Source organism: Bufo gargarizans, unplaced genomic scaffold (genome assembly GCF_014858855.1).
Source record: "Bufo gargarizans isolate SCDJY-AF-19 unplaced genomic scaffold, ASM1485885v1 fragScaff_scaffold_697_pilon:::fragment_2:::debris, whole genome shotgun sequence".
NCBI lineage: Eukaryota > Metazoa > Chordata > Amphibia > Anura > Bufonidae > Bufo > Bufo gargarizans.
The window spans coordinates 54,247-126,335 of NW_025334169.1; the positions used below are offsets into that span (position 1 = coordinate 54,247).

General features: G+C 43.8%; 2 pseudogenes; one reads left to right on the forward strand and one right to left on the reverse strand.

The window, feature by feature from the left end:
• Positions 1-18,217: 18,217 nt before the first annotated feature.
• On the reverse strand, positions 18,218-18,336 carry LOC122922774 (annotated as a pseudogene).
• Positions 18,337-27,733: 9,397 nt separating this feature from the next.
• Positions 27,734-27,852, forward strand: LOC122922775 (annotated as a pseudogene).
• Positions 27,853-72,089: the final 44,237 nt, after the last annotated feature.

Consider the following 72,089-nt stretch of genomic DNA (forward strand, 5'->3'; position numbering starts at 1 on the left):
GGACCAGCAGAGGAGCAGAGAAGCCATTTAACACCTTATATTTATAAATATAAGGTGTTATATGGCTTGTGAGTCGTTTTTTTGAAAATCATCAGCCTGCCAGCCACGATCATTGGCTGGCAGGCTGATGATGTAATACCCCTCTAACTTTTGCCGGCCCGTGATGCGTCATCTCCCGTCTCGCGAGATGACGCGCCAATGCGTGACTCTGCCTGAGACAGCCGCCTCTGGACCGCGTTCCTGCGTTAGCCGGTCCGGAGGTGGTTAAACCCCCACTGATGCACCCGCTGGGCCCGGACCAACACATTCACCCCCAGTCTTGCCAGAATCTCACCCTTGACTTTCTGGTAGTCGGTCGCTTGATCGTCTGGCAAGTCAAAATACACCCGCTGGAAATCAGATGTCAGAAATGGAGCAACGACCTCAGCCCACTGATCTCGGGGTAGATTCTCTCTTGTAGCCACCTTCTCGTACATCGGCAGGAAGGTTTCAATGTCATCTGATGGTGTCATCTTGGGGATTGCCACACGGACCGCTTTCCGGACATCATGGACACTCTGGGACACTCCTGCCATCTGTAAAGCCATCACGTGTTGTAACAGCAGCTGGTTTGTTTCTTGCTGGTGTTGGTTAGCCTCCACGAGAGCTTTCATTACAGCCTCCATTTTGTCACGTTACACAGGTTTGAATTTAGCTGGTTTAATCCAGGACATCCAGCCATACACGAAGGCAAAAATATGTCAGCATTTATGCCAGCCTCACTGCGTGTGCACGCATCCTCCACTAATTGTGAGGATTTGCTCTGGTAAGCAAGGTAAATGGACCCAGTACAGAGGCAAAACAGTTTGTAAATCAAAATGTCAGTGCTTATTCACACAAAAGGCAAAAGAAAAACGACTCATTACAGTCTGGGTGTTAATTCACACAATAAAAAAGTCCATAGACAGACACGTCACCTTGCTAGCTGTTTTATCCCCGGCAGTCCACAGCAGGCTATAGGGGGCCTGTTTCCCAGCGTGCAGCCCTCATGCAGCTCGCAACCTTCCAGCACAGCACCATGCTTCAGATCCCTAAACCAAGACTCAGCTGCTGAGCCCAGCTGCCTATTTAAAGGACAGCCAGGTGCTGCCAAAACCCAGACCGGCACTTAAACTTTGGTCCGGTATTTGATATCACCTGGCTGGAAATCAGCCCAGCTGCCCATGTTGGGAGGAAAATACCTGCCTTCTTAAACAAAACCCCTTTTTATTTGTCTGTGATCTAATCAAATTTGCAAGCCCGTGTGCGTCAGGCCCACACATTCTGTATTGTGCCCACTGGCTAGTGTCTAGGCCTGCACTCATACCGTTACAGGGTGTCATTCACCCAAATACCTTGCAGAAAAAAAGATTGTTTTGAAAATGTTCTGTTATCTAATCACATTTGCAAGCCCATGTGTGTCAGGCCCACACATACTGCATTGTGCCCACTGGCTAGTGGCTAGGCCTGCACTCATACCGTTACAGGGTGTCATTCGCTCAAATACCTTGCAGATAAAAAAATTATATTGAAAATTTTTCTGGGATCTAATCACATTTGCAAGCCCATGTGTGTCAGGCCAACATATACTGTATTGTGCCCACTGGCTAGTGGATAGGCCTCCACTCATACTGTTACAGGGTGTCATTCACCCAAATACCTTGCAGAAAAAAAAATCTATTTAAAATTTTTCTGTGATCTAATCACATTTGCAAGCCTGTGTGCGTCAGGCCCACACATTCTGTATTGTGCCCACTGGCTAGTGGCTAGGCCTGCACTCATACCGTTACAGGGTATCATTCACTCAAATACCTTGCAGATAAAAAAAAAATATTGAAAAATTTTCTGTGATCTAATCACATTTGCAAGCCCATGTGTGGCAGGCCCAAACATACTGTATTGTGCCCACTGGCTAGTGGCTAGGCCTGCACTCATACCGTTACAGGGTGTCATTCACCCAAATACCTTGCAGAAAAAAAAATTGATAGAAAATTTTTCTGTGATATAATCACATTTGCAAGCCTGTGTGTGTCAGGCCCACACAGACTGTACTGGGCCCACTGCCCACCACTTATATAGGGTGGCACAGTACCTTGCACGCATAGTAACAGTTATCTAATAAAAAATGACAGGCAGAGGCAGGCCACGCCGCAGGGGCCGCCATGTTCGTGGTGCTGTGATTTCCACTGGCCCTGGAATAATGCCCAGGGTTCAGAGGCCACATACGTTGAACCCAAAAAAATCTGAGAAAATAGTTGACTGGCTTACACAGGACACCCAATCTTCAACAGCTTCCGCTAAGAACCTTGACGCACCATCCTCCTCCAGCTCAGCTTTGGTCACCTGCTCTCAAGTTACCACTCTCCCACCCGCCGCCACCACCACCACCACTACCACCACAGCCACCACAGCCACCACAGCCGCTTCACTTGTTTCCTTTAGAGGAGTTATTTACAGTTGGATGAAATTAGTGATGCGCAACCATTAATGCCAGGGGATGTAGATAACAGGGATATGTCTCAGTCAGGCAGCATTGCACACATGGACGTACAGTTTTGATGATGATGATGATGTTGTACCTGCTGCTGCTTCCTTTGCTGAGGTGTCAGATACAAGTGAAGTGGTTGATGATGACGATGTGTCCGTGGATGCCACGTGGGTGCCTGCTCGAAGAGAAGAAGAAGAGGGGGAAAGTTCAGAAGGGGAGACAGAGAGAAGGAGGAGATGAGTTGGAAGCAGTGGGAGGTCATCGCAAGGAGCTAGTCAGACAGCATGTATCGGCACCCGGGGTCAGCCAGACAGCACGCCAATCAACGCATGCTGTTGCCACCACCAGAATGCCGTCATTGCAAAGCTCAGCAGTGTGGCATTTTTTTTGTGTGTCTGCCTCTGACAACAGCGATGCCATTTGCAACCTGTGCCAAAAGAAACAGAGTTGTGGGAAATCCAACACCCACCTAGGTACAACTGCTTTGCGAAGGCACATGATCGCACATCACAAACGCCTATGGGATCAACACATGATGACGAGTAGAAGCAGCACACAAGCTCAAAGCCACATCCTCCTCCTGGTCCAGCATCTTCAGCCACGTCAACCACTGCTGTCCTCCTTGCCCCCTCTCAACCACCCGCCACTCCTCCTCTCACCTTGAGCAGTTCCATCTCATCTGCCCACAGTCAGGTGTCTGTTAAGGAAATGTTTCAGCGTAAGAAGCCAATGTCACAGAGTCACCCCCTTGCCTGGCGTCTGACAGCTGGCTTGACGGAACCCTTAGCCCGCCAGCTTTTACCATACCAGCTGGTGGAGTCTGAGGCCTTCAAAAAATTTGTCGCCATTGGGACACCACAGTGGACGGTACCAGGACATTTTTTTTTTTCTAATAAGGCAATCCCAAACCTCTACTCATTGATTGAAAAGGAAGTCATGGCATCTCTGGCATACAGTGTTGGGGCAAGGGTCCATCTGACCCCTGATACCTGGTCTGCAAAGCACGGTCAGGGCAGGTATATCACCTACACTGCGCATTGGGTCAACCTGCTGACGGCTGCCAAGCATGGAATGCGTGGCTCTGCAGCGGAGTTGGTGACACCGCCACGACTTGCAGGCAGGCATACTACTACCTCCTCTACTCCTCCTACTCCATCCTCTTCCATAACCTCCTCGACTGAGTCCTCTTCTGCTGCGGCGTCTGGCTGCACATCAACTGAATCCTCCCAGCTCCCCAGGGGCTATTCCACATCCCGGATACGACAGTGTCACACTGTCTTGGGGTTGACTTGCCTGAAAGCAGAGAGCCACACCGGACCAGCACTCCTGTCCGCTCTAAACGCACAGGTGGATCAGTGGCTGACCCCGCACCAACTGGAGATCGTCAAAGTGGTGTTTGACAATGGAAGTAATTTGTTGGCGGCATTGAATTTGGGCAAGTTGTCACATGTGCCGTACATGGCACATGTGTTGAATCTCATCGTACAACGCTTTGTGTCTAAGTACCCAGGCTTACAGGACGTCCTCAAGCAGGCCAGGAAGGTGTGTGGCCATTTCAGGCGTTCCTACACGGCCATAGCGCACTTTTCAGACATTCAGCGCCGAAACAACATGCCAGTGAGGCGCTTGATTTGCGACAGCCCGACACGTTGGAATTCAATACTCCTAATGTTCGACCGCCTGCTCCAACAAGAAAAGCCGTCAACGAGTATTTGTATGACCGGGGTGCTAGGACAGCCTCTGCGGAGCTGGGAATTTTTTTGCCACGTTACTGGACGCTCATGCGCAATGCCTGTAGGCTCATGCGTCCTTTTGAGGAGGTGACAAACCTAGTTAGTCGCACAGAAGGCACCATCAGCGACATCATCCCATTTGTTTTCTTCCTGGAATGTGCCGTGCAAGTGCTGGATCAGGCTGTAGATGAGCGTGAAGAGGAACAGTTGTGGTCACCATCACCACCAGAAACAGCCTTGTCATCATCGCTTGGCGGACCTGCGGCAACGCTGCAAGAGGAGTATGAGGAAGAGGAGTCAGAGGAGGAATGTGGCTTTGAGGAGGAGGAAGACCAACCACAGCAGGCATCCCAGGGTGTTCGTTGTTGTCACCTATCTGGGACCCGTGGTCTTGTACGTGGCTGGGGGGAAGAACAGACTGTCAATGCCATCAGTGAGGAGGAGGAACGGGAAATGAGTAGCTCGGCATCCAACCTTGTGCAAATGGGGTCTTTCATGCTGTCATGTCTGTTGAGGGACCCTCGTATAAAAAGGATGAAGGAGAACGACCTGTACTGGGTGGCCACGCTACTAGACCCCCGGTATAAGCAGAAAGTGGCGGAAATGTTACCAAATTACCGGAAGTCAGAAAGGATGCAGCAGTTCAAAACCAAACTAAAAAATATGCTTTACACAGCTTATAAGGGGGATGTCACAGCACAACGGGAATCTAACTGGGGAAGAGGTGAAAGTAATCCTCCTCCTACCACGACCACGGCTGCAAGGACAGGACTTTTTGCAGATGTGTTGTTGATGGAGGACATGCAGAGCTTTTTCAGTCCTACACATCACCACAGACCTTCGGGATCCAGCCTTAGAGAACGACTCGACCGACAGGTGGCAGACTACCTCGCCTTAACTGCAGATATCGACACTCTGAGGAGCGATGAACCCCTTGACTACTGGGTGTGCAGGCTTGACCTGTGGCCTGAGCTATCCCAGTTTGTGATAGACCTTCTGGCCTGCCCCGCTTCAAGTGTCCTGTCAGAAAGGACCTTCAGTGCAGCAGGAGGCATTGTCACTGACAAAAGAAGTCACCTCGGTCAAAAAAGTATTGATTACCTCACCTTCATTAAGATGAATGAGGCATGGATTCTGAAGGGACTGACAGTAGGGGATACATTTAACTAACAAAAGGCCTGACATGCCTTGGCCTCAAAATGGTCGCCACGCTGCTGTATTTAATGTCTGCATTCCGGATGACTTTCGTGAATTCTCCGCCACCAACTAGGGTTCAAGCCGCAATGTTTTAGTCACCTTTCTGCCTTGAAAACATAAATTTTTCGGGCCGCTGCTACAACAGCGCCTGCAACAATAACATGTTTTTTCAGGCATGTGTACATGCCTAATTTTTCTGGCCTCTGGTGCTGCACTGTGGCTGCAAAAACAAAAGAAAACAAAAAAAGGCACATACAAGTGTCAATTCCCCTTTCGTGATCGTTACCTTGTTGTGGTGAAGGGGCTTGCGTATCACAATGAAGCGATCATCACCTCTATGAGTGTGTTGGCAATGTTGCCACACCCCAGATGATAAGGCCGTTGCTTCATTATGATCAGACCAAAAGTGATCGGGACGGCTGGATGTTTTTTCATAGAAAAAAAAAAAAAAAAAAATTATTTTTTTAAGTTGTATGGGTGGGTTTTTAATACATAAAATAAAAAAAAATCATGATAAAGTCTCTTAATAGTTTATTAGAAATAATGCAGACAATTCCCCCACAATTCCAATACAAATCAAGTACAAAGCTCAGAACTAAATTATTCCAGGATGTCGTAATGGTTCGTTAATTCGACAATGGTTAATCAATTCCACACACGTCCCCGGATATAAGACGTAACAGGGATTAAACTGATAGGAATAGTACTAGTTAAGACACCACTCATATAGGGTGTCACAGCACATTGCTCCGTGCACGCGCAGTGCCCCAACTTGGGAGTAAAAGGACCGACCAAGCTGCTTTTTCCATCTCCCGGTTCCTAAAATCAATTTAGTTTGGTGTATTAGAGTTTTGTCTGTCACTGTGAAGGCAGTCGAAGGTACCCGGCCTAAATTTTTTTTCACAAAAGGCAATCCCACCCTGATATGCGACGTAACAGGGAATAAACTGATGAGAATAGTACTACAGAAAATAGCACTCATATCGGGTGTGAGTAAATTGCACGGCGCAGACGCAGTGACCGTGGCGTGGATTCAAACAAAGGGGAGGGAGCCAGCGTTTTTTTAACCATCTCCCCGTTCGAAAAATCAATTTAATAAATGGACCCCAGATTGGGGATGTCACGTAACAGGGATTAAACTGATGAGAATAGTACTACAGAAAATAGCACTCATATCGGGTGTGACAGTAAATTGCACGGCACAGACGCAGTGACCATGGCGTGGATTCAAACAAAGGGGAGGGAGCCAGCAATTTTTTAACCATCTCCCCGTTCGAAAAATCAATTCAATAAATGGACCTCAGATTGGGGACGTAACAGGGATTAAACTGATGAGAAGAGAGAACTATAGGAAATACCACTCATATCGGGTGGGACAGTAAATTGCACGGCGCAGACGCAGTGACCGTGGCGTGGATTAAAACAAAGGGGAGGGAGCCAGCGTTTTTTTTAACCATCTCCCTGTTTGAAAAATCCATTTAATAAATGGACCCCAGATTGGGGACGTAACAGGGATTAAACTGATGAGAAGAGAGAACTATAGAAAATAGCACTCATATTGGGTGGGACAGTAAATTGCACGGCACAGACGCAGTGACCGTGGATTCAAACAAAGGGGAGGGAGCCAGTGTTTTTTTAACCATCTCCCCATTCGAAAAAATCTATTAAATTCACCTTTCCGGGACCCTTGGTGTTGTACGTGGCTGGGTGGAGGAAGAAACCTTCAATGACATCAACGGGACATGGCTAGCTTGGTATCCAACCTTGTGCAAATGGGAAGTTTGCGGTTGGGCAAATGGACTGTTTGCGGTGCATTAAAAGGGGAGTTTGGTCTGTCAATATCTGTGAAGCGGGCGTAACCCTTACACTACCTGATCGATACAACATCATACCTGATCGTATACACATACTAGATGTTTTAAACCACGTTGTTAAAAAAATAATTGGATTGTTAGGTGATTTATGCCCTTTATGGATTAAAATCCAACTCTGCGTCAACTATGTAATTTTCCATGGGAGTTTTGCCATGGATACCCCTCCGGCATGCCACAGTCCAGGTGTTAGTCCCCTTGAAACAACTTTTCCATCACTATTGTGGCCAGAAAGAGTCCCTGTTGGTTTTAAAATTCGCCTGCCTATAGAAGTCAATGGCAGTTCGCCCGGTTTGCACGTTCGCGAACATTTGTAGAAATTTGCGTTCGCCATTCGCGAACAGAAAATTTTATGTTCGCGACATCTCTAGTTAACAACCAAAAAAAAGTTAATATTTATTACCTTGATACTGCAGTTTACAGAAATGCCAGATTTGTGGTCGTAAACTGCTGTATCAGTAACAGGGAGGCCGCAAAAGGAAAGGGCCAACATGGTTTCTGGAAGGCCGATTTTGATGGCCTTTTTTTATTGACACCTTGTCCCTTTTGAAGCCCCCCTGATGCCCCCCTAGAGTAAAAACACCATAAAAGTGACCCCATCTAAGATTCTACACCCCTCAAGGTATTCAAAACTGATTATACAAACTTTATTAACCCTTTAGGTGTTCCTCAACAGTTAATGGCAAATGGAGATGAAATTTCAGAATTTCAATTTTTGGTAACCTTGCCTCACAAAAATGTAATATAGAGCAACCAAAAATCATATGAACCCTAAAAATAGTCCCAAAAAAATGCCAACTTATTCCGCAGTTTCCAAAATGGGGTCACTTTTATGGAGTTTCTACTCCATGGGTGCATTAGGGGGGTTGAAACAGGACACGGTGTAAATAAACCGGTCCATAAAAATCAGCCCTCCAAAAACCAAATGGCGCACCTTTCCCTCTACGCCCCGCTGTGTGGCCGTACAGTAGTGTACAGCCACATATTGGGTGTTTCTGTAAATGGCAGAGTCAGGGCAATAAAGATACAGTCTTGTTTGGCTGTTAACCATTGCTTTGTTAGTGGAAAAAATTGGTTAAAATGGAAAATTAGGAAAAAAAATGAAATTCTCAAATTTCATCCCCATTTGCCAATAACTCTTGTGCAACACCTAAAGAGTTAATGACGTATGTAAAATCAGTTTTGAATACCTTGAGGGGTGTAGTTTCTTAGATGGGGTCATTTTTGGGTGGTTTCTATTATGTAAGCCTCGCAAAGTGACTTCAGACCTGTAGTGGTCCCTAAAAATTGGGTTTTTGTAAATTTCAAAAAAAAATGCAAAATTTGCTTCTAAACTTCTAAGCCTTGTAACATCCCCAAAAAATAAAATATCATTCCCAAAATAATTCAAACATGAAGTAGACATATGGGGAATGTAAAGTCATCACAATTTTTGGGGGTATTACTATGTATTACAGAAGTAGAGAAACTGAAACTTTGAAATTTGCAAATTTTTCCAAAGTTTTGGTAAATTAGGTATTTTTTTATGCAAAAAAATAATTATTTTGACTTCATTTTACCAGTGTCATGAAGTACAATATGTGACAAAAAAACAAACTCAGAATGGCCTGAGTTATCAGCACTTAAAGTGACACTGGTCAGATTTGCAAAAAACGGCCTGGTCCTTAAGGTGAAATAAGGCTATGTCCCTAAGGGGTTAAGTGGTGAAAATATTTTTTTACCTCACAGTTTTTTTTTTTGCCTTCCTCTGGATCAACTTGCAGGATAACAGGCCGGACTAGATGGACAGATGTCTATTTTCGGCCTTATAAACTATTTTACTATGTAAAGATTGCTTCCAAACCATCTGGAAGACGTTCTTCTCTACCTCTTGTATGACGTTCTTTGTTTTGGCTTCACTTTGTCATCTCCTTTCCTTCTGCCAGGTTTCACTTATTTAGACTAATTGTCTTCCTTTATATTCCCTCCCATACTGCCTCACTTTGTAGTTTATACTACTTCCTGGATGAAGTGTTCACTGCTGCTGCTGTTTGTTCAGATAAGTCTTTTCCTTTATTGTGTTTCCTTGCTGGCTTGATTCTAGGTGACCCTGACTCCATCCGTATTAAGTGCAGGGAGCCGGTGGTCATGTCCCCTCACTATTATAGGGTTTTCAGGTGTCACACAGTCTTAGGTACGTGGGCATGCAATCGTCTACCATTGAGACCCTTGCATGTGCATAGCAGTCAGGGAGAGCTCTTAGGGTTTTAAAGGGCTCGCCTATATGCTCCTTAGTTTGGGATCAAGCCAGTCGGTCATTTATTTATACGTTCCAGCTATCTGCAACTTCATCCATGACATTGGGCCTCTCGCCAAGCTCGCTTGAAGAGGGACATGAGGAGATCTTGTGCCCTGATTCCCAAACTCTTAAGCATCCAAAGTCAGAAAAATATGGCGGTGGGGAACGACAATAAGTGTTTGACGAGGTGGGTGATGATGATGAGACACAGTTGCCAATAAGTCAACCGCAAATTAGTGTCTCAAGAGGTTGATGATGAAGATGAAACACAGTTGTCAATACATAAGGCTTTTGTTATGTCAACAAGTCAGGAGGATGAGCAGAGTGAGGAAGTGAAAGAGGAGGTGGTGGACGATGAAATCACTGACCCAGCCTGGGAATGTGGCAAGCCGAGCGAGTACAGCAGTACAGAGGTGGAGGGATCGTTAGCACCGCAACAGGCTGGAAGAGGCAGTGGGGTGGCAAAATTTCGAAGGCGGGCCACACCAAACAGGCCGTCAACTGTTCCCCGGTGCACCCCCTTACGAAAATCTCCCTTGCCAAGGGGTAGGTCTTCTGCAGTCTGGCACTTTTTTGATAAAAGTGCAGACAATAAAAGAATTGTCATTTGCAACCTTTGCCGTACAAAAATGAGCAGGGGCGTGAACACTAGCAACCTCACCACCACCAGCATGATCGGCCAAATGGCATCAAAGCACCCTAATAAGTAGTCTGAATACCTGGGTCCACACTCAGTGTCTGCGAGTCACACCACTGCCTCCTCTTCCTCTGTGTTACGCTCTGGCCAATCCCCTGTCCAAGACGCAGGCCCGGATGCCTCCCACCCTGCACCCAACTGCCGCTATTTTTCCCAGTGTGCCATCCCCGCCTTACACCAGCATGTGTCCCGTAACATCACCCATGCCCTGACCAACGCAGAGTTTGAGAAGGTCCACTTAACGACTGACACATGGACAAGTGCTTGTGGCCAGGGACGCTACATTGTGAAGGCTGGGAGCGAGTCGTACCATGAAATGGCACATGTGCTACTCACGCCAAGAAATGCGGGCCCTAGTTCCATCAGAATTTCCGCCACCACCTACATTAGTGGCTGTAACCCCCCTTTCACCTTCTCCACCTTCTCCTCCACTTCCACCTCTGAATTGTAATCTTTCAGCATCAGTGAGGCATCAGTCAATAGCTGTAAGCAGTGTAGCACTCTAGTGGGGAAGTGGCAATAGGCCAAGCTAAAACTTGTTTTCTCAGGTGACAAATAGCACACCGCCGCAGAGCTGTGGCATGGTATAAGGGACCAGACTGAGCTGTGGCTCTCGCCACTCAACCTTCAACCATGCATGGCTGTGTCTGATAATAGCCATAACTTGGCGGCTTTGGAGCTCGGCAAGCTCACACACATACCATGCCTAGCCCACATGATAAACTTAGTGGTACAGCGGTTTCTCAAAACCTACCCCAATTTTCCTGAGCTACTGGTGAAGGTGCGCCGCATGTGTGCCCATTTCCGAAAGTCATCTACAGCTGCCGCAGGTCTGGCAGCGCTTCAGCAGCACTTGCAATTGCCATCTCACCGACTGTTGTGCTTCGTGAGCATGCGCTAGAACCCTACATTCCATATGTTGGCAAGGTTTGTGAGCAGCAAAGGGCAGTAGTGAAATAACAGCTGCAACATGGTCGTCACCTTTCCAGTCAGATTCTGCTCTTCACAAGCTACGAGTAGCCATGGATGTCTGACCTCTGTGAGGTTTTACGCAACTTTGAGGAATCAACACAGATGATGAGCGGTGATGCCGCAATTATCAGCATAACCATCCCACTTTTGTGTCTCCTGAAACGCTCGCTGCTCACAATGAAGGCTGACGTTTTGCATGTGGAAGATGTGGTAGTGGGGGAAGACAGTGCACAGGGTGATAGCCAGACCACCCTCATTTCGTCTTCTCAGCGCGAATTGGAGGAGGAGCAGCAGGAGATGATTGCCTCCGCTACAGAGGGTAGTACCCATAGCAGGTTTATTCCATCGGTTCAGTGTGGATGGGAAGAAGAGGAGGAAAGGGGTTGAGGAGATTTAGAGTCATCCTCCTGATGAGGACAGCAAAATCTTGTCTTTTGGGACTCTGGCACAGATGGCTGACTTTATGTTCTGCTGCCTTTTTCGTGACCCTCGAATTGTACGCATTTTGGCCAACACCGATTACTAGTTGTTCACCCTTCTGGACCCCAGCTACAAAGATAACTTCGTATCTCTTATTGCAAAATGGTGCAATACTAGAAGGTCCTTGAGGAAAATTTGCTCCAAAAATTTCCAGCTGACAATGCTGGTGGCAGAGTACATAATTCCTTGGGCAACCGAGGAGGGTAGACGTGGGGAACACACAGTAGTTTCAACAGAGGCAAGGCAACACTCTCCAAGGCCTGGGACAGTTTCATGACACCACGCCAGCACATTCACCCTGATGTGCGGCCTACTGTCACAAGGAGGGAAACATTTTGGAAGAAGGTGAAGGTGTAAGTAGCAGACCGTGTCTGTGTCCTCAATGATCCCTCTGTGCGTTACAAGTATTGGGTGTCCAAGCTGGACATGTGGCATGAACTGGCGCTCTATGCCTTGGAGGTGCTGGCCTGCCCTGCTGACAGGGTTTTGTCAGAGCGGGTATTTAGTGCTGCTGGGGGCATAATAACTGATAAACACATCTGCCTGTCAACTGAAAATGCTGACCGGTTGACTCTTATGAAAATGAACTTGGCCTGGATTGTCCCTGAATTCTCTACTCCACCAGAGGAAAGCGGGTGAACATAAAGGCACTTTAAATGTGTCTTTTATGTCGTATCGAATACACTATATTCCCATGCACCCTTCCACCACAAAAAAGAGTATATGGGTCTCCTTTTCTCGTCCTCCTCCTCCATCATATCAACATGCTTATTAGGCTGTCCTTGCTCCTAATGTTTTAGAGGTTCAGCTGAGCTGCAGGCCCTAAATAGTGTTGAGCATGAATTTTCGAATAGCGAATTTTTATTGTGAATATCGCAACTTCGAGAATTTGCAAATATTTAGAATATAGTGCTATATATTTGTTATATCGAATATTCAGCAATTTCTTTCCATCTGAACACATGATTCCTCTCTGCTTCTTACTTGTGGGCCAATGAGAAGTAAGCAATACTTAGTGCACCAATCAGTAATCTGTAGTCAGACCTGCTAAAATGTGAAGTTGCACGTTGTGCAAAAAAATATTCTAATCACTGCTGATTAGTGCAATCGCTAATATATTGGAGCACTTGACTCTATCTGCATATAAAGCTATTCTAATGTTCTGCCGTGACAAGCATTTTCTCCAGTCTCAGGAAACTTATACCAGCTTGAAAAATTTAGCCAAAATGACCCACGCCTGTATTTCGCACTACTAATTCGCATTACGCTGCCGTTTTTTTGCATTCAGTAAAATAATCTTGAATTCTCGAAATTTGTGAATATAGCACGAATATTCTGCAAAATATTCACGAAATATCGCAAAATCGAATATAGCCCCTGCAGCCCCTCATCCCTAATGTTATAGAGAGTCAGCTTAGCAGCAGACCCTTACCCCTAATGTTTTAGATGGTCAGCTCAGCAGCAGGCCCTTGCTCATAATTTTTCCCATTGTCAGATCAGCAGCAGGCACTCGCCCCTAATGTTTTAAAGAGTCAGCTCGGCAGCAGACCCTCACCCCTAATTTTTTAGATGGTCAGCTCAGCAGCAGACCCTCACCTCTAATGTTTTAGATGGTCAGCTCAGCAGCAGGCCCTTGCTCATAATTTTTTCCATTGTCAGATCAGCAGCATGCACTCGCCCCTAATGTTTTAGAGAGTCAGCTCGGCAGCAGACCCTCACCCCTAATATTTTAGAAGGTCAGATCAGCAGCAGACCCTCACCCCTAATGTTTTAGAAGGTAATTTCAGCAGCAGACCCTCACCCCTAAATTTTTTAGATGGTCAGCTCAGCAGCAGACGCTCACCCCAAATTTTTTAGATGGTCAGCTCAGCAGCAGACCCTCATCCCTAATGTTTTAGAGAGTCAGCTCAGCAGCAGACCCTCACCCCTAATGTTTTAGATGGTCAGCTTAGCAGCAGGCCCTTGCCCATAATTTTTTCCATGGTCAGATCAGCAGCATACCCTCACCCCTAATTTTTTTTATGTTTAGCTCAGCAGCAGACCCTCACCCCTAATTTTTTAGATGGTCAGCACAGCAGCAGACCCTCACCCCTAATGTTTTAGATGTCAGATCAGCAGCAGGCACTCGCCCCTGATGTTTTAGAGAGTCAGCTCGGCAGCAGACCCTCACCCCTAATATTTTAGAAGGTCAGCTCAGCAGCAGACCCTCACCCCTAATGTTTTAGAAGGTAATTTCAGCAGCAGACCCTCACCCCTAAATTTTTTAGATGGTCAGCTCAGCAGCAGACGCTCACCCCAAATTTTTTAGATGGTCAGCTCAGCAGCAGACCCTCATCCCTAATGTTTTAGAGAGTCAGCTCAGCAGCAGACCCTCACCCCTAATGTTTTAGATGGTCAGCTTAGCAGCAGGCCCTTGCCCATAATTTTTTCCATGGTCAGATCAGCAGCATACCCTCACCCCTATTTTTTTTTATGTTTAGCTCAGCAGCAGACCCTCACCCCTAATTTTTTAGATGGTCAGCACAGCAGCAGACCCTCACCCCTAATGTTTTAGATGGTCAGATCAGCCGCAGGCACTCGCCCCTGATGTTTTAGAGAGTCAGCTCGGCAGCAGACCCTCACCCCTAATATTTTAGAAGGTCAGCTCAGCAGCAGACCCTCACCCCTAATGTTTTAGAAGGTAATTTCAGCAGCAGACCCTCACCCCTAAATTTTTTAGATGGTCAGCTCAGCAGCAGACGCTCACCTCTAATTTTCTAGATGGTCAGCTCAGCAGCAGACCCTCCTCCCTAATGTTTTAGAGAGTCAACTCAGCAGCAGACCCTCACCCCTAATGTTTTAGATGGTCAGATCAGCAACAGGCCCTTGCCCATAATTTTTTCCATGGTCAGATCAGCAGCAGACCCTCACCCCAATTTTTTTTGATGTTTAGCTCAGCAGCAGACCCTCACCCCTAATTTTTTAGATGGTCAGCTCAGCAGCAGACCCTCACCCCTAATGTTTTATATGGTCAGATCAGCAGCAGGCCCTCGCCCCTAATGTTTTAGAGGGTCACCAACAGGTCCTTGCTCCTAATGTTTATGAGGGTCACTAGCAGGCCATGAATCATAATTTTTAAAGGGTGTGTATGATGTCATCCTTTATGTATTATAAAGGGTGTATTGGAGTGCCCGTTCCTTGTAATTTTTGGCAGCCCTTTCACTTAGTGCATGGGTTTTATAAGTGTAGGAGTCCCACTACCTAAAACATTGTACCACAATGTAAATGAGGCCCTCCTTTATGTGATATACAGGTTGTATCGGAGTGCCTCTTCTTTGTAATTTTTTGGCAGCACTTGCACAGTATATACATGTAAATATAAAGGAAAGAATGTTTCCTAACAATTTTTCCTCTAAAATCAATTTGAGCTACGGTTTTGTGTGTGTTATTGTAAATCTGTAAAAGTGGCGTACTACTCGGACAACATCGTTCCCAGCAGCGACCTGGGAGTCCAAGATGCATCCAGACATCCCCCCATGCTGTTTCCAAACCATTTCAGTGGTGTTTCAATCAATTCCTGACCTTTTCATGTAAACCAGACACCCTCCCCTCTTCAGAGCAGGGGTGGCCTGGTTCAATGCTCATTTTTAACCATTGACATCCATTGTGCTCGGGTGCTCGGTAGAGCACCTAAGCATCCCGAGGTGTTCTATTCGAGCGCTTGAGCACTTTGGTGCTCGATCAACACTATTAAAGACATGAGCGACAGGTGCCTGTTCACTGAAAGCTCTTGCAAGCTCTGTACACAGTGTATCCTGGTAATAAAGTAACTTGGCCTCCCTTTTAGCAACAGTTAAACATTCTTTCATTTTGTTTTGATAGTAAGGGTCTAAAAGCATGACTATCCAGTAATCATCAGATTGCTTGATGTTAAGAATATGCCTGCCATTACATAATGAGATTCTAGCCAGCATGCCCGGGGACCCAGTTTTTTCCAGCTCTGCCCCACACTAATATGATTGGTCATCATGGTCAGGGTTGTAACAGCAGCATTCTTGTCCTCCTGTACAAGCAACTCTTCCGTCTCCTCCTCCCTCTCCTTCCTCCTCCTCCAGTTGTAGCTCTTCATCCTCATCCTCCAATTACTCGTCCATGGGACATTCTCTTTGCTAGTCCCCAAAAGCCATAAGGTGGCCAGCAAGATGCATAAGCTAATCTTCTTCAGTTGGTCCTTGTTGCATGAGCGCTTGCTCTAAGATAAATATTAGGTAGATGATGCAGTTGTTCCTACTGACAAATCTTGTGGTCTCTTTGAAGGGCCTAAGTATAAGATTGTCGTCTTTGATGAGCTGCCACTACCTAACCTCGAAACAACACAGAGAGCCCTCAAACACGAGGGTGTCAAGCATTTGCTTACTGAAAGCTGCAGCAAGCTACATACATAGGGGGAGATTCAAAAAAACTGGTGAAAAGTAGAACTGGCTTAGTTGCCCATCGCAACCAATCAGATTTCTCCTTTCATTTTCCAAAGGAGCTATGAAAAATGAAAGGTGGAATCTGGTTGGTTACTATTAGTGTTGGACGAGCAAGCTCAGCCAAACATTAGCTCGGCTCAAGCATTGCAGAATTCGGCCGAACAACACGTGTGCACAAGCCAGTGTATTTAAATGTAATTTAGGATCTATTTCTGAAAAGTTCCTGCCGTGATTTGAACTTCCAACCCTGGTACATTAGAGTCAAGGACCTTATCCACTCTGCTATAAAGCTGAATGCTAAACTGTGTCATAAAAACCTCATAGTAGTTTCTGATATAGTGAGTATTCCTATTCAGCAGAGGACTTATTTTATATTTCTGTGCAGGTAAGCATGTAGTTCTATAGTGTAGTAGTTAACATCCTTGCCTCTAATGTAGAGGTTTGGGAATTTGAATCCTGGCAGAAACATTTATATATATATGTAAAATTTTTGCCATAATATATTTACATATATTATTATATATTTAAAATATATAATATATGTAAATATATGTAAATATATTATTGCTAAAAACATCAGTAGTAGTTTCCCACATATTATGCATTCATATATATCAGAAGCAAGGGGTGCCTGGGGTTCACCCATTGACTTCCATTCTGCTTGTGTGCTTAGTAGAACATCCGAGCATCATGAAGTGTTCTACTCGAGCACACAAGCACTTTGGTGCTCGCCAAACACTAGTTGCTATGGGCAACTACAGTGTGGGCCATTTATATGGATACACCTTAATAAAATGGGAATGGTTGGTGATATTAACTTCCTGTTTGTGGCACATTAGTATATGTGAGGGGGGAAACTTTTAAAGATGGTTGGTGACCATGGTGGCCATTTTGAAGTTGGCCATTTTGAATCCAACTTTTGTTTTTTCAATAGGAAGAGGGTCATGTGACACATCAAACGTATTGGGAATTAAAAAAAATAAAATGGTGTGCTTGGTTTTAAGGTAACTTTATTCTTTTGTGAGTTATTTACAAGTTTCTAAAGGAACAAAAACACGTCCCACGGCGCGAATTACCGTCAGCCAGTCACCAGGATCAAGAAGAAATCTTTTTATTGCAGCGATACAACGCGTTTCGGGGAATCACTCCCCTTCATCAGGTACACAGAGCTGCACAAAATAACAGCACAAGGCTACACATATTTATACTTACAAACATACCGCCCTTAAAGGGTCACAGGGTCAGAAGGGAGGAGATTTGGGTGTTGCCTAAATGATCAGTGGCAAATATAATGTGCATATCTGCAAGCTCTCATAATGAGCCGCCGATGTGCACATTAGAAACACATTTGTATTATATAAAGCTAGAAAAGCACACTGAAAATAGTCCGTTTTGTAAGTGACCTCAAAACAATACGCCCATATGGGGGCCGACCCTATGAGGTGTGCAATAGCAAACGCATCACAGGTTTCTAATCAAATAAGGCGATTGTAAAGTTCTATCAAGACTCTAGGACCTGTGTCACATGACCGGATCCCAGTCACGTGAGAGCCGTTGCTCGGTCACAAGGTAACAAAAGTGGTGAGGGGGCCGTCCTCTCTAAAGAAGCTAGCTCACGTCACTCAACCTGGTATCACATGGCTCACATCACGTGAGTAAGATCCGATCATGTGAGAGCCGTTACCTAGTTACAGGGACACTTGAATGGTGAGAGAGCCGTCTGACTTGCATTTCTATAACCGCACATCGCATAGTCAGATAGAAACTTATCAGAGTCGTTTTTATAAACCAGAGGGCGCTCTCACTGGAAATCTACTGTGATTCAACAGAAAAAGAACATTTAGAACATTCACAAAAATAGAGGAGGGGAGGAAAAAGAAAAGCATATATTGTGAAGATCACATACATATAATGTTGCCCTACAGATACAATAACTAGATTCCTGAAAAATAAACAATGTTATTAAACATAAATAGGAAGTGGCATGATACGACCTTAAAAAGATTTAAAAAATTGATATATATATAAAGGTCTACAGCACCCGCTCTTCCCAGGTGGTCTCCCATCCAAGTACTGGCCGAGCCCAACCCTGCTTTGCTTCTGAGATCGGACGAGATCAGGCGTACCCAGGGTGGCATGGCCAATAAATAAAGGAAGGGAAATATAAAATCTGATACTCCTTTTAAGAAAAGAATTAAATAATTTTAGCCACTTATTAGGTTTCTAATTAAGAAAGTCCTTCTACTAAAAGAATATTAATATTAAGAATTAAAAATATATAAAAAGAATTTTTATGTGATTGGGACGTCATCCAATCAAATCACATAATAAATTGACATTAGTCATGCAGGATTTGGGGGATACAGGTGGGTGCATGCGTGCAGTTGGTAAAAGTACACACGCATGCCACCACTATCCCAAAATACCTGATGATTGACAAACATCACCAATTGGTGGCGTGGTTGTCACCCTATTATTTTATCAGAAAGAAGAAGTTCAAGACAGCAGTAATGTAGTTAAGGGTCTGGATCTAATAGAGAAAAGACAAACATCTATTACTCATATTTTCCCTTTCCAATGATGACAGGGTGTATATATCATCAATTTATAGATTGATTTCAAATGCCTCATTAAGACCCTGGGGGCTCAGGCTATTAAGTTTATAGATCCAGAACATTTCACGTCTTTTGATTGTTTGTGTAATGTTCCGGATGTCAGCATGAATTTTCTCTATAGGTATTACAAAAATACTTGAAAAAAGACCCTGATGTTTATCCGCAATATGTCTTGATACACTGTGCTGCATAAATTTCTTCTTAGTGTTTGAACGGTGTTTGTTCAACCTATTCCGTAACGTCTGTGTGGTGCGACCGACGTACTGTAATCCACATTGGCATTCCAGCACGTAGATCACATTATTTGACCCACAGTCCATTGGTTGCTTAATATTAAAAATTTCCCCAGTAGTATTACTACGAAAAGAGGTAGAGTTACGTATAGAAAGGCAACATAGACATTTAGATTGTCTACATTTAGTACTGCCCACTGGTCTAGATGGTATAAATGAACTAATGTTCGACCCAGTTGCTTTTTGATGGAATTTACGTAATTTAGTAGGTGCTAACAAATTTTTTAGGGTTTTAGCTCTCCTAAAAGTTAGGGGCGGGTGGCTTGGTAGGGATTTGCCTATGTATGGGTCTTTTTTAATAATATGCCAATATTTGGAAAGGATATTTCTCACGTCCTTATGATTACCACTATAAGTAGTAATAAAGTTGGTACCCCATTTAATATTTTGCTGTTTGTCCTTTGCCTGATCTTTCTGGTTGGCTAATAGGCAATTTTCTTGTGTAAGAGCCTTGGCTCGATTAAAAGCCGCCTCAATAACCCTATGAGGATAACCTTTTTTCTGAAATCTTCTCCGAATGATTTCACTCTGTGAGATGAAATCCCTAGTTAGCGAACAGTTCCTCCTTAATCTCTTAAATTGACTAAAAGGGATATTTGTCTTCCATTTTTTAAAATGGAGACTTGAATACTCAAGATAACTATTGCAATCGACCTTTTTAAAGAACGTACGTGTTATAATTTTGTCACCAACAGCATTCATTTCTAAGTCCAAGAATTCAATTCTTGAACGGTCATGTGTCCCGGATAAAGTGATACCCCAATTAGAGGAATTCAAGTATTGAATAAAGCCCATAATGGAATCAGAATCTCCATCCCATATGAAAAACAAGTCGTCTATATAACGACGATATAATACAATATTATCCGACCACTGGGTGGACTTATAAATGTACTGATCTTCAAACACTCCCATGAAAAGGTTCGCAAAACTGGGCGCGAAACGCGTACCCATTGCAGTACCTTTGCACTGGAGGTATAGTTGTTCACCAAAAGAAAATGTATTATGTGTCAGGATAAATTGAATGGATTTCAATATAAACGACTTTTGATCAACAGGTACAGAAGAATCTTTACCAAGGAAAGAATCAACACATTTTATTCCCAATTCATGATTGATATTTGAATATAGGGCCGCAACATCAAGGGCTATCCACGAATATGTATCTTTCCATGTGATTCCTTGGAGTGTAGTTATTAAAGAAGTGGAATCTTTCAAATAGGAAGGTAACTGAATTACATATTTCTGTAGCAAGATGTCCACATAGTGGGACAAATTGCAAGTCAGAGAGGATATCCCAGATATGATGGGGCGGCCCGGAGGATTCTGGACATCCTTATGGATTTTGGGTAGATGGTAAAAAAGTGCCATTACTGAGTCTGTTTTCAAAATGTATTCTTGTTCTTTTTTACTCAGTATGTGTTTTGCAGAGTCAATCAGGGTCCTCAGTGCAATCTTATGTTCCCCAGACGGGTCTTTGTCTAGAGGAAGATAATAATCGGTATCCGACAGAATGTGGAGAGCTTCTTTAACGTAGTCATCTCTATTTTGGATGACCACGCCTCCACCCTTGTCGGCATTACGGATGACTATTGAGGTGTTTTCACATAGGCTTTTTACTGCCTTAGATTCTTTGGGACTGAGATTCTGATTCAAAATGGGCCTCTGATGGATGGATCGAAAATCATCCATCACTAGATGGTAAAAAGTATCTATGAAATTCCCCTTGTGGTGGGTCGGATAAAAGGTTGAAGGGGGTTTCAAATTTGTAGAGACATATTGTATTGCTGTTCCCGAAGTGGATGGAGTCTCATTAGTATGTTCAATACTAGGTTTATTTAGACTCTCCAGTAGACTGAAGTGTCTTTTTAATGTTAACTTTCTGACAAAATTATGTAAGTCTAAAAAGAGATCAAAGCCTTTAATGCTTGATGTTGGACAAAATGAAAGGCCTCTTGCTAGAAGTGATGTTTCCTCTTCATTTAATAAATGAGAAGACAAATTGAAGATTTTGATTTCATGATCTGATTTCTCTTTATCTATTTTTAAAATTTTCTTTTTACTTTTGCCTCCCCTACATCCTCTTCTAAGTTTTTTCTTTTTACTGATCTTTTCCCCAGGGGATGAAAAAAGTTTGTGATCGTTACCGTATTCGGGCTTTTCATTATCGGATATATTGTAGTTGGTGTAAGTGCCGTAGGAAGGGACAAAAAAGAAGAAGAAGAAGAGGCGCTCTGACCTACCTGAGGCAACAGGTCGAGCGTCTCTATGAGGTTCGGGCTAACCTCAGAACAAGAATGATTGGGGGACATGTGAATGGAAGTTTGGGTGAAGGAAAGGTCATGGAGCGTGATAATTGAATCCAACTCCAGATCCGTGACAGGAGAAGGTGAAGATGGCGGTCGGTGGGGTATGGAATGGCTGGGTCTACTATTGGGGGAAAAAGAAGTGGGGGGAAGATTAAGGGGTGCACATTTAGAAAGGGTTTCTGAATCGAAAACTTCAGCGGTAATCAGTGTGGGGGATCCCAGACCAGGAGGTCTGGACACGAGCTCCAAACTGGGATCCCCCCCAGTGTTCACCACCGAAGCCGACCCAGTAGGACAAACCAATGGTGGGGTTTGCATCCTTGGTATAAGGGTATGGTGAGCTTTGCCTGTATTGAGTAAAAGGGGCTGACCAGTGATGGGACAATTAGTATTGGTGATGTCAGTTTTGGCCGGCATGGTTGCCCGCACATTTTTGTTAATATTATTAGTGTTATCAGGTATTGACCCCTGACGTCTATTTTTACTATTGACATAAGTGACTGCCCTGTGAGATTTTGGCAGTATAGAATGTGATTTAGAGTGAGTAGGACCACGTTTGAAATAGGTGGAGCTACGTTGGGAAGGTGCAATGTTAGTGATTGGATTAATTGCTGGTTCTGAGGGTAGCTCTGAAGAGTTAGACATAGGAGGCATATGTCTATCTTTCAACCAAAACTTGATGTTATTAGTTACAAAATCTGTTCTGTCCCTATTCAATTTGCCCACTTTTTTGTGTAGAGTTTCTTTTTCGGTCTGCAAAATCTGTGTAGTGACCATCCTATCAAACCTATAGTACGATGGGTGTTCACTATAATTCAAAAGATTAGAGACACAGTTAGAAATTTTTTCACCGAGGTCCAGGGCCAGATTCTGCCGTTTGGTCAGTAGTCTGGACATGAGACCTCTGGCACAATCCAATAAGTAAGTGTCCCAATCGGCGGAAAAAACTAGATCATCTTCAAATGAATGTTTGAATCTGAGGCGTAAACCTCTAGGGACCAGATTTTCTGCCAAATAAATTTCAAGAAACTTAGCATCTAATTGGTATTGTAGTTCACTGACCATACTTTTTTCAAGATCATGAAAAAGTGAAAACAGAGTCTTTTCATCAATGTCTTCATGTTTTCTGTCCAGTTTAGGTTTATCCATAGCCTCAGGTGTGTGTTGTATCTGGACACACTGCGCAATAAGGCGTTCACGTTGTTCAAGACGGTTGATGGCGTATTCCATAGTATTCAATGATATGGACAAAATCCCCTATTTGCAGCCACAATTTCCAGATAACTGGATAATAAATGTAATATATCAGGCTGGTTTAAAATCTGTAAAAAAAACACAGATGGGCGCACCATAGGGTAATTCTGTGGGTATATATTGATATATGGAGAGAGATGGTAAGGCTCACCTTATATGGTTGTGCAAGGATAGGCACAACACTATTGTAGGTATTATCAAACAAGCCTGGATGTCTGGATAGGGCGGTCTGCAGCCACGGGATCACAGAAGATCTTCAAACGGAGAAGCCTGGAGCCCCCAAGAAGATAATAGTATAAAGGAACAAAAACACGTCCCACGGCGCGAATTACCGTCAGCCAGTCACCAGGATCAAGAAGAAATCTTTTTATTGCAGCGATACAACGCGTTTCGGGGAATCACTCCCCTTCATCAGGTACACAGAGCTGCACAAAATAACAGCACAAGGCTACACATATTTATACTTACAAACATACCGCCCTTAAAGGGTCACAGGGTCAGAAGGGAGGAGATTTGGGTGTTGCCTAAATGATCAGTGGCAAATATAATGTGCATATCTGCAAGCTCTCATAATGAGCCGCCGATGTGCACATTAGAAACACATTTGTATTATATAAAGCTAGAAAAGCACACTGAAAATAGTCCGTTTTGTAAGTGACCTCAAAACAATACGCCCATATGGGGGCCGACCCTATGAGGTGTGCAATAGCAAACGCATCACAGGTTTCTAATCAAATAAGGCGATTGTAAAGTTCTATCAAGACTCTAGGACCTGTGTCACATGACCGGATCCCAGTCACGTGAGAGCCGTTGCTCGGTCACAAGGTAACAAAAGTGGTGAGGGGGCCGTCCTCTCTAAAGAAGCTAGCTCACGTCACTCAACCTGGTATCACATGGCTCACATCACGTGAGTAAGATCCGATCATGTGAGAGCCGTTACCTAGTTACAGGGACACTTGAATGGTGAGAGAGCCGTCTGACTTGCATTTCTATAACCGCACATCGCATAGTCAGATAGAAACTTATCAGAGTCGTTTTTATAAACCAGAGGGCGCTCTCACTGGAAATCTACTGTGATTCAACAGAAAAAGAACATTTAGAACATTCACAAAAATAGAGGAGGGGAGGAAAAAGAAAAGCATATATTGTGAAGATCACATACATATAATGTTGCCCTACAGATACAATAACTAGATTCCTGAAAAATAAACAATGTTATTAAACATAAATAGGAAGTGGCATGATACGACCTTAAAAAGATTTAAAAAATTGATATATTTTGGGCAAATTGAATAGGGACAGAACAGATTTTGTAACTAATAACATCAAGTTTTGGTTGAAAGATAGACATATGCCTCCTATGTCTAACTCTTCAGAGCTACCCTCAGAACCAGCAATTAATCCAATCACTAACATTGCACCTTCCCAACGTAGCTCCACCTATTTCAAACGTGGTCCTACTCACTCTAAATCACATTCTATACTGCCAAAATCTCACAGGGCAGTCACTTATGTCAATAGTAAAAATAGACGTCAGGGGTCAATACCTGATAACACTAATAATATTAACAAAAATGTGCGGGCAACCATGCCGGCCAAAACTGACATCACCAATACTAATTGTCCCATCACTGGTCAGCCCCTTTTACTCAATACAGGCAAAGCTCACCATACCCTTATACCAAGGATGCAAACCCCACCATTGGTTTGTCCTACTGGGTCGGCTTCGGTGGTGAACACTGGGGGGGATCCCAGTTTGGAGCTCGTGTCCAGACCTCCTGGTCTGGGATCCCCCACACTGATTACCGCTGAAGTTTTCGATTCAGAAACCCTTTCTAAATGTGCACCCCTTAATCTTCCCCCCACTTCTTTTTCCCCCAATAGTAGACCCAGCCATTCCATACCCCACCGACCGCCATCTTCACCTTCTCCTGTCACGGATCTGGAGTTGGATTCAATTATCACGCTCCATGACCTTTCCTTCACCCAAACTTCCATTCACATGTCCCCCAATCATTCTTGTTCTGAGGTTAGCCCGAACCTCATAGAGACGCTCGACCTGTTGCCTCAGGTAGGTCAGAGCGCCTCTTCTTCTTCTTCTTTTTTGTCCCTTCCTACGGCACTTACACCAACTACAATATATCCGATAATGAAAAGCCCGAATACGGTAACGATCACAAACTTTTTTCATCCCCTGGGGAAAAGATCAGTAAAAAGAAAAAACTTAGAAGAGGATGTAGGGGAGGCAAAAGTAAAAAGAAAATTTTAAAAATAGATAAAGAGAAATCAGATCATGAAATCAAAATCTTCAATTTGTCTTCTCATTTATTAAATGAAGAGGAAACATCACTTCTAGCAAGAGGCCTTTCATTTTGTCCAACATCAAGCATTAAAGGCTTTGATCTCTTTTTAGACTTACATAATTTTGTCAGAAAGTTAACATTAAAAAGACACTTCAGTCTACTGGAGAGTCTAAATAAACCTAGTATTGAACATACTAATGAGACTCCATCCACTTCGGGAACAGCAATACAATATGTCTCTACAAATTTGAAACCCCCTTCAACCTTTTATCCGACCCACCACAAGGGGAATTTCATAGATACTTTTTACCATCTAGTGATGGATGATTTTCGATCCATCCATCAGAGGCCCATTTTGAATCAGAATCTCAGTCCCAAAGAATCTAAGGCAGTAAAAAGCCTATGTGAAAACACCTCAATAGTCATCCGTAATGCCGACAAGGGTGGAGGCGTGGTCATCCAAAATAGAGATGACTACGTTAAAGAAGCTCTCCACATTCTGTCGGATACCGATTATTATCTTCCTCTAGACAAAGACCCGTCTGGGGAACATAAGATTGCACTGAGGACCCTGATTGACTCTGCAAAACACATACTGAGTAAAAAAGAACAAGAATACATTTTGAAAACAGACTCAGTAATGGCACTTTTTTACCATCTACCCAAAATCCATAAGGATGTCCAGAATCCTCCGGGCCGCCCCATCATATCTGGGATATCCTCTCTGACTTGCAATTTGTCCCACTATGTGGACATCTTGCTACAGAAATATGTAATTCAGTTACCTTCCTATTTGAAAGATTCCACTTCTTTAATAACTACACTCCAAGGAATCACATGGAAAGATACATATTCGTGGATAGCCCTTGATGTTGCGGCCCTATATTCAAATATCAATCATGAATTGGGAATAAAATGTGTTGATTCTTTCCTTGGTAAAGATTCTTCTGTACCTGTTGATCAAAAGTCGTTTATATTGAAATCCATTCAATTTATCCTGACACATAATACATTTTCTTTTGGTGAACAACTATACCTCCAGTGCAAAGGTACTGCAATGGGTACGCGTTTCGCGCCCAGTTTTGCGAACCTTTTCATGGGAGTGTTTGAAGATCAGTACATTTATAAGTCCACCCAGTGGTCGGATAATATTGTATTATATCGTCGTTATATAGACGACTTGTTTTTCATATGGGATGGAGATTCTGATTCCATTATGGGCTTTATTCAATACTTGAATTCCTCTAATTGGGGTATCACTTTATCCGGGACACATGACCGTTCAAGAATTGAATTCTTGGACTTAGAAATGAATGCTGTTGGTGACAAAATTATAACACGTACGTTCTTTAAAAAGGTCGATTGCAATAGTTATCTTGAGTATTCAAGTCTCCATTTTAAAAAATGGAAGACAAATATCCCTTTTAGTCAATTTAAGAGATTAAGGAGGAACTGTTCGCTAACTAGGGATTTCATCTCACAGAGTGAAATCATTCGGAGAAGATTTCAGAAAAAAGGTTATCCTCATAGGGTTATTGAGGCGGCTTTTAATCGAGCCAAGGCTCTTACACAAGAAAATTGCCTATTAGCCAACCAGAAAGATCAGGCAAAGGACAAACAGCAAAATATTAAATGGGGTACCAACTTTATTACTACTTATAGTGGTAATCATAAGGACGTGAGAAATATCCTTTCCAAATATTGGCATATTATTAAAAAAGACCCATACATAGGCAAATCCCTACCAAGCCACCCGCCCCTAACTTTTAGGAGAGCTAAAACCCTAAAAAATTTGTTAGCACCTACTAAATTACGTAAATTCCATCAAAAAGCAACTGGGTCGAACATTAGTTCATTTATACCATCTAGACCAGTGGGCAGTACTAAATGTAGACAATCTAAATGTCTATGTTGCCTTTCTATACGTAACTCTACCTCTTTTCGTAGTAATACTACTGGGGAAATTTTTAATATTAAGCAACCAATGGACTGTGGGTCAAATAATGTGATCTACGTGCTGGAATGCCAATGTGGATTACAGTACGTCGGTCGCACCACACAGACGTTACGGAATAGGTTGAACAAACACCGTTCAAACACTAAGAAGAAATTTATGCAGCACAGTGTATCAAGACATATTGCGGATAAACATCAGGGTCTTTTTTCAAGTATTTTTGTAATACCTATAGAGAAAATTCATGCTGACATCCGGAACATTACACAAACAATCAAAAGACGTGAAATGTTCTGGATCTATAAACTTAATAGCCTGAGCCCCCAGGGTCTTAATGAGGCATTTGAAATCAATCTATAAATTGATGATATATACACCCTGTCATCATTGGAAAGGGAAAATATGAGTAATAGATGTTTGTCTTTTCTCTATTAGATCCAGACCCTTAACTACATTACTGCTGTCTTGAACTTCTTCTTTCTGATAAAATAATAGGGTGACAACCACGCCACCAATTGGTGATGTTTGTCAATCATCAGGTATTTTGGGATAGTGGTGGCATGCGTGTGTACTTTTACCAACTGCACGCATGCACCCACCTGTATCCCCCAAATCCTGCATGACTAATGTCAATTTATTATGTGATTTGATTGGATGACGTCCCAATCACATAAAAATTCTTTTTATATATTTTTAATTCTTAATATTAATATTCTTTTAGTAGAAGGACTTTCTTAATTAGAAACCTAATAAGTGGCTAAAATTATTTAATTCTTTTCTTAAAAGGAGTATCAGATTTTATATTTCCCTTCCTTTATTTATTGGCCATGCCACCCTGGGTACGCCTGATCTCGTCCGATCTCAGAAGCAAAGCAGGGTTGGGCTCGGCCAGTACTTGGATGGGAGACCACCTGGGAAGAGCGGGTGCTGTAGACCTTTATATATATATCAATTTTTTAAATCTTTTTAAGGTCGTATCATGCCACTTCCTATTTATGTTTAATAACATTGTTTATTTTTCAGGAATCTAGTTATTGTATCTGTAGGGCAACATTATATGTATGTGATCTTCACAATATATGCTTTTCTTTTTCCTCCCCTCCTCTATTTTTGTGAATGTTCTAAATGTTCTTTTTCTGTTGAATCACAGTAGATTTCCAGTGAGAGCGCCCTCTGGTTTATAAAAACGACTCTGATAAGTTTCTATCTGACTATGCGATGTGCGGTTATAGAAATGCAAGTCAGACGGCTCTCTCACCATTCAAGTGTCCCTGTAACTAGGTAACGGCTCTCACATGATCGGATCTTACTCACGTGATGTGAGCCATGTGATACCAGGTTGAGTGACGTGAGCTAGCTTCTTTAGAGAGGACGGCCCCCTGACCACTTTTGTTACCTTGTGACCGAGCAACGGCTCTCACGTGACTGGGATCCGGTCATGTGACACAGGTCCTAGAGTCTTGATAGAACTTTACAATCGCCTTATTTGATTAGAAACCTGTGATGCGTTTGCTATTGCACACCTCATAGGGTCGGCCCCCATATGGGCGTATTGTTTTGAGGTCACTTACAAAACGGACTATTTTCAGTGTGCTTTTCTAGCTTTATATAATACAAATGTGTTTCTAATGTGCACATCGGCGGCTCATTATGAGAGCTTGCAGATATGCACATTATATTTGCCACTGATCATTTAGGCAACACCCAAATCTCCTCCCTTCTGACCCTGTGACCCTTTAAGGGCGGTATGTTTGTAAGTATAAATATGTGTAGCCTTGTGCTGTTATTTTGTGCAGCTCTGTGTACCTGATGAAGGGGAGTGATTCCCCGAAACGCGTTGTATCGCTGCAATAAAAAGATTTCTTCTTGATCCTGGTGACTGGCTGACGGTAATTCGCGCCGTGGGACGTGTTTTTGTTCCTTTATACTATTATCTTCTTGGGGGCTCCAGGCTTCTCCGTTTGAAGATCTTCTGTGATCCCGTGGCTGCAGACCGCCCTATCCAGACATCCAGGCTTGTTTGATAATACCTACAATAGTGTTGTGCCTATCCTTGCACAACCATATAAGGTGAGCCTTACCATCTCTCTCCATATATCAATATATACCCACAGAATTACCCTATGGTGCGCCCATCTGTGTTTTTTTTACAGATTTTAAACCAGCCTGATATATTACATTTACAAGTTTCTGACCACTTATAAAATGTGTTCAATGTGCTGCCCATTGTGTTGGATTGTCAATGCAACCCTCTTCTCCCACTCTTCACACACTGATAGCAACACCGCAGGAGAAATGCTAGCACAGGCTTCCAGTATCCGTAGTTTCAGGTGCTGCACATCTCGTATCTTCACAGCATATTAAAAAACAAAAGTTGGATTCAAAATGGCTGATTTCAAAATGGTCGCCATGGTCACCACCCATCTTGAAAAGTTTCCCCCCTCACATATACTAATGTGTCACAAACAGGAAGTTAATATCACCAACCATTCCCATTTTATTAGGTGTATCCATATAAATGGCCCACCCTGTACTTTATACTAGTTTGTTAAATCTCCCCCATAGTGTTTCCCAGTAATAAAATAATTTTGTCTCCCTTTCAGCAGGAGGAAAATATTTCCCCATTTTGCTTTGATAGTGAGGGTCTAAAAACATGGCTATCCAGTAATAATCAGACTGATTTATGTGAATGATATGCCTGTCAGTATGTAAGAAAGCAAGCATGCAGCTTGCCATTCTGGCCAGTCTGCCCAAGGAGACAGCTCTTTCTGCCACCCCATTGAGATGATGTGGGTGTTGTGGCCAGTATCATTGTCATCCTTCTGCTCATTCACTAACTCCTCCTCCAATGGCTTATCCTCATACTCCCCCTTCTCCATAGGACTTTCTCCTTTTGGGTCCTCAATAGTTATAGGGTGGACAGAAAGATGTATAAATTGTCTTTCTTCCACTGTCATCCCTTGTTGCATCAGCATGAGAATCGTTTCCAAAATAAATATGAGGGGAATATAATTTATGCCACAGTCATCCCTTCCAATGAATTTTGTGGCCCCCTTTTTTTTGTTTTATTTTTATTGATACAATTTCAAATATATCATAAAAACAGGAAAACAACACAACAATCTACCCCTATTTTTTACCCAACCCCAAACCCATCCCCATATAGAGAGAGTAGAGACAAAAAAAAAAACTTTCAATTAATCCCATGTTTTTTTTTTCAAACATTGTTATTGACAGATTTATTCTATTCATTCATAGAAGGCTGGTCTTCTGCCGTGCATTTTCTCAAAATAAGCAATCTTGCCTGAAACAGCAGCTTGCAGAGTACTTGTTTCATAACCTTCCGCAAGCCCAAATGTATTGTACCTCCCAATATACAGTACAGGCTACAGGGTCACCGTGTATACGTTTTCCTAAAGCTTTATCAATAACAACTGCTATTTCCGATCAATATCTAAATAACTTGGGACATCTCCATATTAAATGAACCAGACCTGCCTGTTCTTCACCACATCTTGGACACTCATCTATGGCTATTAAACCCATTTTTTTAAATAGTGTAGGTGGGCAATGTAACCTGCCGTATGTATAAGAAAGAACTGAGAAACTCCGTGTGAGGCCCTTAATGACACCAAAGGCCTATTACTTAATACATCTTTCCATTTATCATGTCAGACCATCAACATCTTTTTTCCATTTTTCTTTGGCTACTATTTTTATCTTTGTTTTTAATTAGCATTTTATATCTCCTTGAAATACTACCTTTAAACTTTCTATTCCCAAGAAAGTGATTATTCTTATTCTCAGAAGAGGCTTTTTATACATCTCCAAGTCAGCTGATGAATTAATTGCATCTCTAATTTGTAAATACTTAAAAAAATATTTTTGGGGGATCCCAAACTCTTTTATTAAGGTTTCAAAATCCTTCACTATATCCCCCTGACTCAACCAACATACATACTCCTTTATTTTCCTAATTTACTGCCTAATTTTCAGAATTTCACTTAATTAATATAATTCTATATTGGTGTACAGGGAGTGCAGAATTATTAGGCAAATGAGTATTTTGACCACATCATCCTCTTTATGCATGTTGTCTTACTCCAAGCTGTATAGGCTCGAAAGCCTACTACCAATTAAGCATATTAGGTGATGTGCATCTCTGTAATGAGAAGGGGTGTGGTCTAATGACATCAACACCCTATATCAGGTGTGCATAATTATTAGGCAACTTCCTTTCCTTTGTCAAAATGGGTCAAAAGAAGGACTTGACAGGCTCAGAAAAGTCAAAAATAGTGAGATATCTTGCAGAGGGATGCAGCACTCTTAAAATTGCAAAGCTTCTGAAGCGTGATCATCGAACAATCAAGCGTTTCATTCAAAATAGTCAACAGGGTCGCAAGAAGCGTGTGGAAAAACCAAGGCGCAAAATAACTGCCCATGAACTGAGAAAAGTCAAGCATGCAGCTGCCAAGATGCCACTTGCCACCAGTTTGGCCATATTTCAGAGCTGCAACATCACTGGAGTGCCCAAAAGCACAAGGTGTGCAATACTCAGAGACATGGCCAAGGTAAGAAAGGCTGAAAGACGACCACCACTGAACAAGACACACAAGCTGAAACGTCAAGACTGGGCCAAGAAATATCTCAAGACTGATTTTTCTAAGGTTTTATGGACTGATGAAATGAGAGTGAGTCTTGATAGGCCAGATGGATGGGCCCGTGGCTGGATTGGTAAAGGGCAGAGAGCTCCAGTCCGACTCAGACGCCAGCAAGGTGGAGGTGGAGTACTGGTTTGGGCTGGTATCATCAAAGATGAGCTTGTGGGGCCTTTTCGGGTTGAGGATGGAGTCAAGCTCAACTCCCAGTCCTACTGCCAGTTTCTGGAAGACACCTTCTTCAAGCAGTGGTACAGGAAGAAGTCTGCATCCTTCAAGAAAAACATGATTTTCATGCAGGACAATGCTCCATCACACGCGTCCAAGTACTCCACAGCGTGGCTGGCAAGAAAGGGTATAAAAGAAGAAAATCTAATGACATGGCCTCCTTGTTCACCTGATCTGAACCCCATTGAGAACCTGTGGTCCATCATCAAATGTGAGATTTACAAGGAGGGAAAACAGTACACCTCTCTGAACAGTGTCTGGGAGGCTGTGGTTGCTGCTGCACGCAATGTTGATGGTGAACAGATCAAAACACTGACAGAATCCATGGATGGAAGGCTTTTGAGTGTCCTTGCAAAGAAAGGTGGCTAAATTGGTCACTGATTTGTTTTTGTTTTGTTTTTGAATGTCAGAAATGTATATTTGTGAATGTTGAGATGTTATATTGGTTTCACTGGTAAAAATAAATAATTGAAATGGGTATATATTTGTTTTTTGTTAAGTTGCCTAATAATTATGCACAGTAATAGTCACCTGCACACACAGATATCCCCCTAAAATAGCTAAAACTAAAAACAAACTAAAAACTACTTCCAAAAATATTCAGCTTTGATATTAATGAGTTTTTTGGGTTCATTGAGAACATGGTTGTTGTTCAATAATAAAATTAATCCTCAAAAATACAACTTGCCTAATAATTCTGCACTCCCTGTAAATTCTAAATAACCTTTTATACACACCACTTATTTTTTTTTCTCTCCAAGTGCAACCCATTAAATTAAATAATTGATTAACAGTGCTTGTGTTCCCCAAGATACCAGATTCTAAAACCTCCACCAATTTACCCTGTTTAGCCTTATCCCCCTATTTCATTAGATAATTGAAGTATTTCTTTTTTTTTATCCTAGGTATTCCCCCCTTCCAAATAAACTCCCTAATTTCCTTAAAATGCCCAAAATCATCCTAAAAACGTTTTTGGGCAACCAAACTGGAGCCTTCTGTAATATGAACAAAACCATGGGAAGAAATACAATTTTTACAAAATTAATTCGACCCATCATTGATAATGGTAGTATTTTCTAAATTCCCTTTAAAGTGGGGCCACATTTAATTTTATGTACCCCTCCAGATTTTGGGAAATATTTATCCCTAAATATTTAAAGCTACCACCTTTATCCACTCAATGCATGTCTGAACTTATATTCTAAACTTCCTCACATAATAACATCAAATGTGATTTTTTCCAAATTTATTTTCAATCCTTAAAAATATTCAAACATTGATTATACCCATTACTTTCCACCTCAGTGTTCCCCAAAAACAACAAAATATCATCAGCATATGTTATTTTTTTTATTAATACTTCCATATTGAAATCCCTTAATCTCAACATTTTCATAAATTATTATAGCCAACGGCTCTATTGCAATTGCAAAGAGCAACGGGGATAGAGGACAATGCTGCCTAGTGCCTTTCGACAGGGCAAAGGGCAGGGACATTGCCCTATCCACCGATATTCTAACTCTAGGATTTGAATATGTCAACTTAATCAATTTTATAAAACTATCCCCAAAACCAAAACATTTAAGAACCTCCCATAAATAATCCCATTCTATACAATCAAACGCTTTAATTGCATAACATACCTTTCTTACTATCTTTTTCTCTATTTCCCTCTATATTAATAAACACCCTCTTAATATGTGAACTTATCAATCTCCCAGGAGAAAATCCCGTTTGATCCCTCCTTTATTATTTTTTTTATTATTTTTGATAATCTATCTGCTAAAATTTTAGCTAAAAGTTTTAATATCGGTGTTCAACAGTGATAAGGTCTATACGATTCTGGTTATTATAGATCCTTTTTAGCCTTGGAAATTTGATCAATAATAGCTTCTTCCATTGAATCAGTCAACTTTCCTGTCCTCATAGCCTAACACAGGGTTTCCTTTAATTCTGGTAGGAGTATTTGACTAAAATCCTTATATATCTCAAATGGTAATGTGTCTCCCCCTGGCGCTTTCCTATCCCTGACGAATCTCAAAGCCCTTGCTAGCTCTTCCAACTGTATTTCATCTTCCAGTTGCTCTCTTTGAGTAGCGGTCAATTTCTTAAAAGACACTCCATTCCAATATTGACATAATTCCTCCTTCTCATAGAGTGTTTTTGATATTTAAGTCTTGATAGTAAGCACCAAACACCTCACTTATCTGATCCTGGGTTTTTACAATCTGGCCCTTATTATTTCTTTTTGCCCCTATCCATGATTTTTTTTTCTGTTGGTTTTTAAGTCTGTGAAGGTTCTCATTTATCGAGGTCATGGTATATCTGTAAAGAAAAAAATCAAGGCTTACTGTAGTTTTCTTGAAAATGTTTCACTCGTTCTTCCAACAAGCTTTCTCAATTCTGAGTGACTGTACAAGAATTCTCTGGGAATAAATATGTAACTGAATCAACATCTGGTAATTACATGATGTTGGTTTTTAACCATGTTAGCTAAGGCCTTACCCACTTTTTCACCCTCTGAAAAGAACTTAGTCCCCTGGAAAAACCATGTTGATTTTTACAAGTATATATCTTTAACCCTCCCTTGTTCCACCTACCAGTTTTTCAGCTTTTCTAATGAGGGATCAACTGTGCAACTCACTTTTGCTTCTTCTAACTTCTGTTCTGCTATCTTAGTTTTTTCTTTTTCTTTTTTTTTCTTCAAATAATTCCTTTTCTTGAACAAGATTCCTCTCAAAAAAGCCTTCACTGCATCCCATACCACTTGTTTATTAGTTAAATCTTTATTAGCATGGAAAAAAAAGACCTTCAATTCTTCCTTAATTTCTTCCTTTTCTTTTAACAAAGTTAACCAATGTGGGTTAAACTTAAATAATAGAGGGTCCTTCTTGACCATAAGATCAATCTCTATAACAACCAAGCAATGGCCTTATAGGGCCATAGGAACATAGGAACATATTTTAATTTTAATATATATTCTTTTCCTATTTCCCAAGATCATATCTATCCTTGACCAAGTTTAGTATGTTTTTGAGTAACAAGAGTAAACTCTCTTTTCCGGATTTAATAAACGCCAAAAGTCCACCCAATCAAACTCAGCTATTAAATGAAATTTTACTATTAGATAATCTATCTTTAATTGGTTCCATCACCGCATTATAATCTCCTACTGCAACCAATACACAATCTTGCCTATTGAGCATATATTTTTGAATATCATAGAGCACATCAGGTTTATATGGGGGCAGAATATAAATATTAGCTATCATCATGTGTACATTGTAAGAAGAGATAGCTGCTGCAGTCATCTACCTTACATGCCACAAATTCATATTTAACTGTACTATGTACTAAACAAGATACTCCTCTTGAATAACATGTACTGTATATATTGTGGGGATTCACTCTGGTAGACAGGACAAGTGGGCGCATTATAGAGGCAAAGACCAGTTTGTAGCTCATAAAAAGCTTCAGTGCTTTATTCACACTTATGGCAACAAAACAATGTGACAGTCCATTTGCAGTTTTGGTGCTCGTTCATACAGCAACGCAGTCACCTGTTATCCAAGTTTTTAGTTCACACCCAATCAGCATTGCTCAGGACAGAGTAGACCTCCCAAATTCAGGCCTCCAGCCTAGCACACGGCTCATGTCCCAATCCAGCGATTGCCAGAGCTCCTCTGTCAGAGAGAGAGAGGTAATCACACCCAGCTGACACTGCCGGCTCGCTTTTTTATATGCCAGTCAAGACCCGGTCTGAAACATGGGGAGTAGTCAACCACCCAGCACTTTGACTACTGTCAGTAAGAGCTGTCCCGGATCAGCTATGCAGGTATACTAAATAGCTATGTGTCAAACAGCAACTGCTGCTGACACACTGTCTCTTACTCCACCGAGGCTAGGAACCTCGGTGACATATACCTTCTGTCCACAACGGACCTTTGCGCCTTCCTACAATATGAAATGATAACAACACTATGCACTTTTTTTTGCAACCACCTCACAGAATGCCTATCCAACTGTGTTTCCTATAGGCAGATGACTTCTGGCAAGTATCATCTCATCCAGTCAAAGATTCCGAACCGTTTTAATCTTTCTCTTAATCCTCATACATTAAGTGAAATTATTGTCAACATTCATACAAAAAATAAAAAAAAACACTCTTTCTCCCCACCAAAACCCCATATACCTCCCCATCCCAAAGCATCTCCCATTTCAAGGGAAAAAAAAGAAAGAGAGCTCCAAAACTATGCATGTTACGCCTTATATCCCCCCCTCGCCATCCGCTGAAAGTAGAAAACCATTACCAAATCCCTGTCACTTCTCATAGGCCCTTTGACTCATAGGCCCTTTGACTCTGCCCATTCATTTGCTTCTTCAGGTGCCTTAAAAAAACACTCTATCCTAATAAACCACCCGAAGCTTAGCTGAAAATAACAGACTATACTTCAGCCTGTCTCAGTCTCTTTTTTTATATCCACATATTTTGTTCTATGTCCATTAGTGACCGTTGAATAGTCTGGAAATACACTTAAGTTTCAGATTGAAGGTAAAAAAAATATCTTATGATATAGAGTCTTGGAGAACAGCATCCAAATATTTAGAGAGTAGAAACTTTACCAAAATTTGTCTCGGATGGTCACCCGGTATTCTTTATTGACTGGGGACCCTATGGGCTCTTTCTACAGCGTAAAGATTAGAAAGTGTTCCAGGCTTACAGTTCTAAAAAAAAAAAAAAAAAAAACATTTCTCCATGAATTCCACACAATTAGATCCCTCCATCCCCTCTGGTATAGCCACACATCTCAGATTAGTTATTCTTGTCCTATCTTCTAAATCTGTTAACTTATTCTCCATCTCCACCTTTACTTGTTTTAGAATCACTACATCTTTCTCTAATTTATGTGTTACATTTTCCACTGCTACTATTCTACTCTCCATCACCAGCAAACGTTCTCTCAACTTTACTAGGTCATCTCTAATCAGACTCACATCTGTTTGTACCGTCCCGATCTGAGTTACTAAATTCCTCAGCACATTTTCAAGCCTAGTCACCGTATATAAAATCTATTTGACCATTTAGCATCAGTTTCAGGTATTATACCACTCATAGCCTTCCCCCCTGAATCAATTAGGTTAGAATTTTCTTCCATCTGGGGGTCGAAAGAGTCAGCAGACCTCAGTGGGGGAGTTGTAGGGGTCAAATACTTGCCTAAGACATTTTGTTTCTGCCTAGTTTCCAGCCCAGCTCCAGATCTTCTATTAGTGCTGAGCCCCTCTTGATTCTCACTTTTTTTTGCGGCATTTTGAAAAAACAAACAGGAACAAATATCGAGTTCATACATAGCAGTGGTGGAATATCAATAGAGATTATTTTTTTTCCTTTCCCTTTTCTTTCCTATTTTTTCCCCCTATTTTTTTTCTCTTATTTTTTTCTGACCCAATCTTTACAGGAAAAAAAATGTCCCAAATAAATAAAAAGAAAATAGGGCACAATTATCATCAGGTCCCAGAGTATGGCAGTGAATAAATGTCAAATAGCAAAAAGAGGGCAGCTCCAGACCCATGCTCTCAATTTTTACATCGCCCAATATATTAATAAATTAATCTTCCACAATCCGCTTCCAAATACACTGAGAGCTCCAAGTTAATAAGTTAGAGGTTAGGGATTCACAGGCATCAACTAAGCATTAATTAATTAGTGTTTGTTAATGTGATGTTAGCATCACTATCCATCAGCTGTTCAGCATCAGCTGTTCGGATAGACGCGAGAGCCTGGGAGGGGGAGGCCGGTGGAGGGGGAGAACGAGACGCGACGTATTCACGTCATCACGCCGTCACGATGATCCCTTGGATCTGTGCTGCGACCCGGCGCTATCTCCTCTCTCCGCTGTAGGCTTTTACCTCCTGCCCTCTGGGTCCGGCCGCCTGGTGTGTCGCGTTTCATCGCTTGTCAGCCGATGTGCGGTGGGATCCTCCGCTCCTTTCCCTGCTGCTTGCTCTGCTCTGCATTGTCATCGGCTTTCACCGTCTGGCTCTGCTCCGGAGGCGGGCTTCAGCTGGTTGATCGTCCGGATTGTGTGCTGCTGGGTCGTCTCTCCACCTGCTGCTTTGCTTGCTGCGGACTGTCTGCCACCTTGATCCCCATTTTGTTGGTGCCTTCTACTTTGAACTGTTGCCATCCCTCTCGTCTGCCCTCGATATTTGGACACAGCTGTGGAGTGCCCCACGAGTAGGACTTCCTCCTCCGGACACGTGAGAAAAAAAAAACAAATATAGCCTACTTTTGACTCTTCTAAGTTTTTCTGAGCTTTTCCATCCCTGGTGTGCAGGTTTTTTTTTTTTCCCTCAGATTGCCACACGGAGGAGATAGTCCCCTTCTCTCTGATTGGAACTGTTTTCTTTTTTTCCCCACTCTCTCCTTCCTTTTTTCGTCCCCGGTGAGGGGGGGGAGCGTAAGGGGGAGAGGAAAGGAATAAGGGAAGGAAGAGGTAGGGGTGAAAGACAAAAAGGGGGGGGGGAAATAAATAAATAAATAAATAAAAGGATAAGAAAAGAGAAAGAGAAGATAGAGAAAAGGCCGAAGAGGTTAAGAAGGCGAAAGAAAAGGGGGAGAGGCAATAAAGAAAAGGAATAAGAAAAAAAAAAAAAGAAAAAGAGGACAAGGATAAAGGGGGAAGAAAAAGAGAAAAAAAAAAAAAAAGAGAATAAATTTTTTTCTTATGAAAGAATGGCCCCAAAGCGACGTTCAGTCGATTCCTCTGTAATCAAGGTGGGGTCTAAGACTCCAGAAAACAGAATTGATAAATTTCTGAAATCACCTCTCCCATTCGAAAAGAACTCAGTAAAAACTAATCCCTCTGCTAATTTGAGAAAATTCGCTAAAATTCCCCAAAAAGTTGATCAGTCTGAGGACGGATTAGAGGACGCAGACCAGGAGACGGGGGAGGAAGGCCTCCTTGTACAAACACAAACTGAATACGATCCATCTGTCTTGGACAAAATCCTTGGCGCCGTGGAAAACAACGGCAGCTTAGTGCAAGGGATGTCCGCTCAATTGGGGTCAATGCAGATCGACATATCCTTAATAAGAGATGACCTAGCAAAGATCCATGATCGAGTTCTGCATATGGAAAAAACAGTTGCAAACTGACACGGACATGCTAAAATCTAAAACTATGCTTCTCGCCTCAGAAAATCAAGCACTTCAAAATAAGTTAGAGGACCTTGAAAATAGGTCAAGGCGAAATAATGTCCGAATAATTGGCTTCCCAGAAGGAGTGGAAGGTCGACACTTAGAGGAACAACTTAAAGACGCGGTTCTGCATAGCCTAGGTAGCGATAACTTCTCATCGGGATTTCAAATTGAAAGAGCTCATCGAATCCCAGGAGGGAAACCTATTCCAGGGAGGCCCCCGCGTGCAATTTTGATGAAATTATTATTGTCCTCTGACAGAGATATGATACTGAGAAGAGCAAGAGAATTGACACCCATTGAATATCAGGGCACTAGGCTGCTCTTCTTTCCTGATTTTGCTCGGCAAACTCAGGAAAAAAGAAGAAATTTCACAGAGATAAAGAAACGCCTGGCATCCAAGGAGATTAAATATTCTCTACAGTACCCAGCGAAACTGAGAGTGATTCACAATGGGACTCCCCTTTTCTTTGAGACACCGCAACAAGTGCTAGAGTGGATGATCAAAAGGGCATCTGACATTGTGTACTTTCATTACCGGAGGGTTGGGAGGGGGGCGGCGCTAGAATGGGGGAGAACGGCCGGAGGTTAGAGGTTCGCTGAATAGACCGGGCGAATCAACGGAGAAGGGGGGGGAGGGAAGGGGGGGGATGATTACCCACTTTGCAGGCAGGGGGTTTTCTTTTTTTTCTCTTTTTTTTTTTTTTGGTTGTAATTGATGTCTATTAGAATGGTATCCTGGAATGTCAGAGGGCTGGGGGAAAAGGTAAAAAGACAGGCTATTATGGATGCAGTAAAAAGATATCTCCCAGCAATTATCTGCATAGTAAAAACCCATCTAACTAAAGAAACCGTGTCCCGCCTGACAACGGGATGGTATTCCCAATCTTATCATTCTACTTTCAGCAGCTCTGCCAGGGGGGTTTCAGTTCTTATCCATAATTCTATAGATTTCACCCTTATAAAATCCCATATAGATGATCAGGGTAGATTCATCTTCCTTCATGGCGAGCTGTCTGGATGCAGCTATATCCTCGCTTTTTTTTATATACCCCCGCCATTTTCAATGTATCCACTGACCCAGTTGATGCTCTTTTCTGAAAGGAGACCAGAATCTCGGTTGATCTTGATGGGAGATTTTAACGCGGTCATGGACCCTAACAGAGATAGATTTTCATCAGATACAGAAAGGCGGAGGAATTCTTGTAACTCCCCGCTGTCCCAGTTTTGTTTGGAAGTAGGGCTGGTGGATATATGGGAACATCTTGGCGGAGGAAAGAGAGTGTATTGCTGTGTCAGCAGGGGCGGTAGAGCAATGTCTAGGATCGATTTAGCACTTACTAATGAGTGTAACTTGAGTAATATCCGCAAGATGCGATATGGAGTAAGAACAATTTCAGACCATTCGCCCGTTTTGATTGAGGTTTGCACTGGGGAGAACAAGGATATTCGGGGGCTGGGATTTAAGCTGAATCCATATTGGCTCACTATTATGGATAATCATCAGGTTATTAAACTGCTGATTTCTTCCTTTTGGGAGGTGAATCTACCCTCTGCAAACATCAATATGGTATGGGATGCCTTGAAAGCATACTTGAGGGGGACCTTTATAAGTGAGATTGCTGCACTAAAGAGAACATTTAAAAGGAAGGAGGAGGAATTGGCTAAGACTGCGGCATCTACAACTGAGTGATTCATCAGGCAACCCACTGAGCACAACAGGGAAGAGATGCAGAAGGCCAGCTGTCTCCTGGATAGTTGTGTAACAGAGAAGGCAAACCATAGGGTATTCTTTAAGGGGTTAAATTATTTTTCCGAGTCTGGACGACCGGGTAAGCTTCTAGCTAGAATAATCTCACAACAAGATAAGAAAAATCAATCTATTACCTTGATCCGGAATACAGAGGGGGAAATTATAATAGATTCAGAAGGAATCAGGAATACTTTTCTGTATTACTTTGCTCAGACATATAAAGCCTCCTCTGGCTTGACATCTGAACTGGCGATGCGGTTCTTGGAGAAAATTCCACTCTGCACCTTAAATGAAGCTCAAATAAAATATCTGGAAGAGGAATTGTCTCTCTCAGAGCTGCAGGAGGCCCTTGGGTCTATTTCGGGGAACTCATCGCCAGGCTTGGATGGCCTGCCATACGAGGTTTACCGTAAGTATAGTGATGTGATTCTTCCTCAGCTGCTCGAGGTTTTTTCCCAAGCAACACAGGGAGGGGGACTACCAAACTCCATGATGGAGGCTCTCATTGTTTTAATCTTAAAAAAGGATAAAGACCCGGCAGAATTGAGCTCTTATAGACCAATCTCCTTATTAAACACGGATGCTAAGATACTATCCAAAGCTCTGGCTAGAAGGCTGTCGCGGGTCATATCCACCATTATCCACCCAGATCAAAATGGCTTTATGCCAAAAAGGGGTACTCAGCACAACTTGCATAGATTATTTACGAATATTCAGTCCCCGGGAGGTGGTGCCCGCTCCATCCTGTCGTTGGACGCTGCCAAAGCCTTCGACAGGGTGGAGTGGACTTTTCTCTGGGAGGTAATGAAGAAAATGCGTTTTGGACCAAAATTTATGGCAATGATTCAGCTGTTATATAATTCCCCAGTGGCTAGGATCAGGATTAATGGGACAGTGACAGAGAGTTTCATCCTGGGAAGAGGTACCCGTCAAGGCTGTCCCCTCTCCCCCCTGCTATTCAATATTTACATCGAACCTTTAGCAACTAGTATAAGGCAGGACTCAAAGGTGGCCGGCTTCGGCATAAATGGGGAGTATGATCGTGTTTCACTCTATGCAGATGACATCCTGGTTTTTATGCATCAAACAGACACTACTCTCCCTCGTATAATGGAGCTGATTGGTCTCTTCTCTGATCCATCCGGTCTGGAGATCAACTGGGATAAGACTGTCCTCCTTCCTATAGACGAGTTGCGTGGCGAATGGGATAATCAGTTGACGATCTCTGAGTCAATAAAATACCTGGGGATAACAGTTTCTGCCAAACCGCATGAATATCTACAATTAAATCTGATTCCGCTGTTGATGAAGGTGAGGGCTAAAATTAAGGTATGGCAAAAAATCCTGCTTTCTAGAGCGGACAGAATCTCATTAATAAAAATGGTAGTACTGCCCCAGGTTCTTTATATTCTGCGCAACTCGCCTATATGGATCGCAGATAAGTACTTTAGACTGATAGACCGGATGCTCAATGATTTAATATGGGGGAGGAAGCGCGTGAGACTAAAGGCACTCTATTTTTCTATGCCCTATGAGCGGGGAGGTCTCAACCTCCCCTATTTTAGGGGTTACTTTATGGCCTCCCAATTATGTCTTTTTAATGACTGGGAAAATAGCCCTTTCTGCAGTAGAGTGGTGAAAGACTCAGGATTCTCGGATTTCTTCACTGTATTGGAGTCTGATTATCTAGTAAACACACTGAGTGGGTACACACTTTTCTGCAAAATGGCTATGAGGACTTGGTTGGCCATAAGGAGATGGTGTGGAGTTAAGGCGTCACTTATTTGTACCCCATTGTGGCACAACTCTAAGCTCCTTAATTTAAATGACTTAAACTGCTGCCAGTATTGGAGGAACAAAAATGTTCAGTATCTACACCAAGTGGTCAGTGAGGGACAAATATTGCCCCTCATGGAACTAAAGCAAAGGGTAAATTTAGGTGAGGTGGTTTGGTTTCCATATTTCCAACTGAGGTCAGCACTATCTTGCACGTCGGATAGCCAATTTTTTATTGATACCCCTTTATTTCTACACAATTTAATTTGTAAGAAAACTGTCACGAGAATTAAAATATCACATTGCTATAAGCACTTAATGAATAACTTTTTTTCGGATGTTCTCTCTCCAGGACAGAGAGCCTGGTCTTCTCTACTTTCAGAGGTGGGTTCTCCAAATTGGGAGAACATGGGGGATAGCTTAAAGTTGGTTTCACACAATTTTAATCACATTGTTGTACAATTTAATATTTTGCACAAAATTTATGTGACACCCACATGGTTATACAAAAGAGGCCTCAGGGCCTCTTCCGATTGCCCACGCTGCGGCGATCCCGGGGCAGATCATTTACACCTGTTCTGGGACTGCCCAACGGTGAGCAGATACTGGAGCCTGGTCCAAAACAATCTGGCTCATAAACTTAACATCTCTGTCCCTTTGTCACCCAGGATATGGGTCCTGGGGGACTTATCGGAGCTTAATTGCCAGCCTATAAAACGCCAACTGCTGATCAAGGTTATGTTTTTGGCTAGGCTCCTGATCACTAGATTATGGTTTTCCCCTTCCGCTCCAGAGTGTAACAACTGGTTGGGCCTGGTCAAGAAAGTGAAAACCTATGAAAAGATTCTGTACAAACAAAGAGGATCTTACTTGAAGTGGAAAAAACTCTGGAAAGATTGGAATAGGGTTAATTAATCAGAACCTTTTTCCCCCCTAGGCTTTATGAAGGATCTTCTTTTTTTTTTTTTTTTTTTCCTTCCTGCAAAGTGGGGTTGGGTGGGGGGTTGGTGAAGTGAAATTAATGTCACTCAATAGAACTGACGGGCTTATGAATTTTATAATATTGCAAAGTAGTATGGATATAAAGTTTTGTATTATAACAATAATAATTTCCATAGAGAAGGACATGGAGAAGGCAGATAAGCAGCTGTGTTTGGGAACCAGACCAACAGAAATGTGGAGGTGTCAATAGGACCTGGACTTCTTGCTTCGGTGCTGCCTCACTTCTGCCATGAAAAACATTGACCAAGTGGCCATGAAAAACATGTACTGTCAGCTGCCCCAGGTGTCCACCATGGCATGCACTTTGCTACACAGTGCGAACCGCAAGGAGTGGTCCACATTCTCCATCATGCGAGAGTACAATGCAGGGAAGGGTTTTGAAAAAACAAACAATAGCGACTAGGTATTTTCCACCCAGGCTGAGCCATGCCATCAGATCCCTAAAGGCAGAAGAATCCACAAAGTAATATAGCAGAGACTGCACCACCAGAAACTTGGCTTACAACCGAATTGCTGGGTACATAGAGTTGTTTTCTGACAATACATTCCGCTATCAACGACTGTCAACGGAGCAGAGTAGAAAGTGTAGTCTGAGCAGGAAACGTATTAACTGATGATAACGATAACAAGGAACAGGGATGGATTGGGAATCTGAAACTGCTGTAGATAAAGTGGAAAGGTACTGATTTGCTGTGGTGAAGCACCATAAGTCCCAGCAAGTGAAACAGCCGCACAAAGAAGCGCATAACCTCTCTGCAAATAGTCACCAGCTAGTATGGCTGCCTACAGAGAGGTTCTTCCATTTCCCTCTGCTGCTATAGTGCTGTCATTGGCTGGAGCGTTTTTCCATCCAATCACAGAGATGGCAGGGGATATTAAACACTGGTGTCCCCTGCCTGACCTTTGGGGAGACAGGTGCTGATTTACTTAGAACTAATCATTCCTATCTGAACCTCCTGCAGTACCATAAATGATTAACAGTAGTGCCGCTTCTGCCATAGGCTGGTTTTCACTGACCAATTGGGGCTGCAATGCAAGGGGGTGTGGAAAAAGTAGTCTGTATCTTTAGTTAAGATGGTTGCCTGCCATGCAGAGAGGCCATCTTATCCTGGTCACAGTGCTATGAAGTGCGGTGACTGAAGTTTGCCATGACGTACTAGTATGTCAAAGGTGGTTAAGTCACTTGCGGCCATGACATACCATTACATCAAGTGTTGTTAGGGGGTTAAGACCATGTTTTTGCCTCCTGGCACTGTGGAATAAAGCTGTAAGATAGAAGATACTCCCACAGAATGAATGACACATTAGGTCTGACATGTTTTGAGCCTGCACCCACAGTAGCATTATCAGTTCTAAAGCTGTCCATAATAGAAGGCAGATCTGGCACTGGCAGGTTTTTGGAAGGTTCTAGTCTTTATTGTCACCACTGTAGCCACCAACTGACTGGCTGATCTTTCTGTCAGACTCGGAGCCAATCAAGGCAAAACCTTCCATCTCCCAGGATCCTCACCAAAACTTCAGATTCATTTGGCCAACAATTTTTGGTAAAAATCGTAACAAATCTGATTAGTTTATAATCAATTTGTTCATCTCTAGTTGGAATACTCAAGTCCATGTGAAATTTTATCCTTTTTTAATAAATTTGCAAACATTTCTAAATAATCTTTTCACTTCTTCATTATGTGGTATTGAGTGCAGATTGATGGGGGAAAACTTGATAACATAACAAAATGTCATAGAAAGTGTCTGTAGATTTTTCGACTGCACTGTATATCCACAGAGGAAAAAGAAGTGGCATCCTTAAAATGTAACTTTTATTACTCCAGAATAAAAATCGAGGACATGTTGCAGAAGAGTGGGCACAATTACAATGGTGTAACTAGAAATTACTGGGGCCCACAGAAAATTTTTCAACCAGCCCCCCCCCCCCCCCGAAAATTATTTGCAACGCCCTCCTCCCGTGCAATCCTTACTCTTGTGGCTAGTTAAGTTCGCTCTCTCAGACCAGGCCCGACAGCTGCTCAGTCCGCTTCCTACAGTATCTGCATATAATGTAATTGTATAATACTGTTGAGCGGGCCCTGACAGTAAAATACTGTATTTAGTCCTGCCCCTTCTGTTTGGGTCCTAAAGCAGTCGCTTTCTCTGCTTCCCCTATAGCTACGCCCCTGCACAGGTAGGTAACAGCTGTTTCACACAGAACATGCTTTCTCTATCCTCTGCTTTTTTATATCATTATTTGTATTTACTTTTAACTTTTATGCATCTTGACTCAAAACTTTTAAGACTACATAATTTGAGATTGTTGACATGATTTGTGTCTTTTTTAATGAATATGTATGGCTTGTTATCTCAAGTAAGCAATACATAATTTAAATAGCATTAAAGATCATTTTAGCAACTACAAAAGACAGTAAAAGTTAAGATTTATCTGTTTTATTCTGAATTATTTAGAAGCCAGGTGCTGTCTATATGAAGTGTATTTTTCCTCATTGTTACTCTTCATAAACTAGGAGGTCTTGTAAAGTTTGCCTATTGTCTTTGCGTGTTGGTTTCATATTTGATTGATTTCACATTCATTGCTAATGTTCTAAACAGATCAATATCATCTGATTAATATGAACATACTTTATGTTTTTATAATACAGGATAATAGGGATGAGCGAACTCGAACTGTATAGTTCGGGTTCGTACCGAATTTTGGGGTGTCCGTGACACGGACCCGAACCCGGACATTTTCGTAAAAGTCCGGGTTCGGGTTCGGTGTTCGTCGCTTTCTTCGCGCTTTTGTGACGCTTTCTTGGCGCTTTTTGAAAGGCTGCAAAGCAGCCAATCAACAAGCGTCATACTACTTGCCCCAAGAGGCCATCACAGCCATGCCTACTATTGGCATGGCTGTGATTGGCCAGAGCACCATGTGACCCAGCCTCTATTTAAGCTGGAGTCACATAGCGCCGCCCGTCACTCTGCTCTGATTAGCGTAGGGAGAGGTTGCGGCTGCGACAGTAGGGCGAGATTAGGCAGATTAACTCCTCCAAAGGACTTGATTAACTGATCGATCTGCAGCTGTGGATCATTGAGCTGCTGATCCTCAATTGCTCACTGTTTTTAGGCTGCCCAGACCGTTTGTCAGTCACATTTTTCTGGGGTGATCGGCGGCCATTTTGTGTCTTGTGGTGCGCCAGCACAAGCTGCGACCAAGTGCATTTAACCCTCAATGGTGTGGTTGTTTTTTGGCTAAAGCCTACATCAGGGTGAAGCTGTCACACCAAGTGCATTTAACCAGCAATAGTCTGTTCATTTTTTGGCCATATACAAAATCAGGGGCAAGCTGCGCCTGTCACCAAGTGCATTTAACCCTCAATGGTGTGGTTGTTTTTTGGCTAAAGCCTACATCAGGGTGAAGCTGTCACACCAAGTGCATTTAACCAGCAATAGTCTGTTCATTTTTTGGCCATATACTAAATCAGGGGCAAGCTGCGCCTGTCACCAAGTGCATTTAACCCTCAATGGTGTGGTTGTTTTTTGGCTAAAGCCTACATCAGGGTGAAGCTGTCACACCAAGTGCATTTAACCAGCAATAGTCTGTTTATTTTTTGGCCATATCCCAGTCTAATTCTGTCACTAAATCCATACCTGTCACCCAGCGCCTAAATACTAGGCCTCAAATTTATATCCCGCTAAATCTGTCCCTAGTGCTGTAGCTGGGCGAGTTATTTAGTGTCCGTTCAAGCACATTTCTTGTTCTGGGTTGAAATACAATTCCCAATTTAGCAATTTCATAATTTAGTGGTTTCTGCTATATCAGAGCTATTTGAAATCTATCCCTAAAAGGGTATATAATATTCAAGGTGCACATTGGGTCATTCAGAATAACTTCACACACACCCGCTACTGTGTATTTCCAAGTCTAATTCTGGCACTAAACCCATACCTGTCACCCAGCGCCTAAATACTAGGCCTCAAATTTATATCCCGCTAAATCTGTCCCTAGTGCTGTAGCTGGGCGAGTTATTTAGTGTCCGTTCAAGCACATTTCTTGTTCTGGGTTGAAATACAATTCCCAATTTAGCAATTTCATAATTTAGTGGTTTCTGCTATATCAGAGCTATTTGAAATCTATCCCTAAAAGGGTATATAATATTCAAGGTGCACATTGGGTCATTCAGAATAACTTCACACACACCCGCTACTGTGTATTTCCAAGTCTAATTCTGGCACTAAACCCATACCTGTCACCCAGCGCCTAAATACTAGGCCTCAAATTTATATCCCGCTAAATCTGTCCTTAGTGCTGTAGCTGGGCGAGTTATTTAGTGTCCGTTCAAGCACATTTCTTGTTCTGGGTTGAAATACAATTCCCAATTTAGCAATTTCATAATTTAGTGGTTTCTGCTATATCAGAGCTATTTGAAATCTATCCCTAAAAGGGTATATAATATTCAAGGTGCACATTGGGTCATTCAGAATAACTTCACACACACCCGCTACTGTGTATTTCCAAGTCTAATTCTGGCACTAAACCCATACCTGTCACCCAGCGCCTAAATACTAGGCCTCAAATTTATATCCCGCTAAATCTGTCCCTAGTGCTGTAGCTGGGCGAGTTATTTAGTGTCCGTTCAAGCACATTTCTTGTTCTGGGTTGAAATACAATTCCCAATTTAGCAATTTCATAATTTAGTGGTTTCTGCTATATCAGAGCTATTTGAAATCTATCCCTAAAAGGGTATATAATATTCAAGGTGCACATTGGGTCATTCAGAATAACTTCACACACACCCGCTACTGTGTATTTCCAAGTCTAATTCTGGCACTAAACCCATACCTGTCACCCAGCGCCTAAATACTAGGCCTCAAATTTATATCCCGCTAAATCTGTCCCTAGTGCTGTAGCTGGGCGAGTTATTTAGTGTCCGTTCAAGCACATTTCTTGTTCTGGGTTGAAATACAATTCCCAATTTAGCAATTTCATAATTTAGTGGTTTCTGCTATATCAGAGCTATTTGAAATCTATCCCTAAAAGGGTATATAATATTCAAGGTGCACATTGGGTCATTCAGAATAACTTCACACACACCCGCTACTGTGTATTTCCAAGTCTAATTCTGGCACTAAACCCATACCTGTCACCCAGCGCCTAAATACTAGGCCTCAAATTTATATCCCGCTAAATCTGTCCTTAGTGCTGTAGCTGGGCGAGTTATTTAGTGTCCGTTCAAGCACATTTCTTGTTCTGGGTTGAAATACAATTCCCAATTTAGCAATTTCATAATTTAGTGGTTTCTGCTATATCAGAGCTATTTGAAATCTATCCCTAAAAGGGTATATAATATTCAAGGTGCACATTGGGTCATTCAGAATAACTTCACACACACCCGCTACTGTGTATTTCCAAGTCTAATTCTGGCACTAAACCCATACCTGTCACCCAGCGCCTAAATACTAGGCCTCAAATTTATATCCCGCTAAATCTGTCCCTAGTGCTGTAGCTGGGCGAGTTATTTAGTGTCCGTTCAAGCACATTTCTTGTTCTGGGTTGAAATACAATTCCCAATTTAGCAATTTCATAATTTAGTGGTTTCTGCTATATCAGAGCTATTTGAAATCTATCCCTAAAAGGGTATATAATATTCAAGGTGCACATTGGGTCATTCAGAATAACTTCACACACACCCGCTACTGTGTATTTCCAAGTCTAATTCTGGCACTAAACCCATACCTGTCACCCAGCGCCTAAATACTAGGCCTCAAATTTATATCCCGCTAAATCTGTCCCTAGTGCTGTAGCTGGGCGAGTTATTTAGTGTCCGTTCAAGCACATTTCTTGTTCTGGGTTGAAATACAATTCCCAATTTAGCAATTTCATAATTTAGTGGTTTCTGCTATATCAGAGCTATTTGAAATCTATCCCTAAAAGGGTATATAATATTCAAGGTGCACATTGGGTCATTCAGAATAACTTCACACACACCCGCTACTGTGTATTTCCAAGTCTAATTCTGGCACTAAACCCATACCTGTCACCCAGCGCCTAAATACTAGGCCTCAAATTTATATCCCGCTAAATCTGTCCTTAGTGCTGTAGCTGGGCGAGTTATTTAGTGTCCGTTCAAGCACATTTCTTGTTCTGGGTTGAAATACAATTCCCAATTTAGCAATTTCATAATTTAGTGGTTTCTGCTATATCAGAGCTATTTGAAATCTATCCCTAAAAGGGTATATAATATTCAAGGTGCACATTGGGTCATTCAGAATAACTTCACACACACCCGCTACTGTGTATTTCCAAGTCTAATTCTGGCACTAAACCCATACCTGTCACCCAGCGCCTAAATACTAGGCCTCAAATTTATATCCCGCTAAATCTGTCCCTAGTGCTGTAGCTGGGCGAGTTATTTAGTGTCCGTTCAAGCACATTTCTTGTTCTGGGTTGAAATACAATTCCCAATTTAGCAATTTCATAATTTAGTGGTTTCTGCTATATCAGAGCTATTTGAAATCTATCCCTAAAAGGGTATATAATATTCAAGGTGCACATTGGGTCATTCAGAATAACTTCACACACACCCGCTACTGTGTATTTCCAAGTCTAATTCTGGCACTAAACCCATACCTGTCACCCAGCGCCTAAATACTAGGCCTCAAATTTATATCCCGCTAAATCTGTCCTTAGTGCTGTAGCTGGGCGAGTTATTTAGTGTCCGTTCAAGCACATTTCTTGTTCTGGGTTGAAATACAATTCCCAATTTAGCAATTTCATAATTTAGTGGTTTCTGCTATATCAGAGCTATTTGAAATCTATCCCTAAAAGGGTATATAATATTCAAGGTGCACATTGGGTCATTCAGAATAACTTCACACACACCCGCTACTGTGTATTTCCAAGTCTAATTCTGGCACTAAACCCATACCTGTCACCCAGCGCCTAAATACTAGGCCTCAAATTTATATCCCGCTAAATCTGTCCCTAGTGCTGTAGCTGGGCGAGTTATTTAGTGTCCGTTCAAGCACATTTCTTGTTCTGGGTTGAAATACAATTCCCAATTTAGCAATTTCATAATTTAGTGGTTTCTGCTATATCAGAGCTATTTGAAATCTATCCCTAAAAGGGTATATAATATTCAAGGTGCACATAGGGTCATTCAGAATAACTTCACACACCCGCTACTGTGCATTTCCAAATCTAATTCTGTCACTAAACCCATACCTGTCACCCAGCGCCTAAATACTAGGCCTCAAATTTATATCCCGCTAAATCTCTCGTTACCGCTGTCCTGTTGTGGCTGGGAAAGTTATTTAGTGTCCGTCAAAGCACATTTTTTGTTCTGGGTTGAAATACAATTCCCAATTTAGCAATTTCATAATTTAGTCGTTTCTGCTATATCAGAGCTATTTGAAATCTATCCCTAAAAGGGTAGATCATATTGAAGGTGCACATAGGGTCATTCAGAATAACTTCACACACACGCTTCTGTGCATTTCCAAGTCTAATTCTGTCACTAAATCCATACCGGTCACCCAGCGCCTAAATACTAGGCCTCAAATTTATATCCCGCTGAATTTGAATACAATACATTGGGCCAAATAATATATTTGTTGTTGTGGTGAACCATAACAATGAGAAAAACATCTAGTAAGGGACGCGGACGTGGACATGGTCGTGGTGGTGTTAGTGGTCCCTCTGGTGCTGGGAGAGGACGTGGCCGTTCTGCCACATCCACACGTCCTAGTGTACCAACTACCTCAGGTCCCAGTAGCCGCCAGAATTTACAGCGATATATGGTGGGGCCCAATGCCGTTCTAAGGATGGTAAGGCCTGAGCAGGTACAGGCATTAGTCAATTGGGTGGCCGACAGTGGATCCAGCACGTTCACATTATCTCCCACCCAGTCTTCTGCAGAAAGCGCACAGATGGCGCCTGAAAACCAACCCCATCAGTCTGTCACATCACCCCCATGCATACCAGGGAAACTGTCTCAGCCTCAAGTTATGCAGCAGTCTCTTATGCTGTTTGAAGACTCCGCTGGCAGGGTTTCCCAAGGGCATCCACCTAGCCCTTCCCCAGCGGTGAAAGACATAGAATGCACTGACGCACAACCACTTATGTTTCCTGATGATGAGGACATGGGAATACCACCTCAGCATGTCTCTGATGATGACGAAACACAGGTGCCAACTGCTGCGTCTTTCTGCAGTGTGCAGACTGAACAGGAGGTCAGGGATCAAGACTGGGTGGAAGACGATGCAGGGGACGATGAGGTCCTAGACCCCACATGGAATGAAGGTCGTGCCACTGACTTTCACAGTTCGGAGGAAGAGGCAGTGGTGAGACCGAGCCAACAGCGTAGCAACAGAGGGAGCAGTGGGCAAAAGCAGAACACCCGCCGCCAAGAGACTCCGCCTGCTACTGACCGCCGCCATCTGGGACCGAGCACCCCAAAGGCAGCTTCAAGGAGTTCCCTGGCATGGCACTTCTTCAAACAATGTGCTGACGACAAGACCCGAGTGGTTTGCACGCTGTGCCATCAGAGCCTGAAGCGAGGCATTAACGTTCTGAACCTGAGCACAACCTGCATGACCAGGCACCTGCATGCAAAGCATGAACTGCAGTGGAGTAAACACCTTAAAACCAAGGAAGTCACTCAGGCTCCCCCTGCTACCTCTTCTGCTGCTGCCGCCTCGGCCTATTCTGCTGCTGCCGCCTCGGCCTCTTCCTCCGCCTCTGGAGGAACGTTGGCACCTGCCGCCCAGCAAACAGGGGATGTACCACCAACACCACCACCACCACCTCCGTCACCAAGCGTCTCAACCATGTCACACGCCAGCGTTCAGCTCTCCATCTCACAAACATTTGATAGAAAGCGTAAATTCCCACCTAGCCACCCTCGATCCCTGGCCCTGAATGCCAGCATTTCTAAACTACTGGCCTATGAAATGCTGTCATTTAGGCTGGTGGACACAGACAGCTTCAAACAGCTCATGTCGCTTGCTGTCCCACAGTATGTTGTTCCCAGCCGGCGCTACTTCTCCAAGAGAGCCGTGCCTTCCCTGCACAACCAAGTATCCGATAAAATCAAGTGTGCACTGCGCAACGCCATCTGTGGCAAGGTCCACCTAACCACAGATACGTGGACCAGTAAGCACGGCCAGGGACGCTATATCTCCCTAACTGCACACTGGGTAAATGTAGTGGCAGCTGGGCCCCAGGCGGAGAGCTGTTTGGCGCACGTCCTTCCGCCGCCAAGGATCGCAGGGCAACATTCTTTGCCTCCTGTTGCCACCTCCTCCTTCTCGGCTTCCTCCTCCTCTTCTTCCACCTGCTCATCCAGTCAGCCACACACCTTCACCACCAACTTCAGCACAGCCCGGGGTAAACGTCAGCAGGCCATTCTGAAACTCATATGTTTGGGGGACAGGCCCCACACCGCACAGGAGTTGTGGCGGGGTATAGAACAACAGACCGACGAGTGGTTGCTGCCGGTGAGCCTCAAGCCCGGCCTGGTGGTGTGTGATAATGGGCGAAATCTCGTTGCAGCTCTGGGACTAGCCAATTTGACGCACATCCCTTGCTTGGCGCATGTGCTGAATTTGGTGGTGCAGAAGTTCATTCACAACTACCCCGACATGTCAGAGCTGCTGCATAAAGTGCGGGCCGTCTGTTCGCGCTTCCGGCGTTCACATCCTGCTGCTGCTCGCCTGTCTGCGCTACAGCGTAACTTCGGCCTTCCCGCTCACCGCCTCATATGCGACGTGCCCACCAGGTGGAACTCCACCTTGCACATGCTGGACAGACTGTGCGAGCAGCAGCAGGCCATAGTGGAGTTTCAGCTGCAGCACGCACGGGTCAGTCGCACTACAGAACAGCACCACTTCACCACCAATGACTGGGCCTCCATGCGAGACCTGTGTGCCCTGTTGCGCTGTTTCGAGTACTCCACCAACATGGCCAGTGGCGATGACACCGTTATCAGCGTTACAATACCACTTCTATGTCTCCTTGAGAAAACACTTAGGGCGATGATGGAAGAGGAGGTGGCCCAGGAGGAGGAGGAGGAGGAGGAAGAGGGGTCATTTTTAGCACTTTCAGGCCAGTCTCTTCGAAGTGACTCAGAGGGAGGTTTTTGGCAACAGCAGAGGCCAGGTACAAATGTGGCCAGCCAGGGCCCACTACTGGAGGACGAGGAGGACGAGGATGAGGAGGAGGTGGAGGAGGATGAGGATGAAGCATGGTCACAGCGGGGTGGCACCCAACGCAGCTCGGGTCCATCACTGGTGCGTGGCTGGGGGGAAAGGCAGGACGATGACGATACGCCTCCCACAGAGGACAGCTTGTCCTTACCCCTGGGCAGCCTGGCACACATGAGCGACTACATGCTGCAGTGCCTGCGCAACGACAGCAGAGTTGCCCACATTTTAACCTGTGCGGACTACTGGGTTGCCACCCTGCTGGATCCACGCTACAAAGACAATGTGCCCACCTTACTTCCTGCACTGGAGCGTGATAGGAAGATGCGCGAGTACAAGCGCACGTTGGTAGACGCGCTACTGAGAGCATTCCCAAATGTCACAGGGGAACAAGTGGAAGCCCAAGGCCAAGGCAGAGGAGGAGCAAGAGGTCGCCAAGGCAGCTGTGTCACGGCCAGCTCCTCTGAGGGCAGGGTTAGCATGGCAGAGATGTGGAAAACTTTTGTCAACACGCCACAGCTAACTGCACCACCACCTGATACGCAACGTGTTAGCAGGAGGCAACATTTCACTAACATGGTGGAACAGTACGTGTGCACACCCCTCCACGTACTGACTGATGGTTCGGCCCCATTCAACTTCTGGGTCTCTAAATTGTCCACGTGGCCAGAGCTAGCCTTTTATGCCTTGGAGGTGCTGGCCTGCCCGGCAGCCAGCGTTTTGTCTGAACGTGTATTCAGCACGGCAGGGGGCGTCATTACAGACAAACGCAGCCGCCTGTCTACAGCCAATGTGGACAAGCTGACGTTCATAAAAATGAACCAGGCATGGATCCCACAGGACCTGTCCGTCCCTTGTCCAGATTAGACATTAACTACCTCCCCATAACCATATATTATTGGACTCCAGGGCACTTCCTCATTCAATCCTATTTTTATTTTCATTTTACCATTATATTGCAAGGCTACCCAAAGTTGAATGAACCTCTCCTCTGCCTGTGTGCTAGGCCTAAATATATGCCAATGGATTGTTGCAGTGGTGGCTGACGTGAAGCCTCATTCTCTGCTATGACATGCAGACTGATTCTCTGGTGACATGAAGCCAGATTGTCTGTTACGGGACCTCTCTCCTCTGCCTGGGTGCTGGGCCTGAATTTATGACAATGGACTGTTGCAGTGGTGGCTGACGTGAAGCCTGATTCTCTGCTATGACATGCAGACTGATTCTCTGCTGACATGAAGCCAGATCCTCTGTTACGGGACCTCTCTCCTCTGCCTGGGTGCTGGGCCTAAATTTATGAAAATGGACTGTTGCAGTGGTGGGTGACGTGAAGCCTCATTCTCTGCTATGACATGCAGACTGATTCTCTGCTGACATGAAGCCAGATTGTCTGTTACGGGACCTCTCTCCTCTGCCTGTGTGCTAGGCCTAAATATATGCCAATGGACTGTTGCAGTGGTGGGTGACGTGAAGCCTCATTCTCTGCTATGACATGCAGACTAATTCTCTGCTGACATGAAGACAGATTCTCTGTTACGGGACCTCCCTCCTCTGCCTGGGTGCTGGGCCTAAATATATGCCAATGGACTGTTGCAGTGGTGGGTGACGTGAAGCCTGATTCTCTGCTATGACATGCAGACTAATTCTCTGCTGACATGAAGACAGATTCTCTGTTACGGGACCTCTCTCCTCTGCCTGTGTGTGTGCTGGGCCTAAATATATGCCAATGGACTGTTGCAGTGGTGGCTGACGTGAAGCCTCATTCTCTGCTATGACATGCAGACTAATTCTCTGCTGACATGAAGCCAGATTGTCTGTTACGGGACCTCTCTCCTCTGCCTGTGTGTGTGCTGGGCCTAAATATATGCCAATGGACTGTTGCAGTGGTGGCTGACGTGAAGCCTCATTCTCTGCTATGACATGCAGACTAATTCTCTGCTGACATGAAGACAGATTCTCTGTTACGGGACCTCCCTCCTCTGCCTGGGTGCTGGGCCTAAATATATGCCAATGGACTGTTGCAGTGGTGGCTGACGTGAAGCCTCATTCTCTGCTATGACATGCAGACTAATTCTCTGCTGACATGAAGACAGATTCTCTGTTACGGGACCTCCCTCCTCTGCCTGGGTGCTGGGCCTAAATATATGCCAATGGACTGTTGCAGTGGTGGGTGACGTGAAGCCTCATTCTCTGCTATGACATGCAGACTAATTCTCTGCTGACATGAAGACAGATTCTCTGTTACGGGACCTCCCTCCTCTGCCTGGGTGCTGGGCCTAAATATATGCCAATGGACTGTTGCAGTGGTGGGTGACGTGAAGCCTGATTCTCTGCTATGACATGCAGACTAATTCTCTGCTGACATGAAGACAGATTCTCTGTTACGGGACCTCTCTCCTCTGCCTGTGTGTGTGCTGGGCCTAAATATATGCCAATGGACTGTTGCAGTGGTGGCTGACGTGAAGCCTCATTCTCTGCTATGACATGCAGACTAATTCTCTGCTGACATGAAGCCAGATTGTCTGTTACGGGACCTCTCTCCTCTGCCTGTGTGTGTGCTGGGCCTAAATATATGCCAATGGACTGTTGCAGTGGTGGCTGACGTGAAGCCTCATTCTCTGCTATGACATGCAGACTAATTCTCTGCTGACATGAAGACAGATTCTCTGTTACGGGACCTCTCTCCTCTGCCTGTGTGTGTGCTGGGCCTAAATATATGCCAATGGACTGTTGCAGTGGTGGCTGACGTGAAGCCTCATTCTCTGCTATGACATGCAGACTAATTCTCTGCTGACATGAAGCCAGATTGTCTGTTACGGGACCTCTCTCCTCTGCCTGTGTGTGTGCTGGGCCTAAATATATGCCAATGGACTGTTGCAGTGGTGGCTGACGTGAAGCCTCATTCTCTGCTATGACATGCAGACTAATTCTCTGCTGACATGAAGACAGATTCTCTGTTACGGGACCTCCCTCCTCTGCCTGGGTGCTGGGCCTAAATATATGCCAATGGACTGTTGCAGTGGTGGCTGACGTGAAGCCTCATTCTCTGCTATGACATGCAGACTAATTCTCTGCTGACATGAAGACAGATTCTCTGTTACGGGACCTCCCTCTTCTGCCTGGGTGCTGGGCCTAAATATATGCCAATGGACTGTTGCAGTGGTGGCTGACGTGAAGCCTCATTCTCTGCTATGACATGCAGACTGATTCTCTGCTGACATGAAGCCAGATTGTCTGTTACGGGACCTCCCTCCTCTGCCTGGGTGCTGGGCCTAAATATATGCCAATGGACTGTTGCAGTGGTGGCTGACGTGAAGCCTCATTCTCTGCTATGACATGCAGACTGATTCTCTGCTGACATGAAGCCAGATTGTCTGTTACGGGACCTCTCTCCTCTGCCTGTGTGCTAGGCCTAAATATATGCCAATGGACTGTTGCAGTGGTGGCTGACGTGAAGCCTCATTCTCTGCTATGACATGCAGACTGATTCTCTGCTGACATGAAGCCAGATCGTCTGTTACGGGACCTCTCTGCTCTGCCTGTGTGCTAGGCCTAAATATATGCCAATGGACTGTTGCAGTGGTGGGTGACGTGAAGCCTCATTCTCTGCTATGACATGCAGACTGATTCTCTGCTGTCATGAAGCCAGATTGTCTGTTACGGGACCTCTCTGCTCTGCCTGTGTGCTAGGCCTAAATATATGCCAATGGACTGTTGCAGTGGTGGGTGACGTGAAGCCTCATTCTCTGCTATGACATGCAGACTGATTCTCTGCTGACATGAAGCCAGATTGTCTGTTACGGGACCTCTCTCCTCTGCCTGTGTGCTAGGCCTAAATATATGCCAATGGACTGTTGCAGTGGTGGCTGACGTGAAGCCTCATTCTCTGCTATGACATGCAGACTAATTCTCTGCTGACATGAAGCCAGATTGTCTGTTACGGGACCTCTCTCCTCTGCCTGGGTGCTGGGCCTAAATTTATGACAATGGACTGTTGCAGTGGTGGCTGACGTGAAGCCTGATTCTCTGCTATGACATGCAGACTGATTCTCTGCTGACATGAAGCCAGATCCTCTGTTACGGGACCTCTCTCCTCTGCCTGTGTGTGTGCTGGGCCTAAATATATGCCAATGGACTGTTGCAGTGGTGGCTGACGTGAAGCCTCATTCTCTGCTATGACATGCAGACTGATTCTCTGCTGACATGAAGCCAGATTCTCTGTTACGGGACCTCTCTCCTCTGCCTGTGTGTGTGCTGGGCCTAAATATATGCCAATGGACTGTTGCAGTGGTGGCTGACGTGAAGCCTCATTCTCTGCTATGACATGCAGACTAATTCTCTGCTGACATGAAGACAGATTCTCTGTTACGGGACCTCCCTCCTCTGCCTGGGTGCTGGGCCTAAATATATGCCAATGGACTGTTGCAGTGGTGGCTGACGTGAAGCCTCATTCTCTGCTATGACATGCAGACTAATTCTCTGCTGACATGAAGACAGATTCTCTGTTACGGGACCTCTCTCCTCTGCCTGGGTGCCGGGGCCTAAATATCTGAGAATGGACTGTTCCAGTGGTGGGTGACGGGAAGCCAGATTCTCTGCTATGGAACCTCTCTCCAATTGATTTTGGTTAATTTTTATTTATTTAATTTTTATTTTAATTCATTTCCCTATCCACATTTGTTTGCAGGGGATTTACCTACATGTTGCTGCCTTTTGCAGCCCTCTAGCTCTTTCCTGGGCTGTTTTACAGCCTTTTTAGTGCCGAAAAGTTCGGGTCCCCATTGACTTCAATGGGGTTCGGGTTCGGGACGAAGTTCGGATCGGGTTCGGATCCCGAACCCGAACATTTCCGGGATGTTCGGCCGAACTTCTCGAACCCGAACATCCAGGTGTTCGCTCAACTCTACAGGATAACTATTCAGAGGGCGTCCGAACACTGGGACTCCCACTAATCCCAAGTATGGGGGTCCTATCATGATGGAGCAGCAAGCTGAGCATATGCTCTCTCTGGCAGTCCCATAGAGAATGAATGAAGCTGCAGGGTGCATGTTCAGTGTGTTGCTCCACCAGAATTATGGGAATAAGTGACCCCAGTTTTCTGGATCACGGGGGCTTGCAGTGGTCCAACCCACACTCATCAGTTAGTTATCCCAAATTCCACAGTTGTAGATGTGCTCTACCATATCCCCTATTCTAACTCTTTTTTTCATTTATCCTCATTCAACATTATTTATCAGATCCTTTCATCTAACAGTATCCATCACACCCCATGGACTCAGAAGCACTACAGATGCCAGCTGTTTGCAGGCTTATGTTGCTTTATTTCTATGTAGGCCTCCCCTAGTTCCCCATAGATTGTAAGCTTTTGTGATTAGGGCCCTAATGTCACTTATTTTGTTTATCATTTTGTTTCTCTGTAATATCTGATTTTATTTGTAAATGCACCTAATGAGAAGCTGAGCAGATTGATGTATACATTAATGAGAAAATATTCAGTAAAACTTGTAGTTTTTTACATGTATATCTGTAGCCCTGTGAAGTGCTATCGGTACATGTAGGTGTTATCAGTGACTGACAGCTCTCTCTTTATGTACAGTTATGCACATAATGGTATCAATCACTGATAACACCTCCCTGCTGTACCAATGCTGTTCACAGAAGGTAGAAAAAGCAGAGATATAAATGTACAAATTGCAGCTTTTACTGAATCTTTTCCCACAAAAATACACTACTCACAAAAAGTTATGGATATTTGGCTTTTAGGTGGACTTTATGGAAAATCTAAAAAGTTTATGCGACAGTGATATTATATCATGAAATAATTTAAGTAGAAGCATGCAATGGTGATTCACTCACCTAAAACTATTTATTGAAACAAAAGCCAGCAACAGTGGGGGGTATACCCCCACAAAAAATGTCAATGTCTCTATAACTTGTCTAGTGGCTTTAACCCGTTAGTGATTAACCTGTTTTGGGCCTTACTGGCCAAGCGTTTTTCTTCCTTTTTTCATTGTCGAATTCCAAGAGCTATAACTTTTGTATTTTTCTGTCTATATAGCTTTATGAAGGCTTTTTATTTTGCGTGACAAGTTGTAGTTTTTAATGGTGTCATTTTGGGGTACAAATAACTTTCTGGTTAACTTTTATTAACTCTTTCTGGGAGGGCGATGGGAAAAACAGCAATACTGCCACTGGGTTTTTAAGTTATACATTTTACGGCATTCATTTTTCAGTATAAATAATATAATTTCTTTATTCTCTGGGTCAGTACGATTACAGTGATACTAAATACATATATATATATATATATACTTTTTGCTACTTTTTTTTACTACTGCCGGTCCAGGCTGTTAGAGCAGGAGTGCAGCTCTCATGTGAGAGCCAGGTCCCCGCTCCCTATAAAAAAGCAGTGGCCCAGCCTAAGGACCCTTAGTGACCACCGTAAAAAGGCATATGGGTGGTCACTAAAGGGTTAAGCATGCTATTCACAAGTCGTCTTATTATCTGCTGAGGCATAGCATACCACTCTTATTGAAGGGCAGCCTTCAGGTTTTAAGGTTCTGGGGTACAGAGTTACGAGCCTCTACACGGGGACTCAGCTGATCCCATTGGTTTTTAATGGGATTCAGGTCTGAAGAAAGTGCAGGCTGCTCCATTTGAGGTACCCCAGTCTCCAGAAGCCATTCCCTAATGATGTAACCTCAATGAGCTGGCGCATTGTCATCCATGAAAATGAAATAAGTCCTGTGTTGTTCATGCAGAGGCATAATGACTGGATTAATGATGTTATTCAAGCAGTATGGGCTTGTCACTGTACCATTTACAAAGTGTAAGTTCTGTATTGACTTGCTCACAGTGTAACACCACTACCACCAAAGAATCATCTGGTGACAACAGTGGCTTATGCACAGAGTTCTCTTTGACGTCTCCAACATCTTTGACGGCCATCATTTCTTCTCAGTGTGAATTAACTTTCATCAGTGAACAACACTGAGGCCCACTGGTCGCTTGTCCATCATAGATGCTCTCTGGGCTATGCAAGACAAAGATGTCTGTGGCCAGATACCCTTGCAGGTCATCCAGCATGCAGACCATGCTGATGAAAATGGTTTTGAATGGTCTGACCTGACACTTACATCCCTTAAATGTGCCTAGAGTTGTGTCACATTCATCATCTGGTTCCACAATGCATTGTTCACAATGAAGAGGTCATCAGTGTGGGAGGTGGCCAAAGGATGTCTGCTTCTATGTCTTTCTTCCAGTCTCTCTTTATCTCTGTTTCAACCTGCTGATGACTCTCTGTGACATTCTAAGCTCAGTCGCCACTTCCATCTGAGAACATCCTGTTTGAAGCCTCGCAATTGCTAGGTACTGTTGATCAATTGTTGGGTGTCATCTTGGTCTCATGATGTCAAAATGTAAACAGCCTGATGAGGAGGACTGTTTAAATACCAATTCTAATTGAACCAGGAAATGTATTGGTGATTCATGGATCAAACACCTGTTGTGAATTTGTATGTTAAGCTTGTTAAGCTCCTTGTTAGAGAACAGCAAGTTGTCCCTAAACTTTACCCACAAGCCAAAAATCCCTAACTTTTTGTCAGTAGTATATATATATATATATATATATATATATATATACCTTACACACTGTTGGTTTTTCAGACAAAAATTAATCTTTACTTTCAATTCAAAATGAAATGCAATGTTCTATATCATATCTGATAAATATGCAATTACAAGGATAGATAATGGTCTTTAGCTGCCCAATTTACTTAATGCACTTTCTTAATTGTTGTAAAATAACAACAGTCATGAATTATTGCATTAGGGAAAAGCTTTTTGTACTTATGCTATCTATGAAAGTGCATCAGTTACACATGATTACACAAATGTACAGTTTGAGATATGTAGCACTGGCTGCCTTTTCTGTGTGATAATTGCTTTAAATAAGGCATTTTGGTTCAATTATTTTCAGTGTGATAATTGCTTTGAATACAGCATTTCTGTTGGATCATTATCATTAAAGTGAAGCACTTCTTCAAGGTAAACAGGGTAACATTAGAGCATTAAATCCTACAAGCACCACATGTAAATCAAATTCTCTACAGCTTTTCTCGAGTCACTTAATAGGCCACAGAATGTTTTTGGAATGTCTGTAAACTGTGGATGGCAATATAAGATTTTTGAGGGATTTAGTGGCAACTGCTGGTTGTAACAAGAGTAGTTCAGTTAGTCTAGCTTAGGCACATGGGTATAAGTATAGCTATTCAATAGCAGCTGCTACAGAGAACATAGACTGGAGAAATTAGCTGGAGAAAAGAAGCTACTCAGAGGGTCAAATAATACAATAGGGTGCAATATATAATGGCAAGTGGGTGTGAGACCACAGTGTAAACCAACAGATTTGGCTTTGGTATACTCCTATGGGTGTTATCCTGGCAGTCCCATGGTATTCATCCTTTAACCCCTGTACATGGATCTGGTTTTTGCTGCAGGGGGATCACCAGCGGCTACCTTCTGGAATAGTCTTTGTATGATTGACAGTTTATTCACGAGGGTCAGAGACACTAATGCAGGCCACCGAGGGGTCAGTCAAAACCATGGTCAGGGACAAGTGAGGTCAGGGCAGGTAGAGTGGAAGCAGCATGGTAAATAGTCTGAATTCAGAGCAGGTAGAGATGGATCAATACAGAGGTCAGTTACAGTTCAGGTCAGGCAGTGGATAATCACAATCCAGGAAATGGGCATAAAGTCAGTACACGGGCAGACAATGAATACAGCATATTTTGCAGGAACTAGCAAGCTTGGAACATATTTATCAGGCTCCCTCCTTCAGGGAAAGTACCAATAGTATCAATATGTGGACAACAATTTAGTGGTGTGAATTAGGATATGCACACTGGCCCTTTAAGAGCAAGAAGGTGCATGCATGCCCCACAGGAATAATGGAGCAGGAAGAGGGCCCCAGCAGCGACAGCTGTTAGTCATTGCTGTACTACTATAGAGTCCAATTATACAATTTTCTCTGCCTGCAGCCTCTACTAGTTGCTCTTTACATATTGATATATACATCTGTACACCCCATGCACTGTCTGCAGAAAGAATTTGAATAAGTAACTTTATGGCTGTATGCAGCGGCATTATAGGTCTATAACAGAAGAACAGACATCTGACAGAATACCTATAGTGCTAATCTAAATACTTATAGTAGTGGCTATGTGAAATCTACTGCCAAAAAGTTGAGTCCAGCTTGTATGATTTCATCTCTAATATTTATTACATTACTGAGATAAAGAGCCCATCAAACTGTGTGAGTTACGTTGACTTTAAGAGAAAAGACAAATAGTTTCACCGATCTCACCTTGGTCCTCCATTGATGGACTTTAATGTTCACCAAAATGCTTTTCACATGACTTAATATATAATATATACATTAACCCGATTTAACTGTGTTCTAAGTGGGAAATTAATGAGTTATGTTACTTGTACAATACAATTCAGAACTCGATTACTCTACATCTATAATGTTGTCAAAATGTTCCCCTACCATCTATGTATTCTTCAGTTTACACAAGTTCCCTTAAATTGACTAATGGCATGCAGCTTCTATCCTCCTTTATATCAAACTTTGGGCTCATGCTCATTTCCTTACTTTGGCTCCGCATGACCCCCAAGTTGTACAGAAGCATGCTATGGCACCCATAACCTTTACCCATCCAGTTTCTCTGTGTGCATCAAATTTCTTATGGATATGAAAAAAATAGTAGCATGCTCCCTAAGATGCTGCAATATGGCACCAAACAGGATTGCCTATTGCTTTGTAATATGGAACAACTATAGCCCCCTATGCCTTCTTGTACAAATTTTTCACAGTGTCAAGTGTGAGGACTTATCTTTATGGGATGCATACAATTTTATTAGAACTACATAGAAATCCACTCACCTTACATCGCAATGCATATTATATCTGTGTTTGAATGGGCATCCTGAACGTTAAATTATCTGTTGCGCTTTCCTGTGATTGCTCCAAAGGACAAATCAGCAGTTGCCTTTTCTACTTCATTTGCAACTCCCCTAGTCTCCTGTAGATGTTTGAAAAGGGAAAGAAACGACCCCAGGGGTGCCAAAGAAAGGGGAAAAGGAAATCAGGGAAGAGCCTGTGCTCACCCAATATACCCAAAATGACACCCCTTCAGAAATAACTCGGCTCAAGCTCCCGAGCACAACATCAGAAAAGAGAAGGAGAATAGAGCTCAACAAGCCAGGTGTAATAATTATAAATGTTTTATTAGGACATAAAAAGATATCAAAATTGCGTATACAAAATGCAGTAAGACAAGGAACAAAAAAGGAGCAGGGAGAGGAGAGAACAGCGCCACCCTGGGAGGGGCACTCCGGTCATAGATGTTAGTATATAATCAGCGGGTGTAATATAGAATGGAAAAGTAAGCCGCAGATAAAGGATAATTATAAATGGGAATGGTGAGTCTGAAAGTAACAAATTCCCAGCCCACACAGGCATGGGCCTGTGGACACCCGGCCACCAGGCAAAAGCCTAGCAACAAAGTAGCAATCCAAATGGAGGGAAGCCGGGGTGTAAGAGAACAATGGAGACTCACCAAGAACAGACCAGGAGAAGACCAACCAGGATGGCGCTACCCCACCCCGGCTTCCTTCCATCTGGATTGCTACTTTGTTGCTAGGCTTTTGCCTGGTGGCCGGGTGTCCACAGGCCCATGCCTGTGTGGGCTGGGAATTTGTTACTTTCAGACTCACCATTCCCATTTATAATTATCCTTTATCTGCGGCTTACTTTTCCATTCTATATTACACCCGCTGATTATATACTAACATCTATGACCGGAGTGCCCCTCCCAGGGTGGCGCTGTTCTCTCCTCTCCCTGCTCCTTTTTTGTTCCTTGTCTTACTGCATTTTGTATACGCAATTTTGATATCTTTTTATGTCCTGTAGATGTTTACCTCTTATGAGCCTTGTCATTTTTTTTTATTATTGTCATAGTCACTTCTACACTATTTGTACTTTTGTTTCCCTAGATTATGCTAAACTTAAACATAATAATAATCCTCACAATTAGTATTACTAATTCATTCAATCATAGGGGTTATAGGGTTATCATAAAAAGATGATACAATTTGTATAAAGCAATGTAATCTATCATGCAGAACCATTAATATGAGGTAGCAGGTTAATCTTATAGCAGAACCTAAACAAATAATCAATTACATAAAAGTGGATCCCAAGTTGTTATTTTATTACTTAATTATTATTAAGCCCAGAAAGAGAGTACAATTATATCAAACTCGTAATATAGTCTTGTAGGATTCTACGTAGCTACATGTTGCATAACTCTGCTCTACAGAAAAAGATGGTCAATGGCTAGTTGTAGCTTACAGCAGACTTGCCGCACCTGTATAAACCAAGCATGTAACGTGGACACGAAAGCAATCAAAAACCTTAAACACAATCTATGATTGTCTATGCAATGTCATAAACCACCTCTACAGTCATCATTCAGAGATTACACTAAAAGAAGACAACTTAATTATTAATCAAAAAGAGTAATGATATAAACATGATATTTATCATTTCATACTATTAGTTTTCATCTACTTCCCAGACAGCAATTCAAAGCCTAACACTCAGTTATAGTTGCTCCTTGCATGTTCAGTGATATGAAAGGAAATGCATCTGCTTTTAGCAAAGCTCTTGAGAATGTTCAGTGTATGAATTGTGGAGCAGATGATTTACTAGTACCCAAGCTTTATGAGACATGGTCAAAAGCACAATTCCTCAGTCTATCCACGGAGGATTGGAGGATACAAAGAAAGTATTTATACACTTTATTGAGCTTAGCCTATCCATTCCCCCATCCATGGTTGAAATATTCTTTAGTTGTGTACAATAAAGAAAGAAGCTTTTACCTGTCATCATTTTGCCAACCTTGATCACCAAGAAGCAAATCCCGAAATCTGTACCTAGGTGGTAGGGGGGGCACTTCACTGTCTAAATCCACCATCCTTCCTGTGCTGGACACTGGCACAGTGACTGCAGGTTGCTAGAACAGGCAGCGTGGATGCTGAGTTTGATCACTTTGCAGCATTACCTTGCTGAGAGAGACTGTTCAGGATTTGAAGCTTTCCACACATACATACAGCATCCAGATTCCTCAGTGTGCACATCAGAAACGCCTCTGCTCATCTCATTTGCTACTCAAGAAGCTCTAAGTAAGACGTGAAATGGACCATATTCAGAAAATCAAGCTTCATGTGCTTCATTGCCCTGCACTCAGAGACTCAGTAATGAGAAGCAGCATTGAGTGTCATTTAGTGTGAAAGTGCTTCTCTTTAGATCACATTTGTGTCTCCCTTCCCTGCATCAGTCACGTCCAATTATTCATATTCTTTCTAGGCATTTCTTTCACTTTTAATTAGAAATGATGGAATCCATTCACAAGTTATGAGATCCACAGTGTAGCTGAACAGTTCACATTTTAGATATGAATTTTAGAGAAGTTTTTCTCATTTTTCCTTCAACAAACCGAGATATTCCCTTTGAGATAAAACAAGATTGTGCTTACACATATGTGTATATATTTAATATGCATGCTTAATAATTTATTTACATAGAAAATAATTGGTAGAGATTCACTAATTTCTTATCATCACTCGACAGACACTTATATGTAGTTCATATTTAGTCTCTGAAATAGAAATCACTTGGTGTCCTGTCAGCATTTATATATAGAATCTATGCCTAAATTCTTAAAATTGGTTGCAAAATCTCCTGCTCAGAAGTTACCTTGCTGCATTCACATAAGTGACAACTTCTGATCAAGAATATACCTATCAAAGGGACCGTTAAAGGAGCCATCCATTTGGTTGCTACAGTGTTCCTTGGCAGATATGATCCATCCCAGATAGGGTGCATCTAGAGTTGAGCGAACACCTGGATGTTCGGGTTCGAGAAGTTCGGCCGAACATCCCGGAAATGTTCGGGTTCGGGATCCGAACCCGATCCGAACTTCGTCCCGAACCCGAACCCCATTGAAGTCAATGGGGACCCGAACTTTTCGGCACTAAAAAGGCTGTAAAACAGCCCAGGAAAGAGCTAGAGGGCTGCAAAAGGCAGCAACATGTAGGTAAATCCCCTGCAAACAAATGTGGATAGGGAAATGAATTAAATTAAAAATTAAATAAATAAAAATTAACCAAAATCAATTGGAGAGAGGTTCCATAGCAGAGAATCTGGCTTCCCGTCACCCACCACTGGAACAGTCCATTCTCAGATATTTAGGCCCCGGCACCCAGGCAGAGGAGAGAGGTCCCGTAACAGAGAATCTGTCTTCATGTCAGCAGAGAATTAGTCTGCATGTCATAGCAGAGAATGAGGCTTCACGTCAGCCACCACTGCAACAGTTCATTGGCATATATTTAGGCCCAGCACCCAGGCAGAGGAGGGAGGTCCCGTAACAGAGAATCTGTCTTCATGTCAGCAGAGAATTAGTCTGCATGTCATAGCAGAGAATGAGGCTTCACGTCAGCCACCACTGCAACAGTCCATTGGCATATATTTAGGCCCAGCACACACACAGGCAGAGGAGAGAGGTCCCGTAACAGAGAATCTGGCTTCATGTCAGCAGAGAATCAGTCTGCATGTCATAGCAGAGAATGAGGCTTCACGTCAGCCACCACTGCAACAGTCCATTGTCATAAATTTAGGCCCAGCACCCAGGCAGAGGAGAGAGGTCCCGTAACAGACAATCTGGCTTCATGTCAGCAGAGAATTAGTCTGCATGTCATAGCAGAGAATGAGGCTTCACGTCAGCCACCACTGCAACAGTCCATTGGCATATATTTAGGCCTAGCACACAGGCAGAGGAGAGAGGTCCCGTAACAGACAATCTGGCTTCATGTCAGCAGAGAATCAGTCTGCATGTCATAGCAGAGAATGAGGCTTCACGTCACCCACCACTGCAACAGTCCATTGGCATATATTTAGGCCTAGCACACAGGCAGAGCAGAGAGGTCCCGTAACAGACAATCTGGCTTCATGACAGCAGAGAATCAGTCTGCATGTCATAGCAGAGAATGAGGCTTCACGTCACCCACCACTGCAACAGTCCATTGGCATATATTTAGGCCTAGCACACAGGCAGAGCAGAGAGGTCCCGTAACAGACAATCTGGCTTCATGACAGCAGAGAATCAGTCTGCATGTCATAGCAGAGAATGAGGCTTCACGTCACCCACCACTGCAACAGTCCATTGGCATATATTTAGGCCCAGCACCCAGGCAGAGGAGGGAGGTCCCGTAACAGAGAATCTGTCTTCATGTCAGCAGAGAATTAGTCTGCATGTCATAGCAGAGAATGAGGCTTCACGTCAGCCACCACTGCAACAGTCCATTGGCATATATTTAGGCCCAGCACACACACAGGCAGAGGAGAGAGGTCCCGTAACAGAGGATCTGGCTTCATGTCAGCAGAGAATCAGTCTGCATGTCATAGCAGAGAATCAGGCTTCACGTCAGCCACCACTGCAACAGTCCATTGTCATAAATTTAGGCCCAGCACCCAGGCAGAGGAGGGAGGTCCCGTAACAGACAATCTGGCTTCATGTCAGCAGAGAATTAGTCTGCATGTCATAGCAGAGAATCAGGCTTCATGTCAGCCACCACTGCAACAGTCCATTGGCATATATTTAGGCCTAGCACACAGGCAGAGGAGAGGTTCATTCAACTTTGGGTAGCATCGCAATATAATGGTAAAATGAAAATAAAAATAGGATTGAATGAGGAAGTGCCCTGGAGTCCAATAATATATGGTTATGGGGAGGTAGTTAATGTCTAATCTGGACAAGGGACGGACAGGTCCTGTGGGATCCATGCCTGGTTCATTTTTATGAACGTCAGCTTGTCCACATTGGCTGTAGACAGGCGGCTGCGTTTGTCTGTAATGACGCCCCCTGCCGTGCTGAATACACGTTCAGACAAAACGCTGGCTGCCGGGCAGGCCAGCACCTCCAAGGCATAAAAGGCTAGCTCTGGCCACGTGGACAATTTAGAGACCCAGAAGTTGAATGGGGCCGAACCATCAGTCAGTACGTGGAGGGGTGTGCACACGTACTGTTCCACCATGTTAGTGAAATGTTGCCTCCTGCTAACACGTTGCGTATCAGGTGGTGGTGCAGTTAGCTGTGGCGTGTTGACAAAAGTTTTCCACATCTCTGCCATGCTAACCCTGCCCTCAGAGGAGCTGGCCGTGACACAGCTGCCTTGGCGACCTCTTGCTCCTCCTCTGCCTTGGCCTTGGGCTTCCACTTGTTCCCCTGTGACATTTGGGAATGCTCTCAGTAGCGCGTCTACCAACGTGCGCTTGTACTCGCGCATCTTCCTATCACGCTCCAGTGCAGGAAGTAAGGTGGGCACATTGTCTTTGTAGCGTGGATCCAGCAGGGTGGCAACCCAGTAGTCCGCACAGGTTAAAATGTGGGCAACTCTGCTGTCGTTGCGCAGGCACTGCAGCATGTAGTCGCTCATGTGTGCCAGGCTGCCCAGGGGTAAGGACAAGCTGTCCTCTGTGGGAGGCGTATCGTCATCGTCCTGCCTTTCCCCCCAGCCACGCACCAGTGATGGACCCGAGCTGCGTTGGGTGCCACCCCGCTGTGACCATGCTTCATCCTCATCCTCCTCCACCTCCTCCTCATCCTCGTCCTCCTCGTCCTCCAGTAGTGGGCCCTGGCTGGCCACATTTGTACCTGGCCTCTGCTGTTGCCAAAAACCTCCCTCTGAGTCACTTCGAAGAGACTGGCCTGAAAGTGCTAAAAATGACCCCTCTTCCTCCTCCTCCTCCTCCTCCTCCTGGGCCACCTCCTCTTCCATCATCGCCCTAAGTGTTTTCTCAAGGAGACATAGAAGTGGTATTGTAACGCTGATAACGGTGTCATCGCCACTGGCCATGTTGGTGGAGTACTCGAAACAGCGCAACAGGGCACACAGGTCTCGCATGGAGGCCCAGTCATTGGTGGTGAAGTGGTGCTGTTCTGTAGTGCGACTGACCCGTGCGTGCTGCAGCTGAAACTCCACTATGGCCTGCTGCTGCTCGCACAGTCTGTCCAGCATGTGCAAGGTGGAGTTCCACCTGGTGGGCACGTCGCATATGAGGCGGTGAGCGGGAAGGCCGAAGTTACGCTGTAGCGCAGACAGGCGAGCAGCGGCAGGATGTGAACGCCGGAAGCGCGAACAGACGGCCCGCACTTTATGCAGCAGCTCTGACATGTCGGGGTAGTTGTGAATGAACTTCTGCACCACCAAATTCAGCACATGCGCCAAGCAAGGGATGTGCGTCAAATTGGCTAGTCCCAGAGCTGCAACGAGATTTCGCCCATTATCACACACCACCAGGCCGGGCTTGAGGCTCACCGGCAGCAACCACTCGTCGGTCTGTTGTTCAATACCCCGCCACAACTCCTGTGCGGTGTGGGGCCTGTCCCCCAAACATATGAGTTTCAGAATGGCCTGCTGACGTTTACCCCGGGCTGTGCTGAAGTTGGTGGTGAAGGTGTGTGGCTGACTGGATGAGCAGGTGGAAGAAGAGGAGGAGGAAGCCGAGAAGGAGGAGGTGGCAACAGGAGGCAAAGAATGTTGCCCTGCGATCCTTGGCGGCGGAAGGACGTGCGCCAAACAGCTCTCCGCCTGGGGCCCAGCTGCCACTACATTTACCCAGTGTGCAGTTAGGGAGATATAGCGTCCCTGGCCGTGCTTACTGGTCCACGTATCTGTGGTTAGGTGGACCTTGCTACAGATGGCGTTGCGCAGTGCACACTTGATTTTATCGGATACTTGGTTGTGCAGGGAAGGCACGGCTCTCTTGGAGAAGTAGTGCCGGCTGGGAACAACATACTGTGGGACAGCAAGCGACATGAGCTGTTTGAAGCTGTCTGTGTCCACCAGCCTAAATGACAGCATTTCATAGGCCAGTAGTTTAGAAATGCTGGCATTCAGGGCCAGGGATCGAGGGTGGCTAGGTGGGAATTTACGCTTTCTATCAAATGTTTGTGAGATGGAGAGCTGAACGCTGGCGTGTGACATGGTTGAGACGCTTGGTGACGGAGGTGGTGGTGGTGGTGTTGGTGGTACATCCCCTGTTTGCTGGGCGGCAGGTGCCAACGTTCCTCCAGAGGCGGAGGAAGAGGCCGAGGCGGCAGCAGCAGAATAGGCCGAGGCGGCAGCAGCAGAAGAGGTAGCAGGGGGAGCCTGAGTGACTTCCTTGGTTTTAAGGTGTTTACTCCACTGCAGTTCATGCTTTGCATGCAGGTGCCTGGTCATGCAGGTTGTGCTCAGGTTCAGAACGTTAATGCCTCGCTTCAGGCTCTGATGGCACAGCGTGCAAACCACTCGGGTCTTGTCGTCAGCACATTGTTTGAAGAAGTGCCATGCCAGGGAACTCCTTGAAGCTGCCTTTGGGGTGCTCGGTCCCAGATGGCGGCGGTCAGTAGCAGGCAGGAGTCTCTTGGCGGCGGGTGTTCTGCTTTTGCCCACTGCTCCCTCTTTTGCTACGCTGTTGGCTCGGTCTCACCACTGCCTCTTCCTCCGAACTGTGAAAGTCAGTGGCACGACCTTCATTCCATGTGGGGTCTAGGACCTCATCGTCCCCTGCATCGTCTTCCACCCAGTCTTGATCCCTGACCTCCTGTTCAGTCTGCACACTGCAGAAAGACGCAGCAGTTGGCACCTGTGTTTCGTCATCATCAGAGACATGCTGAGGTGGTATTCCCATGTCCTCATCATCAGGAAACATAAGTGGTTGTGCGTCAGTGCATTCTATGTCTTTCACCGCTGGGGAAGGGCTAGGTGGATGCCCTTGGGAAACCCTGCCAGCGGAGTCTTCAAACAGCATAAGAGACTGCTGCATAACTTGAGGCTGAGACAGTTTCCCTGGTATGCATGGGGGTGATGTGACAGACTGATGGGGTTGGTTTTCAGGCGCCATCTGTGCGCTTTCTGCAGAAGACTGGGTGGGAGATAATGTGAACGTGCTGGATCCACTGTCGGCCACCCAATTGACTAATGCCTGTACCTGCTCAGGCCTTACCATCCTTAGAACGGCATTGGGCCCCACCATATATCGCTGTAAATTCTGGCGGCTACTGGGACCTGAGGTAGTTGGTACACTAGGACGTGTGGATGTGGCAGAACGGCCACGTCCTCTCCCAGCACCAGAGGGTCCACTAACACCACCACGACCATGTCCACGTCCGCGTCCCTTACTAGATGTTTTTCTCATTGTTATGGTTCACCACAACAACAAATATATTATTTGGCCCAATGTATTGTATTCAAATTCAGC